Here is a 72,089-nt window from a genome sequence, read left to right as displayed (position 1 = left end):
GCTGCAGTGCCGGTGCCGGCCGCTAGAGGTCGCGCCGCGCCCACTGACCAGCGCCTGCAGCTCACAGACAGCGGCTGCCGCTAGACATAAAGTAACAATACTGCGAGCAGAGACCGGCTCCAGCCCGGGCACAGAGCGGACAGCCCCGGTGCCAGGCAGCCCCGCAGTGACGTCCCCGGCAGCACTCACCTTGGCCGTCCTCCGGTGTCAGGCAGCGGGTACTAGATGCGGTGTGCGGCTCTCATAGTCCGGAGAGGGCAGCGAGTGCTGTGGCAGCTCCTCCTGCTCTGACTCCTCTCAGCAGCAGCACAGCCTTTTTCGTCAGTGGAAAACTCCTGTGCTGGTGACGCAGGCGGTGACAAGGAGGCGCCCCGCCCCGGCCGCACGGAGCCCCGCCCCCTTCCTGCTCTCCTTCTATGCGCCTCCAGCCGCCTGTCTGACTGTGTCAGCAGCACATCCCCCTCCGCACAGGACATGGGAGCGCTGCCGGGGGAGGCACCCACCTCCCAGACACCTACCTGCCTGCCTGTCTAATATAACCCACCTCCCAGACACCTGCCTGCCTGTCTAATATAACCCACCTCCCAGACACCTACCTGCCTGCCTGTCTAATATAACCCACCTCCCAGACACCTACCTGCCTGCCTGTCTAATATAACCCACCTCCCAGACACCTGCCTGCCTGTCTAATATAACCCACCTCCCAGACACTACCTGCCTGTCTGTCTAATATATACCCACCTCCCAGACACCTACCTGCCTGTCTAATATAACCCACCTCCCAGACACCTACCTGCCTGCCTGTCTAATATATAACCCACCTTCCAGACACCTACCTGCCTGTCTAATATATAACCCACCTCCCAGACACCTACTTGCCTGCCTGTCTAATATATAACCCACCTCCCAGACACCTACCTGTCTGTCTAATATATAACCCACCTACCTGCCTGTCTGTCTAATATAACCCACCTCCCAGACACCTACCTGCCTGTCTGTCTAATATAACCCACCTCCCAGACACCTGCCTGTCTGTCTAATATAACCCACCTCCCAGACACCTGCCTGTCTGTCTAATATAACCCACCTCCCAGACACCTGCCTGTCTGTCTATATAACCCCCTCCCAGACACCTACCTGCCTGCCTGTCTAATATAACCCACCTCCCAGACACCTACCTGCCTGTCTGTCTAATATAACCCACCTCCCAGACACCTACCTGCCTGTCTGTCTAATATAACCCACCTCCCAGACACCTACCTACCTGCCTGCCTGTCTGTCTAATATAACCCACCTCCCAGACACCTACCTGCCTGTCTGATATATATTATCTGTCTGATACAGTCCTGATCAAAAGTTTAAGACCACTTAAACATCATCACCACAACAAATCCTATTTCGCATGGCTGGATCTTAACAAGGTTCCAAGTAGAGCTTCACCATGCAACAAGAAGAAATTAGAGTGAGACAAAACATTTTTTGAGCATTCAATTTAATGCAAATAGCGATTAAACTGAAACAGGCTGTTTTTCAGCTGATCAAAAGTTTAGGACCACATGCCTTTAAAAGGCCAAATCTGTGCAAAGATGTGGATAGATTGTCATTCTCTGTCAGGTAGTCACACGTTGTGATGGCAAAGGCAAAAAAAACTCTCCCTTTTTGAACGTGGTCGGGTTGTTGAACTGCATAAGCAGGGTCTCTCACAGCGTTCCATCGCTGCTGAGGTGGGACGCAGTAAGACAGTCATTTGGAATTTCTTAAATGATCCTGAGGGTTATGGAACAAAAAAGTCAAGTGGAAGACCCCCAAAAAGTCCTCAGCACTGAGCCGGAGGATCCAATTGGCTGTCTGTCAAGAAACTGGACGATCCTCGACCCAAATTAAGGCCCTTACTGGTGCGGACTGCAGCCCCATAACCATCAGACGGCATCTGAGACTGAAGGGCTTCAAAAACAAAAAACTTCTTCAAAGACCTCGTCTCCTTGAACGCCACAGAACTGCTCGATTGGACTTTGCAAGAGAGCACCGAACATGGGACATTCAAAGGTGGAAGAAAGTTTTATTCTCTGATGAGAAAAAATTGAACCTTGATGGTCCTGATGGTTTCCAACGTTACTGGCATGACAAGCAGATCCCACCTGAGATGTTTTCTACGCGCCACAGTGGAGGGGGCGCCATAATGGTCTGGGGTGCTTTTTCCTTCAGTGGAACAATGGAGCTTCAGGAAGTGCAGGGGCGTCTAACGGCCGCTGGCTATGTCCAGATGTTGCAGAGAGCATTCCTCATGACTGAGGGCCCTCGTCCGTGTGGTAACGACTGGGGTTTTCAACAGGACAACGCTACAGTACACAATGCCCGCACAAATTTTTGAAGTGATCAACAATAACAGCGGAGCTTCTCATTACTGAGTTCAGGTTTGGAGGTTGGATTTCTGTTTTGGGGGGGTTTAGTTTTTTGGGGAGGTGTCGTCCTAAACTTTTGATCAGCTGAAAAACAGCCCGTTTCAGTTTATTTGTTGTTTTCATTAAATTGAATGCTCAAATAATGATTTGTCTCGCTCCCATTTCTTCTTGTTGCATGTTGAAGCTCTACCTGGAACCTTGGTAAGATCCAGCCATGCTAAATATGATTATTTGCCATTTTTCAAGTGGTCTTAAACTTTTGATCAGGACTGTATATATATTTTCTATCTGACTTACCTATTATTCCCATCATAAGCCTGTATTCAGACTATATTCTATAGGCCCTGGGGGTCCGGTGGCTCCTGTTCTCTGCTATAGACGTGGATTGCTGGGTTATTGTATTGATTTCTGGACACTTGTGCGCCTCCATTAAGCCTGAAACACATTTTTGAAAAGTTTGCACAAAACAGTAACTTGTTTCATCCTAAATAGGAGGTGAAGCCTCAGAAAGCCAGTGGTGTCCACGCTGCAATGTCCGCCATAGTGGTGGTGCGGGCCGCTGAGCGCTGTGCTGGAGGCTTGGATGAATGACCCTGGTCAGACTGGAAATGATCGGGGCCCCCAGCAATGTGGAGCCCTTTACCACCCACCGTAGCCCTTTATTCTTTCCTTTACTTTGAAAAAAAAAATGTCAGCTTTTGGATTTCATTCTGAGGAGGTTTTTTTTTCTTTTTATTAGAAAACCTCACCACAATTCCTCATTAATCCCTCTGCACTTTGTGTCCACAGAAATGTCCTGTCACGTGGCAGCATCAACCAGTGGCTACAGGCCCATAAGTGAAGAGGGAGAGTCACTAATGGAACTCCAGCCCCCGATAAAGATGTGATACATATGGGTGGGGGGCTGTGGGACTCCCCCATCTTGATGATTCTTTGCCCGTGACAAGCACTTATTCTTCCTGACAGGTCGTCTCGCCCTGCGGCCTTGTTCCAGAAGATCGCCCGTGCGGCCTGGACATCAACCCCATGTGATGCCAGTTCTCTCTTCCCCGCTTGTCTTCTGAGGGTTGGTCAATGCTTATTCTCCAAATTCGAGCATCGGTTAGTGGCAGTGTTTTCCTTCTACGGCTTCCTTTAGATTTAGGTTTCTCTTGGATCTGACGCTTTATGCAGAAGTATATATTTTTTTACAGTATATAATGACGTCACATTGTATCATCACATTATATTAATAGTGACATCATCATCACATTATATTAATAGTGACATCATCATCACATTATAACTAAATCCGAATCTCACTTCCTTCTGGGATTCGCATCCTATCCCTTGGTTGAACTTGATGGACTTATGTCTTTTTTCAACTATAAATTCAAAGACTCCAGCCAAGTAGTATTTGGTGCAACTTTGTTTTATTTTACGTACAAAATGGTGGTTGCTGCGGCGAAGTGACGTTTCGGCACCTCCGTGCCTTCATCAGACTAGTGCCGCTTATGGAAGAAGAGGTCGCAGTTGTGGACGCAGTGAGGGATAAACTTGCGGTAGTACCGCTAGAAAGAAAAAGCGCCGTAACTATGGAGTATGACCTAGTGACATCATCACATTATAATAATAGTGACATCATCACATGATAACTATGGAGTATGACCTAGTGACATCATCACAATTTAATAATAGTGACATCATTGTCACATTATAACCATGGGGTAATACCTAGTGACATCATCATCACATTGTAATAATAGTGACATCATCATCACAGTATAATAGTGACATCATCACATGATAACTATGGAGTATTACCTAGTGACATCATCATCATCATCATTATGGGGCACAGGTATAAACATCATTGCACTCAGGCTATCAGGCAGGTGCACCTTTCCATATTACTGTCCAGTTTTGCAGAAATTTTCAGGGTCATTAGTTTTCTTTTTGTTTTGATCAGGTGTTTTAGTGAATATGCTACAAAAAATCCACATTTCCTTATATCTGGTAAGACATTTTGTGCTATGTCTAATGATAAAATCTATTAAACCCCTTTTTCTGCATGTGCCCCAAGATCTTAGTGTCTCCACATCACTGACTTGGCTTGTACCCCTCTCTAGAATTCGGGTACCTGTTGCTCTGTTTCCCCCATATTAGTTGCTTCCAATGTCTCTTGTGTTTCCCGGGCTGTCACTGTCTGATACACAATTGCATTAGTTACTCTGTCTTGTACTTGTCTCTTCACCTTAGTAGTAAAGCTGCCCAGCCGTCAGCTGTCTCTTGTGAAGCCCCGTACACATGCATGCTCAGCCATGGAGTAAAGCTGCCCAGCCGTCAGCTGTCTCTTCTGAAGCCCCGTACACATGCATGCTCAGCCATGGAGTAAAGCTGCCCATTCATGTTCGGCTGACAGCTGTCTCTCCCGACTCCCTCCCGGCTTCCCCTACCCTGTATGTGTATTCAGTGGGATAAATCTGCTTCAGTTTATCCCCCAGGAGAACAAAAGGATTGGGTAAAAATATTCATTTCACCCGATCCTTGTCTGGGGTTGGGAGCTCCGCATACACATTAGCGCGTCGGCTGAACAGGTTTAACCGACAAAGACTAATGTGTATGACCAGCTTAGGCCTCTTTCACACTTGCGTTGTCCGGATCCGACGTGTACTCCACTTGCCGGAATTACAGGCCGGATCCGGAAAAACGCAAGTGTACTGAAAGCATTTGAAGACGGATCCGTCTTCAAAATGCGTTCAGTGTTACTATGGCAGCCAGGACGCTATTAAAGTCCTGGTTGCCATAGTAGTAGTGGGGAACGGGGGGGCGGTATACTTACACGGACGGTGAGTATACTGCTCCCCCGCTCCCCACTACACTTTACCATGGCTGCCAGGACTTTAGCGTCCCGGCAGCCATGGTAACCATTCAGAAAAAGCTAAACATCGGATCCGGTAATGCGCCGAAATGACGTTTAGCTTAAGGCCGGATCCGGATCAATGCCTTTCAATGGGCATTAATTTCGGATCCGGCTTTGCGGCGAGTCTTCAGGATTTTTGGCCGGGGCAAAAAGCGCAGCATGCTGCGGTATTTTCTCCGGCCAAAAAACGTTCCGGTCCGGAACTGAAGACATCCTGATGCATCCTGAACGGATTTCTCTCCATTCAGAATGCATTAGGATAAAACGGATCAGGATTCTTCCGGCATAGAGCCCCGACGACGGAACTCTATGCCGGAAGACAAGAACGCAAGTGTGAAAGAGCCCTTAAGAGGACTCCCCTGCATAACGGAAACAGGACGGATCCGTTTTGCAGCCCATCGACTTTCTATTATGACTGAATGAATAACGGAAAGCCTCTAAAGGCATTCCGTCATAGAATTGCGTTATGGTCCTTGGTACCGGAATCCGTAACGCAATCCTGCTTTTTCCACCAAACGAAGCATGAAAGAATTTCAAAAAATGAAATTCGCTCATCTCTAGTGATCGGCAGCACAATGACGGGGCAGATTATCATAAACTAGCGTTCAGTGTGCGGTGTAAATGCACCTGAGGCTACTTTCCCACTGGTGTTTTGGCTTTCCGTTTGTCAGATCCGTTCAGGGCTCTCACAAGCGATCCCAAACGGATAAGGCTACTTTCACACTTGCGTTTGGTGCGGATCCATCTTGTATCTGCACAGATGGATCCGCACCGATAATGCAAACGCTTATATCCGTTCAGAACGGATCCGTTTGCATTATTCATAAAAAAAAAGTCTAAGTCAAAATGGATCCGTCCTGACTTACATTGAAAGTCAATGGGGGACGGATCCGTTTTCAATTGCACCATATTGTGTCAGTGAAAAACGGATCCGTCCCCATTGACTTACATTGTAAGTCAGGACGGATCTGTTTGGCTCCGCATTGTCAGACGGTCACCAAAACGCTGCAAGCTGCGTTTTAGTGACCGTCTAAAAAACGCAAAGGAGACCAAACGCAGCCAAACTGATACATTCTGAATGGATCATTAACCATTCGCAATGCATTGGGGTTTAACTGGTCTGTTTTGTGCCGCTTGTGAGAGCCTTAAAACGGATCCCACAACGGACCCAGAAACGCCGATGTGAAATTAGCCTCAGTTTGAATTCTAATGCGTTCTGAATGGATAAGGATCCGCTCACGATGCATCAGTTTGCCTCCGTTCAGTCTCCATTCCGCTTTGGAGACGGACACCAAAACGCTGCCTGCAGTGTTTTGGTGTCCGTCTGACGAAACTGAGCCAAACGGATCCGTCCTGGAACACAATGTAAGTCAATGGGGACGGATCCGTTTTCTGTGACACAATAGAAAACGGATCCGTCCTCCATTGACTTTCAGTGGTGTTCAAGACGGATTCGTCTTGGCTATGTTAAAGATAATACAACCGGATCCGTTCTGAACGGATGCAGACGGTTGTATTATCTGAACGGATCTGTCTGTGCAGATCCATGACAGATCCGCGCCAAACGCGGGTGTGAAAGTAGCCTTAAACTGCACGTCCTACCCAGACACAAATCACATTTACACAGCATTTGCAGCCTTTTAGGTGATGCAGTAACTATGTGCATTGTATGTACCGTACGTAATGGAGGACACACAGCATGGGTAAACGTTCTTTGTCCTTGTGATTGTAATGAATTTGGTTTGCACTTTAATGAAATCATGTTTATATTGATGGGCGATTTGCGAATGTGTTATATCCGCTGTGGTTTCCCTCCAGTTGATGCCCCTTCTTTTCCCTGCATCTATGTCTTCTAATCATGTTTGTAAGGCCTCATGCACACGACAGTATTTTGGGGTTCCGTTGTTCCGTGATCCGTTTCCGTTTTAGTTTCCGTGTGTCTTCCTTGATTTTTGGAGGATCACCAGACATGAAGGAAAGTGAAAAAAAAATCAAAGTCAAGTTTGCCTTGCAAATGATAGGGAAAAAAACGGACGCGCGGAAAGCGGATGACAATCTTGTGTGCCTCCGTGTTTTTTCACGGACCCATTGACTTGAATGGGTCCGCGAACCGTTGTCAGGACAGGTCATATTTTCTGGACGGACTGGAAACACGGATCACGGACGCGGATGACAAACGGTGCATTATCCAAGTTTTCAACTGACCCATTGAAAGTCAATGGGTCCGCAGAAAATCACGGAAAACGGAACAACGGACACGGAACACAACAACGGTCGTGTGCATGAGGCCTAAGTCATATGCAATTTATGAAATAAAGTGATATTTATTTATAAGTTGTCTGGCAATTTCTTGTAGGTTTTTGTTATGGTTTGTGCCATAGGCTTATATTGGTAACTTTTACTAGTACCGGATTCTTTGATTGGGGCATATATAGGGTATTATGTGTATTGTATGTACCGCACGTAATGGGACATTTGCATATAAACGCACCATTGTCACTTTTTGCTCCTACCTGGTTGGGTAAATAAACACTCTTGGTGTCAGCGAGGAGGAGGAGGGTGAACGAGGGACCAGCTGAGAACTAGCAGAGACTTGTTCACATTGCTCTCTTCTAACACTGCCCATACAGGGCGGCACCAGGAGAACTTTTCACTTTGGCCGTTATCTGCCGCCCCCGTCCTTATCGCCCGCTGCGGTGACTTGTATATGATCAACCAGAGATTTTAAAATGAAACGATACCAGAACCGACCATTGTGTAATTACCAATATTGAAATCAACAGATCCGATTGTGTTTTAGCATTAAAATGAGCAAACTGGAGATTAGGAAATTAGCAAAGTGGCGGAGTTTGTATGTTTTTCCCGTGTTTGCGCGGGTTTCCTTAATTTACTCCGGTTTTCTCCCACATTCCCAAAAATCTACAAATAGGCATATTGGCTTCCTACCAAATTGACCCCGTTGTGCGTTGGGGTCGAGCGCCTATATGGCTGCCACTGACTTCCCAGGGAGTCGCTGTCCCCGTGAGAAAAACTCATTACAATCGTTTGTCAAAACGAATAGAAATAGAGACAATTGTGCTGTAAAGCGCCGCATATCATAACAACGGTGAAGATAGAAGCAGATTATCCCAGGTCGCCTCCAAACGACGTAATGTGCTGGAAGAATCAGGGTAACATTCCTGCTCGCTATTTATTTGGTTTCTAGGCATGACTGATACTAGAACTATGTCTGTGAAGTATGATATACCGTACTGCGCACTGAAGAGAGGCCTGGTGCCCACAGCAATTACTGACGGATAATGCACTATTAGTGTCATGGGATTAATAACGCCTCCGCCGTTACCAACTGCACAACACGCATTTATTCTTTTTTTGCATAATAGAAATCTTTAAACATTTTGAAAAAAAACCCTCATACTGCATGTTTTACATTTTTTGTGGTTGTCCTCCGAATAGGAAAGCTCAGTCTGCCTTCCAGGAAGGACGCTCTTAACCTCTGTCAAGCAAATGGAGCTGTGAGGATATGTAAAGCAAATACGTCAGGGGCTTTCCCCAGTATATACACCGACGGCGGGTTTATATTCTGCAATGTGTCCAGAAGGAAGTCTTCCTTCTCGACAGTCAGCTGATTGTTGTTGTGAGACTGCATCTTTTTCACGCATCAGTTCTGCATTGCGTGAAAAACGCAGCGTGTTCTATAGTCTGCGTTTTTCAGGCAGCCCTGGCCCCATAGAAGTGAAATGGGCTTCAGTGCCATAGAAGTGAATGGGGCTTCAGTGCCATAGAAGTGAATGGGGCTTCAGTGCCATAGAAGTGAATGGGGCTTCAGTGAAAAACGCATTTCATCAGGAAGCAGGTATATCCACGAATATAACAACAGGGCACAATACAAGTATGGAACCCTAAGGCTGGGTTCACACAGGGCGTTGCGGGAACATGCGCAATTTTTTCCTCGCGAGTGCAAAGCTTTTTAATGCGTTTTGCACGCGCGTGAGAAAAATCAGCATGTTTGGTACCCAGGCCCGAACCCGGACTTGTTCACAGAAGTTCGGGTTTGGGTTCGGTATTCTGTATATTTTATTATTTTCCCTTATAACATGGTTATAAGGGAAAATAATAGCATTCTGAATACAGAATGCTTAGTAGAAGGTCAATTGAGGGTTAAAAAATAAAAAAATTATTAACTCACCTCCTCCAATTGATCGTGTAGCTGCCAGTCTCCTGTTCTTTCTTCAGGACCTGTAAAAGGACCTGTGGTGACATCACTGAGCTCATCACATGGTCCATCACCATGGTGATGGATCATGTGATGTATCATGTGATGAGCTCAGTGACGTCACCACAGGTCCTGAAGAAAGAACAGGAGACTGGCAGCTACACGATCAATTGGAGGAGGTGAGTTAATTAATTTTTTAACCCTCAATTGACCTTTTACTAAGCATTCTCTATTAAGAATGCTATTATTTTCTCTTATAACCATGTTTCATCCTAGCAACCATGCTTGAAAATCGCACCGCATCCGCACTTGCTTGCAATTTTCACACAGCCCCATTCATTTCTATGGGGCCTGCGTTGCGTGAAAAACGCACAAAGAGGAGCATGCTGCGATTTTCACACAACGCACAAGTGATGCATGAAAATCACCGCTCATGTGAACAGCCCCATAGAAATTAATGGGTCCGGATTCAGTGCGGGTGCAATGCGTTTACCTCATGCATTGCACCCACGTGGAAAACTCGCCTGTGTGAAAGGGGCCGAACAGTACAATCCGATAAAAAAAAAACACATGTTAATATATGAAACAATTCTTTATTGATTTATCCAAAAAGAACAAATACAAAACAAAACATAATACAAAGACAATGCGGACAGTGCTGAGGTATGGAAAGAACCCCCCAGAGTGGAATGTCAGATAATAATGGTATCAGAGGCCAACAATAGAAAAGACCAATATACTCCCAGTCCAATGACATGTAAATAGTGATAAAGGAAAGAAAACCCCACCAATGTGATAAGTAAATGCAACGTGCTGAGTGCCAGCACCCAATCAAGGGGCATCAATCCAGCAGCCACTAAAGTGCATGCATTGGTAATCCAGGAGTATAAAGAGCCAAGTGCCATCTAAATGAGAGAATGGTCACCAAATGGATAGGGAAAATACCCAACCACCCCTCAGATGGATGAGTAAACACACCAGGGCAAAAGAGTGCAACAAAAGTATAACATACTGACCAAGCTGAGCCCGATGTACGTTTCACCAACGCGCCCCCTGAGGGCTGCGCTGCGCCTAGGTCATGTGACCGATGAACACGTCGTCACTCGACCTAGGGAAACTTGAGAGAAGGCCGCTGTAACCACCGGTGCCTTCTTATAGCTGATCGGCGGGGGTCCCCGGTGTCGGACCCCACCAATCAGATTCCGAGGAAAAGACCAGAGGATAGGTCCTCAGTATTGAAATGTCGGAAAACCCTTTTAACTTTATGCCTTTTGGAGATCATTTCATCTGTTCACGGTAATAGTCATTTTGACCAGGGGTGCCCGAATGGTTGCATGCCACTGTATTACTGAGGAATAAGACGTGTGCTTCACAAAAGTGTCTGAGAACATGTATAATGGCCTCCGGAAACCACAGAAGGAGTAGAGACGTTGTGTATTTGGTTGTGGTTACTTATTAGGGACTATGACTTGTTATGATCGGGAGTCCGCAGGGAGCGGACCCTTTGTCTCATCCTCTCTAGATAATAGCATCATTCCTTTGTTCGGTTTAGGTGTTAAAACTCCCAGTTTTAGATAGACACAAGAAACCACACACCTCGTAATGAAATCGCTGTTCAGACAATTAGGAGGACGGGTCACTCTGGTGTTACACGTGATGGTCATTAATAATCTCCGGAGGGAAATAAATCCATGTTCTACAAATCAGGGCATTTAATACCATGACTGGTTCTAATCACAGTTTTTTTCTACATCAGGATCCTATGAACGTCTTTGGAATATATTGTTGTAATTCGCCCGTCACTGCATTACCTATTGGATGTATCATAATTAGTATTTCCACATTGTCTTCTTGCTTATAATTAACGTAATGCAGATAGTTTTCAGCAATGTGTTACTTTGCCACAGGCAAGCGGTGATGTGTCGTAGATGGATATGTCCTAAAATATGACATTTCTGTTCCATGTAAAAATATTACAATTCTGTCTTTATTCTTCTCCAAGTGCAGTGATTACCGGTCCGATGTAAAGGGGCTAATGGATATGTCGTGTAAGGGCGCCCGTGTCTGTGCTGCAGACAGAAAATAGAGGTCAGCAATGCACGGGTAACGGCCATGTGCCCGACCACGATCCGCAAGATTCAGTCCGCACCGCAAAAAAATAGAACATGTTTTATGTTTTTGCGGTGCGGAGGAATGGACCGAAATCCCACAGAAGCGCTCCGTAGTGGTTGCATGGGCTTCCACTCCGTGCTGCTCCATATCTTGCTGTTTGCACACCCATTCAAGTCAATCGGTCCGCATCCGTCATACAGAGTGTGCATGGCCGTTGCCCGTATATTGCGGACCTGCTGTTTGCAGGCCACAATAGGGGCACTTGCCCCACACGTTCGTGTGCATGAGCCCTAAGTCAGAGCATTGGTGGAGTGCAACCGCTTGGACCCTCACCAGTGCCAAGAATGGGGGTGATTGCCTTCAGCTCCTGGTAGGGAAGCCACCAGAGATTCATTGTCCCTCTCCATTAAATTCTACAGGAGCAGAGTGCTCCTGTTCTCAGCATAAGGCCTCTTGCACATGACCGTATGGCTTTTTCAGTATTTTGCAGTCCGCAAAAAACAGATCCGCAAAAAAAAAGGATGACGTCCATCTGCATTCAGTTTTTTGGGGCGGAATGGAACAGCTAGCCCCTGATAGAACAGTACTATCCTTGTCCGTTATGCCGACAATAATAGGACATGTTCTATCTTTGAACGGAACGGAAATACGGAGTACATTCAGGTTTTTTTGCGGACCCATTGAAATGAATGGTTCCGTATACAGACCGTATACGGAACGCAAAAAACTGAACGGAAGCGGAAAATAAAAACGTTCATGTGCAAGAGGCCTGAGGGTATGTTCACACCTGGCGCATACATTGCGTTTTAAAGTACCAGCAAACCGGATGAGATTTTAAGAAATCCCCCCCACATGCTGCAATAATAATTCTGCAGTGCTGTTTTTAGGGGTACTTTCTGTTGTCGCAGATTTCACGCTTCATTAAAAAGGGTGAAACCCGCAGCTAAAACTGCAAACATAAGTGACATGCTGCAGATTTCTAAATGGCAATGGAAAACATCCTCTAAGTGTACATTACATTGGTGTAATCTCATACGCTTTGCTGGTACTGTATTACGCTGCGTTTTTTCCACACGGGAATTCTCGCAGAAAAACACGTATATTCCACTCCATGTGCAGGCCCCTAAGGGCTCATGTACACAGACGTATATTTAATCTGCATCCAATTTGCTGCCCCATTGAAGTAAATTGGTCCACAACCGAGCCACAAAAAATGGCACTTTGATGCGGACCCAAACTAAGTTCGTGTGCATGAGGCCTAATCCAAAGATCATGGAAATCATGGGGAGGTTTCCATGTAGAAACTGTTAACCACGGCGGATGTCCACGAACTAAAAAGCCATATCAAATGGAGTTAAATCGTCTCCTCTTCATGCAAAACCTGAGGCTAAGGCCTCATGCACACGAACGTATTCTGTTTCCGTGTCCGTTCCGTTTTTCTTGCGGATAGGATGCAGACCCATTAATTTCAATGGGTCCGCAAAAAATGCCGACAGCACACCGTGTGCTATACGCATCCATATGTCCGTTTCGTAGCCCTGCAAAAAAAAATAGAACATGTCCTATTCTTGACCGTTATAGGCATTGTTACAATGGATCCGCTAAAAAAACAAACGGATGGCATACGGATGTCATCCGTATTTTATTTGCGGACTGTAAAACACATACGGTCGTGTGCATGTAGCCTTAGACCTCCTGCACAGGAACGTGTGCGCCCCGTGGCAATGCTGCTGCCCACAAAATACAGGCCGCAATGCACGAACACCGTGGGACAGCCTCAGCGGATCGCGGACCCATTCACTTTAATGGGTCCGCGATCCGGCTGTTTCGCAAAAAGATAGGACATGTTCTATCTTTTTGCGGAACGGAAATACGGGACGAAACCCTACGGAACCATTCCATAGTGCTTCCGTAGGGTTCCGTGCTTCCGTTCCGCACCATTTCGCATGTCCGAATTTGCGGACCCATTAAAGTGAATGGGTCTGCATCGGTGATGCGAAATGCACACGGAACGGCGCCCGTGTATTGCGGATCCACAAATGCAGTCCGCAATACGGCAATGGGCAGCACACGTTCGTGTGCAGGAGGCCTTATGCTGAGACCCTATTCAGTTCAATGGCTGTATGCTACACCATGCTCTTTTTTGTGCGACAGGGGTTGCAAGCAAGATCGCCGTGTGGCCTCAGCCTTGAAGTCGTACTTTCTAATGTTGGAAAAATTGCCTGATTATTCCTGAATCTTTGCGGTTGTGGAAGTTTAAGAGCTGTCAGGCTGGCGGTGCATGTCTATGGCGCTGCCTGTTTTCTTTTAGGCTGCAGTTTCACTTGAGGTTTTATGCTTATTGAGTGTTTTGTGTAACTCAGGTGTAAGGAAAGATTTGGCTGGAATAACAGTGATCTCTACTTGGAGTACAGTGTTTGTTTTTCTTAGCAAATGCCATTATGAGAGCAGCAGACGAGCCATTCATGGTAATTACATTCAATCACTGTGATAACATAACAATGGCACATGGCCTCTTTACGGCTGGTGAAGGCAGACAGCAGTCTGCAGGTAGCAATCCAGCGCTGCCCTGCCCCAGTGTAAGATCCAAATCAGTGCAGGAAATCAGCAGACAGGTGACACTGAGAGTGCAAGGTGGGAGGGAAGAACGTGTGCGTCTTTGCCAATCTCGTTCTACAGAATCTCTGACAGATTATCGTTCCTGCGAAACGCTAATTCATCGGGTGATCCTGACATTCGTGCAGGCACCTAAATCATCATTACGTGCCGTCTAAACAGCGATCTGCTGCCCAGAAACAGTGCAGCTGTATGAGGACGAGGGATCGCAATAGCCATCCCTCGTCCTCAGACTGTGAAGGAGATCACTGCAAATACAGCAGTCTCCTCCACTGAACGAGCAGCCAACTGTCGGGAAGGAACTCTTCCTTACTAACAATCTGCTGCTGCTCTGCGCGTGAAAATGCGCCTTTAGAATTACACGGAAACAGAGCCTCCCTCTTAGTTGCTTATTTTCTGCAGACAAGTCATCTTGTGTATAGAGCTGAGGACAAGGGTTGCTAGATGGCCGCTAGCACATCCGCAATACCCAGTCCCCATAGCTCTGTGTGCTTTTATTGTGTAAAAAAACTATTTGATACATATGCAAATTAACCTGAGATGAGTCCTGTCCCTGACTCATCTCACATACAGGACTCATCTCTGGTTAATTTGCATATGTATCAAATCAGGTTTTTTACAAAATAAAAGCACACAAAGCTATGGGGACTGGGTATTGTGGATGTGCTAGCGGCCATCTAGCAACCCATGTCCTCAGCTCTGTACACAAAATCCCGGTGACAGGTTCCCTTTAAGGTGTCCAGAGACCTCCTTCCTATACATTAGTAATTATCCAATCTTTGTTCTTTTACTTTCTTAGTGCAACATATTCTACAGTGTTGCACTAATGTCCCCTCTTCCAGTCACCTCCTGCCTCAGTTTCATACATAGAGTATACAGTATGTGGTCATCAGGTTCCCCCTCCTCCCTACAACCCATTGGCTCCCCTTTTGAGGGGCAGATACCCTGCCCTCTAAAAAAACACACACCAGTTCTGGGTTTGCTTTCCACAAGAAGCATTGCCTGATGTGAATGATGCCTCGCACAAAAGAGCTCTCAGAAGACCTACGATTAAGAATTGCTGACTTGCATGAAGCTGGAAAGGGTTATAAAAGTATCTCCAAAAGCCTTGCTGTTTATCAGTCCGCGGTAAGACAAATTGTCTATAAATGGAGAAAGTTCAGCACTGCTGCTACTCTCCCTAGGAGTGACCGTCCTGTCAAGATGACTGTAAGAGCACAGCGCAGACTACTCAATACGGTGAAGAAGAATCCTAGAGTGTCAGCTAAAGACTTACAAAAGTCTCTGGCATATGCTGACATCCCTGTTAGCGAATCTACGATACGTAAAACACTAAACAAGAATGGATTTCATGGGAGGATACCACAGAGGAAGCCACTGCTGTCCAAAAAAACATTGCTGCACGTTTACAGTTTGCACAAGAGCACCTGGATGTTCCACAGCAGTACTGGCAAAATATTCTGTGGACAGATGAAACCAAAGTTGAGTTGTTTGGAAGAAACACACAACACTATGTGTGGAGAAAAAGAGGCGCATCACACCAACATCAAAACCTCATCCCAACTGTGAAGTATGGTGGTGGGGGCATCATGGTTTGGGGCTGCTTTGCTGCGTCAGGGCCTGGACGGATTGCTATCATCGAAGGAAAAATGAATTCCCAAGTTCATCAAGACATTTTGCAGCAGAACTTAAGGCCATCTGTCCACCAGCTGAAGCTCAACAGAAGATGGGTGTTGCAACAGGACAATGACCCAAAGCATAGAAGTAAATCAACAACAGAATGGCTTAAACAGAAGAAAATATGCCTACTAGGGTGGCCCAGTCAGAGTCCTGACCTCAACCCGATTGAGATGCTGTGGCATGACCTCAAGAAAGCAATTCACACCAGACATTCCAAGACTATTGCTGAACTGAAACAGTTCTGTAATGAGGAATGGTCAAGAATTACTCCTGAACGTTGTGCACATCTGATCTGCAACTACAGGAAACGCTTGGTTGAAGTTATTGCTGCCAAAGGAGGTTCAACCAGTTATTAAATCCAAGGGTTCACATACTTTTTCCACCTGCACTGTGAATGTTTACATGGTGTGTTCAATAAAATCATGGTAACATTTAATTCTTTGTGTGTTTTTAGTTTAAGCAGACTGTGATTGTCTATTGTTGTGACTTAGATGAAGATCAGATCACATTTTATGACCAATTTGTGCAGAAATCCATATCATTCTAAAGGGTTCACATACTTTTTCTTGCAACTGTACATCCATGCTATCTCATCATTGTATGTGCCTAGGGCAGGGGTAGGCAACTCCTGGCACTCCAGCTGTTGTGACACTACAACTCCCAGCATGCATACTTGCTCTGCTCTTCTAAGTACTATAATAGAAATGAATGGAGCATGCTGGGAATTGTAGTTTCACAACAGCTGATGGGCCGAAGGCTGCTGACCTCTGGCCTAGGGTTATACTCAATGTACTTTTTCTGACTGTGCTTCATCCAGATGAAACGATAGCATTATCTCAAGGCCAGCCAAACAAACCATATGGCTACAGCGCTTCCCGGTCAGCATTTGTGATCTGCCGTACCATCACATCTGAGGCGTACAGAGGAGGGACGCCCTGGAGGACATCTATCCAGTAGTTCTATATTCACACAATACATTGCGATGAAACATTAGCTGCAGTATGTTATGTGTATGCTAAATCCCGCAAACATCCCTCTAAATCATAACGAGCGGCTCCTTTATTTGAAAGGCAATAAAAATGTGGCAGTGTCTTAAGAAGTGACTCAGAAGACTCTCTGTTTCTAATTAAAGAGAAGCTGTTTAGTAACTGCAGGTTCTTTGTTACTTTCTGATTCTGTATCCAAACTTCCTCCGTCTTCTCCGTCACTTTGTGGAAAAGGCCGGGGAAGGGTGGAATATATTAGACTTTACATGTCCCAGGGCTTCTAGCAAAACAAATTGTGTGTCCGAGTCATGTTACAGGTTTGTTTGAAAAGGTTAATATTATCCAAATTAGGCCCAGACACATGGCTGCTGGGCAACATCAGGGGCTCTCAGGAATCACACCTGCAGCACCCGCTCTAGACCTTTCCTTCTTGCCCCAGAGGTATCTGGTAGCGCCAAAGCCTCAGCTACACTGCAACTTTTTGTGGCATTGATTGATTTTAACTATTGAGTGACAGCTGCAGTCCACGAGATTGTATTCAACTGAGTGCATGCATTTGGACTCCAGCTGTAGTTCAATAGTTAAAGAGGTTAATGTCAAAAATGAAAATCAGACATCATGTAGTACATGACAACTTCTTTGTAACAAAGCTAGAACCAGCCCTGGATCCAGAGATCTCCCCATTCATTGCTCTGCTAGATTTATATCAGACAGGCAGCTCAAGGGGAGTGTCTTATCTGCTGCAGCTCAGGGGGCGTGTCTCAGCTCTCCCTATCACATCACAGCATGAAACTGAGCATGTGCGGCCATCTCAGTGAGCAGGTCAAAGAAGTAAGAGAAAAACAATCAACAGAATACAGATATATTTTATGGAATAACTCAGTAGTTATGATACATTTTAATTACATGCAATTACAAAAGTATTCAGACCCAGGTGCTGGTTTAAAAACTGTAGAATATTTTTTGTGGGATAACCCCTTTAACCACCTCCGGACCGCCTAACGCGCCGATGCGTCCGGAAGGTGGTTGCTTTTCTCCTCCTGGACGCATCGGCGCGTCATCTCGCGAGACGCGAGATTTCCTGTGAACGCGCGCACACAGGCGCGCGCGCTCACAGGAACGGAAGGTAAGCGAGTGGATCTCCAGCCTGCCAGCGGCGATCGCTCGCTGGCAGGCTGGAGATCCGAATTTTTTAACCCCTAACAGGTATATTAGACGCTGTTTTCATAACAGCGTCTAATATACCTCCTACCTGGTCCTCTGGTGGTCCCTTTTGTTAGGATCGACCACCAGAGGACTCAGGTAGGTCAGTACAGTCCCACCAAACACCACACTACACTACACTACACCCCCCCCCCTCCCCCGTCACTTATTAACCCCTTATAAACCCCTGATCACCCCATATAAACTCCCTGATCACCCCCCTGTCATTGATCACCGCCCTGTCATTGATCACCCCCCTGTCAGGCTCCGTTCAGACGTCCGCATGATTTTTACGGATCCGATCCATGTATCCATGGATCCGTAAAAATCATGCGGACGTCTGAATGGAGCCTTACAGGGGGGTGATCAATGACAGGCGGGTGATCACCCATATACACTCCCTGATCACCCCCTGTCATTGATCACCCCCCTGTCAGGCTCCATTCAGACGTCCGCATGATTTTTACGGATCCGATCCATGTATCCATGGATCCGTAAAAATCATGCGGACGTCTGAATGGAGCCTTACAGGGGGGGTGATCAGTGACAGGGGGGTGATCACCCTGATTACCCTGATCACCCCCTGTCATTGATAACCCCCCCTGTAAGGCTCCATTCAGACGTCCGCATGCGTTCTGTGGATCCGATCCATGTATCCATGGATCCGTAAAAAATCATGCGGATGTCTGAATGGAGCCTTACAGGGGGGGTGATCAGTGACAGGGGGGTGATCACCCTGATTACCCTGATCACCCCCTGTCATTGATAACCCCCCTGTAAGGCTCCATTCAGACGTCCGCATGCGTTCTGTGGATCCGATCCATGGATCCGTAAAAAATCATGCGGATGTCTGAATGGAGCCTTACAGGGGGGGTGATCAGTGACAGGGGGGTGATCACCCTGATTACCCTGATCACCCCCTGTCATTGATAACCCCCCTGTAAGGCTCCATTCAGACGTCCGCATGCGTTCTGTGGATCCGATCCATGTATCCATGGATCCGTAAAAAATCATGCGGATGTCTGAATGGAGCCTTACAGGGGGGTGATCAGTGACAGGGGGGTGATCACCCTGATTACCCTGATCACCCCCTGTCATTGATAACCCCCCTGTAAGGCTCCATTCAGACGTCCGCATGCGTTCTGTGGATCCGATCCATGTATCCATGGATCCGTAAAAAATCATGCGGATGTCTGAATGGAGCCTTACAGGGGGGGTGATCAGTGACAGGGGGGTGATCACCCTGATTACCCTGATCACCCCCTGTCATTGATAACCCCCCTGTAAGGCTCCATTCAGACGTCCGCATGCGTTCTGTGGATCCGATCCATGGATCCGTAAAAAATCATGCGGATGTCTGAATGGAGCCTTACAGGGGGGGTGATCAGTGACAGGGGGGTGATCACCCTGATTACCCTGATCACCCCCTGTCATTGATAACCCCCCTGTAAGGCTCCATTCAGACGTCCGCATGCGTTCTGTGGATCCGATCCATGGATCCGTAAAAAATCATGCGGATGTCTGAATGGAGCCTTACAGGGGGGGTGATCAGTGACAGGGGGGTGATCACCCTGATTACCCTGATCACCCCCTGTCATTGATAACCCCCCTGTAAGGCTCCATTCAGACGTCCGCATGCGTTCTGTGGATCCGATCCATGGATCCATGGATCCGTAAAAAATCATGCGGATGTCTGAATGGAGCCTTACAGGGGGGGTGATCAGTGACAGGGGGGTGATCACCCTGATTACCCTGATCACCCCCGGTCATTGATAACCCCCCTGTAAGGCTCCATTCAGACGTCCGCATGCGTTCTGTGGATCCGATCCATGTATCCAGGGATCCGTAAAAAATCATGCGGATGTCTGAATGGAGCCTTACAGGGGGGGTGATCAATGACAGGGGGGTGATCACCCTGATTACCCTGATCACCCCCTGTCATTGATCACCCCCCTGTCATTGATCACTCCCCCCTGTAAGGCTCCATTCAGACATCCGCATGATTTTTTACGGATCCATGGATACATGGATCGGATCCACAGAACGCATGCGGACGTCTGAATGGAGCCTTACAGGGGGGTTATCAATGACAGGGGGTGATCAGGGTGATCACCCCCCTGTCACTGATCACCCCCCCTGTAAGGCTCCATTCAGACGTCCGCATGCGTTCTGTGGATCCGATCCATGTATCCATGGATCCGTAAAAAATCATGCGGATGTCTGAATGGAGCCTTACAGGGGGGGTGATCAATGACAGGGGGGTGATCAGGGAGTCTATATGGGTGATCACCCCCCTGTCATTGATCACCCCCCTGTCATTGATCACTCCCCCCCTGGTAAGGCTCCATTCAGCCATTTTTTTGGGCACAAGTTAGCGGACATTTTTTGTTTGTTTTTGTTTTTTCTTACTAAGTCTCATATTCCACTAACTTGTGCCAAAAAATAAAATCTCACATGGACGCACCATACCCCTCACGGAATCCAAATGCGTAAACATTTTTAGACATTTATATTCCAGACTTCTTCTCACGCTTTAGGGCCCCTAAAAAGCCAGGGCAGTATAAATACCCCACATGTGACCCCATTTCGGAAAGAAGACACCCCAAGGTATTCCGTGAGGGGCATATTGAGTCCATGAAAGATTGAAATTTTTGTCCTAAGTTAGCGGAAAGTGAGACTTTGTGAGAAAAAAAACAAAAAAAAATCAATATCCGCTAACTTATGCAAAAAAAAAAAAAAATTCTAGGAACTCGCCATGCCCCTCATTGAATACCTTGGGGTGTCTTCTTTCCAAAGTGGGGTCACATGTGGGGTATTTATACTGCCCTGGCTTTTTAGGGGCCCGAAAGTGTGAGAAGAAGTCTGGGATCCAAATGTCTAAAAATGCCCTCCTAAAAGGAATTTGGGCCCCTTTGCGCATCTAGGCTGCAAAAAAGTGTCACACATCTGGTATCGCCGTACTCAGGAGAAGTTGGGGCAATGTGTTTTGGGGTGTCATTTTACATATACCCATGCTGGGTGAGAAAAATATCTTGGTCAAATGCCAACTTTGTATAAAAAAATGGGAAAAGTTGTCTTTTGCCAAGATATTTCTCTCACCCAGCATGGGTATATGTAAAATGACCCCCCAAAACACATTGCCCAACTTCTCCTGAGTACGGCGATACCAGATGTGTCACACTTTTTTGCAGCCAAGGTGGGCAAAGGGGCACCTTTCGGATTTCGCAGGCCATTTTTTACACATTTTGATTTCAAGGTACTTCTTACACATTTGGGCCCCTAAATTGCCAGGGCAGTATAACTACGCCACAAGTGACCCCATTTTGGAAAGAAGACACCCCAAGGTATTCCGTGGGGGGCACGGCGAGTTCCTAGAATTTTTTATTTTTTGTCACAATTTAGCGGAAAATGATGATTTTTCTTTTTTTTTCTTTTTTCCTTACAAAGTCTCATATTCCACTAACTTGCGACAAAAAATAAAAAATTCTAGGAACTCGCCATGCCCCTCACGGAATACCTTGGGGTGTCTTCTTTCCAAAATGGGGTCACTTGTGGGGTAGTTATACTGCCCTGGCAATTTAGGGGCCCAAATGTGTGAGAAGAACTTTGCAATCAAAATGTGTAAAAAATGCCCTGCAAAATCCGAAAGGTGCACTTTGGAATATGTGCCCCTTTGCCCACCTTGGCAGCAAAAAAGTGTGACACATCTGGTATCGCCGTACTCAGGAGAAGTTGGGCAATGTGTTTTGGGGTGTCATTTTACATATACCCATGCTGGGTGAGAAAAATATCTTGGTCAAATGCCAACTTTGTATAAAAAAATGGGAAAAGTTGTCTTTTGCCAAGATATTTCTCTCACCCAGCATGGTTATATGTAAAATGACACCCCAAAACACATTCCCCAACTTCTCCTGAGTACGGCGATACCACATGTGTGACACTTTTTTGATGCCAAGGTGGGCAAAGGGGCACATATTCCAAAGTGCACCTTTCGGATTTTGCAGGCCATTTTTTTACACATTTTGATTGCAAAGTACTTCTCACACATATGGGCCCCTAAATTGCCAGGGCAGTATAACTACGCCACAAGTGACCCCATTTTGGAAAGAAGACACCCCAAGGTATTCCGTGAGGGGCATGGCGAGTTCCTAGAATTTTTTTTTTTTGTCGCAAGTTAGTGGAATATGAGACTTTGTAAGGAAAAAAGAGAAAAAAAAAAAAAATCATCATTTTCCGCTAACTTGTGACAAAAAATAAAAAATTCTAGGAACTCGCAGTGCCCCTCACAGAATACCTTAGGGTGTCTTCTTTCCAAAATGGGGTCACTTGTGGCGTAGTTATACTGCCCTGGCAATTTAGGGGCCCAAATGTGTGAGAAGTACCTTGCAATCAAAATGTGTAAAAAATGCCCTGCAAAATCCGAAAGGTGCACTTTGGAATATGTGCCCCTTTGCCCACCTTGGCAGCAAAAAAGTGTGACACATCTGGTATCGCCGTACTCAGGAGAAGTTGGGGAATGTGTTTTGGGGTGTCATTTTACATATACCCATGCTGGGTGAGAAAAATATCTTGGTCAAATGCCAACTTTGTATAAAAAAATGGGAAAAGTTGTCTTTTGCCAAGATATTTCTCTCACCCAGCATGGTTATATGTAAAATGACACCCCAAAACACATTCCCCAACTTCTCCTGAGTACGGCGATACCACATGTGTGACACTTTTTTGCTGCCAAGGTGGGCAAAGGGGCACATATTCCAAAGTGCACCTTTCGGATTTCACCGGTCATTTCTTACACATTTTGATTGCAAAGTTCTTCTCACACATTTGGGCCCCTAAATTGCCAGGGCAGTATAACTACCCCACAAGTGACCCCATTTTGGAAAGAAGACACCCCAAGGTATTCTGTGAGGGGCATGGTGAGTTCCTAGAATTTTTTATTTTTTGTCGCAAGTTAGTGGAATATGAGACTTTGTAAGAAAAAAATAAAAAAATAAAAATCATCATCATTTTCCGCTAACTTGTGACAAAAAATAAAAAGTTCTATGAACTCACTATGCCCATCAGCGAATACCTTAGGGTGTCTACTTTCCGAAATGGGGTCATTTGTGGGGTTTTTCTACTGTTTGGGCATTGTAGAACCTCAGGAAACATGACAGGTGCTCAGAAAATCAGAGCCGTTTCAAAAAGCGGAAATTCACATTTTTGTACCATAGTTTGTAAATGCTATAACTTTTACCCAAACCATTTTTTTTTTGCCCAAACATTTTTTTTTTATCAAAGACATGTAGAACTATAAATTTAGCGAAAAATTTATATATGGATGTCGTTTTTTTTGCAAAATTTCACAGCTGAAAGTGAAAAATGTCATTTTTTTGCAAAAAAATCGTTACATTTTGATTAATAACAAAAAAAGTAAAAATGTCAGCAGCAATAAAATACCACCAAATGAAAGCTCCATTAGTGAGAAGAAAAGGAGGTAAAATTCATTTGGGTGGTAAGTTGCATGACCGAGCGATAAACGGTGAAAGGAGTGTAGTGCCGAAGTGTAAAAAGTGGCCTGGTCATGAAGGGGGTTTCACCTAGCGGGGCTGAAGTGGTTAAAATCAATCAGTCGCAGTGCAGCCCAGGCCTTATATATACCTTTTGCAACAACATGAATGTGTGGCTGAGCCCAACGTGTATGTCTGTGGCAAAAAAAAAACATAGCAAATATAAATAAAACACTTTGGCTATTACTCTATGCAGCGGCATATGGAGTGCCTTCAGCCATATAGACGGTATGTGCCTCCCTACAGATCTCTGCTGTGTACATGAAGCCTAAAGGAGGCAGGACACATTTTATACTGTAGAAGTAGGAAAGGGGTTAAACAACCGTTGATCACCTGGGGAATGATCGCAAAGCTGATTTTATTCCATGTTGGCTTTTACAGTCGTTCAAACTGGCCAAGCGTGTTCAGTGACACCGGGTGAAGGACACAGAGTCTTTCTGGGAATGTTTGTTTGTGGACTAGCGACTTTTGGGAGAAAATTTTAAAGATGGATGATTTTTGTTGCCGAATTTGACCAATCTTTTTGGTTAAAGTTGTCCTTTTTGAACAACTTTAGACTAAAGTCTAGGGTTACCTTTACGTCTGCATATTTTAGGGTGTATTTATTGTTGCCTTTCAGCCCTAAATGGCTTTAAACACCCCCTACTCTTTTAATGATATATCCCTTATCTTTCCAATCTGCTTCCAGCTGTGAGGATCAAGAGCTCCATTGTCTAGGATGTAGCTTTCTCAGGAGCCTGTCCCTCTTATCTGTGAATGAATGACCCAACACACAGGCTGACGTTTCCCCTGATGTCTCCTTTTGAAATCTGCGACAGTCTAATGCACTTAAAGGGATTCTGTCATCAGAAATGAAGCCTATAACCTAAACATATGGCGATGTCCCTAGTAATACACTGAATCCTAAAGTGACTTAATCAAATGCGCCTGTGGCTTTATATCACCTGTCACTCACTTCAAAATGTGTCCAAGGTGACGTCTCATGGTGAAGGGTTCCCAGGCTGCAGCCATCTCGTTTAGGTGCCCAGCGCCGCCTTCTGAAGTGAAATCGCTGCACTCCCTTTCATTAGATCCGCCTACCTCAGTTCATCGCCGCCTCTCTAATGTCCGCTCGCTTCAGCCAGATCCTTATACCTACTGCGCACGCGCGGGTTCTGGCTGAAGCGAGCGGACGTTAGAGAGGCGGCGATGAACTGAGGTAGGCGGATCTAATGAAAGGGAGTGCAGCGATTTCACTTCAGAAGGCGGCGCTGGGCACCTAAACGAGATGGCTGCAGCCTGGGAACCCTTCACCATGAGACGTCACCTTGGACACATTTTGAAGTGAGTGACAGGTGATATAAACCTGCTTTTTATGATTATAAAGCCACAGGCGCATTTGATTAAGTCACTTTAGGATTCAGTGTATTACTAGGGACATCGCCATATGTTTAGGTTATAGGCCTCATTTCTGATGACAGAATCCCTTTAAACTAACATTATACATCAGAAAGAACATATTTAGCATCTACAAACATATGTAACATATTAAAGGGGTTGGTGGCCAATTTATAAGGTTTTTGAATTTTTTTTGAAAACCCCCCTTAAACTTGTATTACACTGCCCAATTTTTCGGCAGATAATCAAACGTTCTCATGAACACTCAATAGCGATCATCTGGCAGTGTTAGGGCTCTTTCACACAAGCGTGACGGATTTGGTCCGGATGCGTTCAGGGTACGTTCAGTGAAACTCGCACTATTTTGCAAGCAAGTTCAGTCAGTTTTGTCTGCGATTGCGTTCAGTTGTTCAGTTTTTTCCGCGCGGGTGCAATGCGTTTTGATGCGTTTTTCACGCGTGTGATAAAAAACTGAAGGTTTACAAACAACATCTCCTAGCAACCATCAGTGAAAAACGCATCGCACCCGCACTTGCTTGCAGATGCAATGCGTTTTTCACGCAGCCCCATTCACTTCTATGGAGCCAGTGCTGCGTCAAAAATGCAGAATATAGAACATGCTGCGATTTTCACGCAACGCAGAACTGATGCGTGAAAAACAACGCTCATGTACACAGACCCATTGAAATGAACGGGTCAGGATTCAGTGCGGGTGCTATGCGTTCACGTCACGCATTGCACCAGCGCGGAAATCACGCTCGTGTGAAAGGGGCCTAATACTGCTCGTTCATGGGGCAATTGTGACTTTTAGGCACGATTAAAAATCATAGTTTGCCAATGGCAGATCACTATACAGCATGGGGACGATCAATGGCATAGCAGTCGCTCCTCCCCAAGCGGAGGAGGAGATCGCTGCACGTAATAGCAGCAGTCTCCTCCACTAGCGAGCAGGCGATTGCCGGGAAGCGCTTCCCTCCTGACAATTATCAGCCACATCGGGCTGTGTAATGCAGCCTTTACCGGCCAGACCTACACAGGATGATCTGTAAAAATCTGCTTTGATGCCACTGCATCAATTGGTCACATATTGCAAGGGTGTCAGGTCACCGCTGCAACGGCATCAAAGCGGTTGTTTAAGGAAGAGGCCAGGGAGTAAAGGTGCTGGGAGTATGCTTCCCTTTGCAGGTCTGGCCAGGAGAAGGAACAGCAACCTATACAAAAACCCTATGGCCCCTCACATGAGCGAATATTCCGCGTGCATGCAATACGTGATACCAACGCATTGCGCCCGCACGGACTCCAAACCCATTCATTTCAATGGGGCTCTGTACATGTGCAGTGGTTTTCACGCATCACTTGTGCGTTGCGTGAATATCGCAGCAAGTTCTATATTCTGCAATTTTCACTCAACGCTGACCCCATAGAAGTGAATGGAGCTGCGTGAAAATCGCATCGCATCTGCAAGCAAGTGCGGATGCAGTGCGTTTTTCACGGATGGTTGCTAAGAGATGTTTGTATACATTCAGTTTTTTTTATCACGCGCATGCAAAACGCATTGCACCCGCGCAATAAAAACTACACAACTGAACGCGATCGCAGGCAAAACTGAATGACATTTCCTGCGAAATCGCGCATTTTTCCTAATCTGGACACGCTCGTCCGCAAGGGGCCTATAACAGGGAAAAAGTAAGCAGGACTCTTGTGTATAAAAATATATCCTTTATTGCAGCATATATAAATAAATATTTAGACATAAATCATGTAAAATGGGGACAAAACATCTAGATATGGAACAATGTCCACAAGCGCCGTACTAAGTATGGATCCCAAAGCTCCCACAAAAGATGGAAATAGTAGGTAGGCCTGTACCAATCAAAATAATATCAGGAAATAATGATCTACATAGCAAACCTAGGGCTACAGAGGGGATGACGTAACATACCCACTCAAAGGGTTAACCACCCCCAAGTCGCTGTAGGACCAGGAGAAACATAAGGGGAAAAAGAAAAAATCCCAATTAAATATAATAAAAACAGAGGTCAGGACAATAACCAGCCTGTGGACATGTTTGAGGGAGCGTAGTGCAAGGGGTCCAAGAGCCCACCTCGACGCGCGTTTCGCCTTGGCCAATTAGGTGCATCCCCTGTCAGCACAGGATATATTATAGACTGACATAAAATTTAAATCTCCCCCACTGTGTGTAACATTTAGGCCTAGTTCATACGAACGTATGGCTTTTATAGTTTTTTGCGGTCCGTTTTTCACGGATCTGTTGTTCTGTTTTTGAGTTCTGTTTCTGTTCCGTTTTTCCATTCCGTTTTTCCGTATGGCATATACAGTATACAGTAGTTACATAGAAAAAATTGGGCTGGGCATAACATTTTCAATAGATGGTTCAGCAAAAATGGAACAGATACAGAAGACATACAGATGCATTTCCGTATGTGTTCCGTTTTTTTTGCGGACCCATTAACTTTAATGGAGCCACGGAACGTGATTTGCGGCCAAATATAGGACATGTTCTATCTTTCAACGTAATGGAAAAACGGAAATACGGAAATGGAATGCATATGGAACACATTCCGTTTTTTTTTGCGGAACCATTGAAATGAATGGTTCCGTATACGGACCGTATACGGAACACAAAAAAACGTCCTGTACACTCACAAAAAAAACGTTCGTGTGAACTAGGCCTTAGTCCACAACCCATTACCACTGATGGTTGGACACAGATTTTGTTTCCATGTACATGTATTATGGTGTATGCTTATTTTATCTCCCTTACATATGGTCCCAAATTCTCCTTCTCCTGCAGATTACGTCTGATGGATAAGGTTCTCTATAGTAAGAACCGATCCCCCCTACTGGGTTGTGGCTCCTTTGGTGCCCCAGCCAACTCTGCAGATCCCAGATCTCCCTGCGTCAACATCTGGTTTTTCACCTGACCGCTGCAGCCAATGACTGCCCACAGTGGTGACGTGCTATCCATGCACATGTCGCTAGGTCATTTGTGACCCATCAAACCGGATGTTGACCCAGGAAGACCCAGGACTTGCAGAGTCGGCAGGGCAGGGATGGAGCTGGAACAAAATGCTTTACCTCTTTAATGTATCAAAACCTTAAAGAGGTTCTCCAGGATTTTTATATGGATGGCCCATCCTTAGGGCTCATGCACACGACCATGTGGCGGCCATTGCCATATTGCGGCCCAAATACGGCGGGTCTGCAATAAATGGGCATCGGCCGTGTGCGTCACGGATCGCGCACCCATTCACTTCAATGGGTCCGCGATCCAGGATATGCGGAACGGAGGCACGGATCGGAAGCACTACGGTGTGCTTCCGTGGGTTTACTGTACGTTCCTCCACACCGCAAAAAAAGTAGTGCTTGCACTAATTTTTTGCGGTGCGGACAGATCACTGACCCATTCAAGTTGAATAGGTCTGGATCTGTCTGCTGCAGCCGCACGGATGGAGACCGCAAATTGCGGTCTCCAGTGCACGGAATGGCCGGCACATGGTCTTGGGCATGAGCCCTTAGGATAAGTTATCAATCCCAGATCGGCCGGGGTCCGACTCCCGGATGCTGTTCTGGAAATCGGCATCAGGACTACATAGCTTCAGCCACTGTGTGGTGGACAGGGCTGGTTACTGTAGATCTGTGAAGAATATGTCTTTACCAGTCTTTAGATTTTCAGATTAGATGATAGCCATTTCCTTTCTTAGCTCATTTCAGCTACCACATAGGAGTACTGGTTATTTCCTTCTGTTTCATCTCTATACCGCGGTCTCTAATAGACCTTTTCCAATAGACACACATAAACAGTACGTTAGATGACACGTCCTGCATTGCGTCCTCTGTTGCGTACTCCCTTCCTGTGCTGTGACTCTCTTCTTGGATAAAGAGATTGGGAGGATCACTTCTGGTTCCTTCCTATTCTGTGCTGAGGCAGTTCTAGAGGAGTGCAATGTGAGTCTTTCTCATAGAGTGTAAGCTCTTGTGAGCAAGGTTCTTGCTCCTATCGTATTGCTTACATTGTCGATTAGTCTGTTACTCTATAATGTTTGATTTTGTCTGCACATGGGCCCTCTGATGCACGATAATCGTCATAATTTTTATTATTAGGCCCCTTTCGCACGAGCGAGTTTTCCACGCATAGCACCCGCACTGAATCCTGACCCATTCATTTCAATGGGTCTATGTTCACCCATCATTTTTGCGTTACGTGTGAATCGCAGCATGCTCTATATTCTACCTTTTTCACACAGCCGCTGCCCGATAGAAGTGAACGAGGCTTCAGTGCAAAACGCATTCAATGCATGTAATGCGTTTTTCACTGAAGGTTGCTAGAAGATGTTGTTTGTAAACCTTCAGGGTTATTTTTTTTTCACGAGCGTGAAAAGCGCATCACAACGCACTGCACCCGCGCAGAAAAAAACTGAACAACTGAGCGCAATCGCAGACAAAACTGACAGAACTTGCTTAGTGAGATTTGAAATATAATCTACATGGTAAGGGGGGCTATTACACAGTACATTTCTTGTCTAGTCATCCCATAAAATATCACTGCAGTTCTAAAGCATTTGGCCCAATAATAGATCTGTTTGAGAGAACGCAGGGTGACAACCAATATGGCAGCCATTGCATCTCTCCAACGGGTTGTCACCCAACTTCCCAACTCCTTAGTGGCACAAGTCTGTAGAGTTACTCAGGGATACCAAGCCTGCTCCTACAGTACTGCTTAGCGAAGAAAGCAAGGGTGGCGCAATGCATATTTACCAACATTGTAGTTGGTAAATTCGGGGCATATAAGCCCTGCCGTGGAAACGCTCCAAACCTGCCAGTGAACACCCTCTTACGGGCAGTGCTTTCATAAGCTCCATTTATTTTTGTCTCAGAACCCAGAATTTGCTCCGACAGTCCTTACAGATTTGAGACAGTTGGCAACTATGCGGTAAGGTGGAGGTGGTGCCGTAATTACCACCATCTGTCCCAGGAACAAAATATGTTTGTTTTTTGCTTAATGTAGATATATTTGCAGTTGTGCCATTTTTGTTAATTCTGTCGGTAAAACAATAGCTGATGGATATCAGGCAGCCACATTTTGTATGCATTTGTTCATGTCATACTTTTTTGGATACAGTATATGGGGTGTACAATACATTTCTGAAAATACACACAGACTAGAAATGCATGGGGAGGGTGCTGCCGCATGTCGCGGCTGTGCTGTGTTTTGAATGTGGCAAAAAAATGCAGAAAAAAAAAACATGCACATTTTGCAACAACACATCTGCGTTTTCCTCCAACAAGGGAAAAAACACAGTAGACTTGGAATTAACGGAATTCAGTTTTATTGCGTGTGACTTGCTTTTTACCCTTTTCTGGATGAAAACATAACATAACTGCAGGTAAGTTTTTGCAAAAAATAAGTTGTTTTGCCGTATCCAAAAAAGCAGCACAGCCACGACATGTGGCATCACCCTAAGGCCTAGTGTGATCCGTGGCCGTATTGCGGGCCGCAATACACGGCCACAGTTCCGTGTGCATTCCGCATCACGGATGCGGACCCATTCACTTCAATGGATCCGCAAATCCGGAATTGCGGAACGGCCGCACGGAACGGGACCCCTAGGAAGCACTACGCGGAGTGCTTCCATGGGGTTGAGTCCCATACTTCCGTTCCGCAAAAAGATAGAACAGGTCCTATCTTTTTGCGGAACGGGCGGATCGCGGACCCATTAAAGTGAATGGGTCCGCGATCCGATGCGGCTGACCCACAGCCGGCGATCATGCATTGTGGCCCGCAATTCGCAGCACGAGCAGGGGTCACACACGTTCGTGTTAACTCGGCCTAACGGTCCCACTGTGTAACCTGCACCTGGCCATTGAGACAATGATGAGTGCCGCCTCAGACCCCCCACCTGTGACGGGCACAGCAGGATCTAGTCCTTCTCTTTTCCTGTGAGAAAAGGGAAGGATCAGATAACCTCAGTGAGATGTTTTCTAAGTGCTGTTTTTCAGGATTGGGAGCACTGGTTCTCAGTCCAGTGGTATATGAATAGTGATGAGCGAATCAAACTCAACAAAGTTTTAGGATAAATTTGATTCGCTGCGAAGCCGAATTTCCTTGTGCTTCGTGGTAGTGAATCGATTTAACCTGAAATAGAGTAAAAAACCAACAAAATAATACTTACCTGATCCATTGTGACGGGCCGGCTGGCGCAATGACGTCATCACCACCTCTCTTCCAGAAAGAATACGACTACTTCATACGAGCCTAACCAGAGACTCCTTCAGAAGAGACACCCATCTGTAGACATCTGTTTTGGGTTTCTTGCCCTTTGCTAGTGCAAAGCAGAGGCGAAGGTACCGCGACACAGGTGTTTTACAGGGGTGCCTCTTCCTTTTAGGCAAGGACTACCCGGCGACACCGGTCGCAGCCAGGATTGCTGAGCAGCAGTGATCTCATAGAAATGGATGGGATCACCGAAGCAGTCGCAAGAAACCCAACACAGACTGCCATTCATTTCTATGGGATCACCGCTGCTCAGCGATCCTGGCTGCGACCGGTGTCACGCGACCAGTGTCGCCATGTAGCCCTTGCCTTAGAGCAGTGTTTCCCAACCAGTGTGCCTCCAGCTGTTGCAAAACTACAACTCCCAGCATGCCCGCACAGCCAAAGGCTGTCCAGGCATGCTGGGAGTTGTAGTTTTGCAACAGCTGGAGGCACACTGGTTGGGAAACACTGCCTTAGAGGAGTCTCTGGTTTGGCTGGTATGAAGTCGTTTTCTTTCATTCTAGAGGAGAGCTAATTTGAATTCCAAAATGCTGAAAAACTTCTCTCCGTAAGCCTGTGCATATGGACCGCGTATGGCCACTTTATCACCTTTCATTTTTCAGAGCTCCTTTGGGATATGAAATGATCAATCTGATTGGCTGCTATGGGCACCTAGTTTTCCACTGCACTATTTCTCGTAAATTCCCCCCTTTTTTGTCTTGGGGTTAGTGGTCCTTTAAATAAGGCAGCTATGTGTAATAGGTGTCACATTGCTGGCACAGTGTACCTTCAAAAATCTCTGTGCCTGTAAACCCTGAGCAAAGGTGAAATGTGTCACCTGAGAAGAAGAGAAATTGTTTCTTGACTGTACTGGAACCTGACGTCAGAGGCTTCATGAAAGCCAGGAGTGTCATACCCGAGAATGCCCTTTACAGGTTTTATATCCTTTCTCTGACTCAGATATAAATCCGTGAAAATCTAGTGGTGCTCACTAGTGCAAGCGAGTTCATATTTCAGCATGGTGCCCTAACCTGGTGGCATCATTATAGAGCAGGGGTGGTAAACCCGTGGCTCTTGAGCCGCATGCGGCTCTTTGCGTCTTCAAGTGCGGCTCTAGTTGTGGAGCCGGGAAGCAGTCAGGCCGCCGAACTCTCCACCCCATGCTCAGATCTCTCTTCCTGATTGGGCACTGTTACTACTTTCCAGCTCCAGCTCACTCTCCACCACGTCCTGATGCACACAGCGTGAGAACGTAGTACGTGGAGACACGGACTGTGGCCTGACGTTGTGCTCCTCAGGTCACAGGGGAGAGAGTGTCAGACCTGCAGAGTAGCAGGTGCCCGAGCAGGAGCCCAGTGTCTGATCAGGAGAGGGAAGAGATTTTTTTTTTAAATGATAGAAACTGAGCATGGGGGTCTGATCTAAGCATGGGAGGTTCTGATCTGGGCAATGGGGGTCTGATCTGATCATGGGAAGTTCTGATATGAGCATGGGGGTCTGATCTGAGCATGTGGGTCAGATCTGAGCATGGGGGGTCAGATATGAGCATGGGGGGTCAGATATGAGCATGGAAGGAAAGATCTGAGAATGGGGGGGCAGATCTGAGCATGGGGGGGTCAGATCTAATTGGGGGGAGATCTGAGCATGGGGGGGGGGGGATCTGAGCATGGGGGGGGGGAGATCTGAGTATTGAGGGGGGGGGGATCTGTGCACTGAGGGTCTGACACTGGGAGTCCTTTTTGTGTTGTCTGAGCTGAGCATTGGGGGTCTTATTTTGGGGGTCTGATGAGGTTTGGGGATCTTATTTTAGGTCAGATGAGGATTGGGGATCTGATTTAGGAGTGTGATCAGAGGTCTGATGAAAAATATATTTTTTCTTTTTTTTCTCTGCTAATGAAAAATAAGAAAAAAAAAATATTTTTTTATCAGACCTCAGATCAGATGAAAAATATATATTTTCTCTTTTTTTCTTTTTTAAAACCTAGGTGCATCTTGTAGGGCGAAAAATCGTGTGTAAATGTATAGCTTGTGGCTCCTGGTAGTCATACGTTTTGTTTTTTGGCTCTTTGTGTCTGTAAGGTTAGCCACCCCTGTTATAGAGGGTGCCTCAGTAACAGTCCTACTCTTGTGTTTCAGGGTTTTTTAGCGCCTGGTGTGGAGGTGATTCATGCTCATTACATGGTAATACAGTACTGTTCAGGGCCAACTACCTAGTTACTGTATGTCTGCTTCTGGGAAAGCTGGGTAACACTCACTATGACAGCCTCCACCAGATAAGAAACCCTAGATGAGATGAGAGGTTGTGCACCAGCATGGAAGCAGTCATTGCAGCCTAGCTGTGATTATGGCCATACTGGTTGTCATCCTACTATCCCGGGAACATAATCTTCTGAAGAGAACCTGTAAGACATTGACAAGCTCAAGGATTCATATTATACTCTGTTTTACATATTATTATTATTTGGCTATTTACAAAATACAGTATTGATCTTTTTTTATCCAAAAAAAGTGAATGATTGATTCGGATGTAAGCTTCTCAAATTTGTATTTGTAGATAAGTGCATTATATCTTGTATGTTGGTGGTATGAATAATAAAATATTAGTAATAATAATAATACTATAAAAGAAAGTGATCTTTTTCCAGTGGATAAAAATGGAGTATAAAACAAGTTTCATTTCATTGCAAAGTAAAAGCTTTAGGCAAATTACAGGACTTGACACGGGCCAAAAAATAAATAAAAAATCAATAACGTAAGGACGCCAATTAATCTTGGTGGCACCAGTTGTACAGGCCATGCTGGGCTCTGAAATTTGTACAGCTCTGGTCCTTTCACCCGGGTGATCAGACTGCAGTAGACATGTTGGGACTGCATTTAGAATACAAATGAGGATGTAATACAATACTTGAAAGGAATGTCAACTTTTTTCTTTATAGGAAACAGGACAACCCAGAACAGCTTAGCTTTTATTTCTTGAATGTTCAGTTCACCAATTGGAGGCCAGTGCTAGTTTGTGGGGTCAGGAATGCAAATCAACACAAATGATGGCTAAAAAAGGGAGAAAAAAGTTGAGTAGTTTATCAACCAAGGAAATTTATGGCCAGTTTCTCCTCCCTTCTGGACGGATTGTATTGCAGCATAAGGCCTCTTTCACACGAGCGAGTTTACCGCGCGGGTGCAATGTGTGACGTGAACATATAGCACCTGCACTGAATCCGGACCCATTCATTTCAATGGGTCTGTGTACATGAGCTTTTTTTTTCACGCATCAGTTCTGCGTTGCGTGAAAAACACAGCATGTTCTATATTCTGCGTTTTTCACGCAGCCTTGGCAGTGAAAAACTCATTGCACCCGGAAGCAAGTGCAGATGCAGTGCGTTTTTCACTGATGGTTGCTAAGGCCTCTTTCAGACGGGCGTCCCGGATTTGCTCCAGATGCGTCCCGGGTGCATTGCGGGAACCCGGGTTTTTTATCGCGCGGGTGCAATGCGTTTTGCACACGCTTGATAAAAAACTGAATGTGGTACCCAGACCCGAACTTCTTCACTGAAGTTCAGGTTTGGGTTAGGTGTTCTATTCACTTTATTATTTTCTCTTATAACATGGTTTTAAGGGAAAATAATAGCATTCTTAATACAGAATGCTTACTAAAATGTGCCTTGAGGGGTTAAAAAAATAAAATAAAATTAACTCACCTCATCCACTTGTTCACGCAGCTGGCATCGTCTTCTTGCTACTTCTTTCAGGACCTGAAAAGGGACCTTTGATGACGTAATCGTGCTCACCACGTAGTGAGCGCGGTGACGTCAGCGCAGGTCCTGCTGAATGAAGCACTTGTTTACACTAGTCTGCCTATAAGGAGAATCTTGAACAAAATACAGGAAATATCTTTTAACGGGATTATCTAACCAAAATGTAAAATTAAGTAGAGGTATGGGTATATACAAAACTAAAAAGTATCACCTTATGAAAGTCCCATCATTCCAGCACTGCAGCTCCTGTCCCTGCTATATCCTATCCCCAACCCTTAAATGGAATAAGATATAGTTATGTGATGCTGAGATCCATGACATACTGCATGATGAGGTGTAGTGCTGCATCCAGTTCAGTACATGCTTTTGCATGTAAACTGACCAAAGGGCATCTGTGAGTGCTGTATGCAGAATATCCTGTGTATCTTATGTGATACAGTACAGGGAGTATCTGCAAATGGTTTGTTCTTTATGTAATGTTATACAGTGTAATGTTATTGTGTGCTATGTATTATACTCAGAATAGCTATGCATGGTGTAGGCACAGCCGGAGTTAACTAACTCTGACACAGCCCACTGTAGGAGGCTGCTAGGTGTGGGCTGGCTCCACCCCTAGCTCTAGAATGTTCTAGTCAGTCTGAGGGACAGATCAAAGAGTGGGGAAGCAGAGACCATGTCCTCTCCTCAGGTGGAAAAAAACCCCTCAGATTTCACAGACTTTGGGAAAGAAATGAGAAATTAGAAATATCAAGAAGACTAAGAAGTCAGTCAACAAGGTTACCTGCTACTTCAGCTACTTCAGACTTTACTGCCGTGGAGGGATAGCAAGTTAAAATACCCTACACACTGGGACACAATTTAAATAATTGTAGTCATTTGTACCTGCACACCACAGAGAGACTCTAATAAGTGTAAGTGTTCAAAGAGTGCCATAGCTTCCAGTATTGCCAAAAGCCATACATCGAAATCTGGCAACGTAGTTGCACTATGTACAGATGTTGGATGTACTACAACTACCATTTTGCTCTACAGTAAAAAGAGATGTCTATTCTGTTTGAAGCTGGCCTCTTTCACTTGCTCCTACATCACCACATGCTGGCCTTTGCACTACTGCACCTCCAGACAGGCACCCATACAACCACCAACATCAAGGGCACCTCCTACTATCATCAGGCAGAAGCCCCAACTACAGGGAGGGTTCCGAGGGAAGAAAGGATATGCCCTCCTCTCACTGGACCGGCCCTAGGGAGCAACAGCCTGAGGGAAGCCACCGTGAAACATCCTATAGTCAGAGTCACTACTACTCCCATCCTCTGCCCTGACTGCTCAAGGGCTCCCTGCAGATGCAGCTTCTCTCTGTCGGCTCTCACAAGCAGAAAGTAGGAATGAAGCAATATCTTATAGAATACACTGGAGACTGGAGAAGTGAGTTAGGGGAATATTCTAACTAAAAGACTGATCAATCTGGTGCTGCCCTTACATAGGATACAGCATGGTAAGTACAGTTTGATGACATTAGCTTCCTGAAGAGCCAGAGGTGAAATTTGAGATCTGGGCTGCGAGGCTTCACATAAGGCTGCATTAGGAGAACCACATCCGATGGAAGGAAGGAGCCAAGATGGCAGCTGTACAGGTGTACACAAGGCATACACCAGAGCCTCTACACGATGGCCTGTGCTGCGTTATATAGGCCCAACTCCTTAGCTAGAACAATGCTTCAAAAAGGGAGGTTGTCCAGATGTTTTTTGTTAGTTTTTTTTGTTACATAGGTTGATAATAGCATAACAAAATAAAAAAAGGTTACTCACCAATCCCCTGACGTGTCCATTCCAGTGCTTACCGGCCCCCAGTTGGTCTCTGCTTCCTGGTCTGGTACCTTTTGACTGGCAATGACGTCTCCCATTCCAAGCCCATGTAAAAACAAAAATGATCGGCCTGACAACCCCATTAAACTGGGCTGCAGTGATGAGTGACTGGCAGATATTAGGCAGCGTGTATATTTGGGCACTAGGGTTGATATGGCTGGGCACGGTGATACTTTTCCCTACACCAGCAGCAGGAGACAGCACAAAGGCCTTGTGTTTGCTTGCACGTAGCTACGTCCAGTTTTAGAAACTACTGAACGCCGACTGCTAATGATTGCTGGATGACTACAAATACTGTGTTTTTCAATGTAAATGTAGGTTTTAATAGCATTGCGTCCATCTGCGTCCTAACAGACGGGGTCCCGATGCAATTGCGTGGTGGTAAAGACTGTCACTGTATATATATATATATATATATATAGCAGAAAAGAAGATTTGGCGGCACCAGTCTGTTGGCTCAGGTGCTATGTCCAAAGGAATGAGCTTTCCACCTTGTAATATATGCAGAGAATCGGACAGCACACAAAAGTAGAAATCTTTATTCACCCATGTGAAAAATAATTGCAACGTTTCAGCTCACAATCGAGCCTTTCTCAAGCAATGAAACACAAGACTGTGCATGTCTTATACAGCTTTTTCAAAAATCAGACAACCAATGAATTTTACAAATCAAGACATGTGACTAGTGAACATGTGAAAGTAGTTCACCTCATTAGATCATGTGAACAATTACTTATGCAAAATACCATACTGCTGGATACACAGGGATGTGTCCATTAGTGTTGTATCCAAGCTTGTAACATTTAAATAATGTATACTACAAAGTGCATATGTGCATAAATAAAGTGCATGAAGATACAAAAAAATTAAATCATGTATTAATGTTTAAAATCATACACCACAGAGGCTGAGGGAAAACAGTGAAGGAACCGGAGAAGATGTGGATGTGGACAACTGTGGCAATCTCTTCTTTCTTTTATTATCATTATAATTCACATTAGGATTTCTGGTATCCGTCTGCCAGGTATAAATATTCCCTTTCTTATAATCGTCCAAATCTCTGTTCCATTTGGAACGCTTGATTTCCTCCGCCTCGACTTGGGTTTTTAGTAGCCATGCGGCTGATCTTTCAAAAAATGCAGTGGATTCTTCAGATGTCAGAAGAGTTATCAAGCGTTCCTCTGTCTCACTAATTTCTACCGACAAGATGGAAAGTTCGGTTTGTAAAAACTGTATATTCAACAAAATAAAGTCCAGTGAGTATCTGGTGGAGAGTGCCTCAAACTTTTTGCAAAAAATAGAGTCATTTGTAAACAGATTGGGGCGTAGGTTGGATCTCATGCCCCGAGGTATGCGTTTGACTTTATAATATTCGCCCAATGTAGTCATATGAAGACGTAATGCAGTAGATTTCTTTGTTAAAAGGTCATACCTTTTCTTCAGCTCCTTAGTGGAAGGGATGTTTAGAAAAGCTGCATCTCCATCAATCCCACGTATAATACTCTCGGCCTCCTCCTGTGTGAAGGTGGATCCACATGTTGGATCAAGTTCCATGGTGAAAAATTATAATATAAAATTTTTTTTTTTTTCGGGGTGCACTACATTTGCATGTGGTGTCCCCCTTACCTGACCATAACTTTGGAGGGGTTGATCTACCCGGAAGGTTGGATCCCTCTCTGATTGGTCCTGACAGTGAAGCATATACAGTGTCAAGCGCCTTGCTACAAAGACGATGCCTTTAATAATGTCACATTGTGCGTATGCAATAGCTCCCACACGGCAAAAGTATGATATCTGGCTGCCGAGGATATATTGGAGCGCAGTTGCGAGCGCACACTGTGGGTGGAGGTTTGTCTTTGACATGCTGTGGTTTTGACAGTATTAGTTAACAGGGCTGTTTTTGGCCAGTATTCACATGAACATGCGGTTTTGTCGAACATGATCAAACCTTCACTGTTTTCCCTCAGCCTCTGTGGTGTATGATTTTAAACATTAATACATGATTTAATTTTTTTGTATCTTCATGCACTTTATTTATGCACATATGCACTTTGTAGTATACATTATTTAAATGTCACAAGCTTGGATACAACACTAATGGACACATCCCTGTGTATCCAGCAGTATGGTATTTTGCATAAGTAATTGTTCACATGATCTAATGAGGTGAACTACTTTCACATGTTCACTAGTCACATGTCTTGATTTGTAAAATTCATTGGTTGTCTGATTTTTGAAAAAGCTGTATAAGACATGCACAGTCTTGTGTTTCATTGCTTGAGAAAGGCTCGATTGTGAGCTGAAACGTTGCAATTATTTTTCACATGGGTGAATAAAGATTTCTACTTTTTTCAAGTCTTGGAGTGCTGTCCGATTCTCTGCATATATATATATATATATATATATATATATATAATTATACAAACACAAATCTGCTATGTGTGAATCTTTAGATTGCTGTGGCGGTTTTGTGATGTGCATGGGTACGCTGAATGTTTTTTTTGCTGATTACTACACTATTTCTCTCATTTCTCTGCCAGATGCTGTCACATTTTCCCTCTTACTTTGTCTTACATTAGTTACAGTTTCTTAGTCTTACATCTCAATGTCAATGTTGAAATACTTCGTAGTTTCCTATTTATATAGAACAGTTTTTAGCTTTTACTTTTTTTTTAAACTATGTTTTTTTTATTTATTTTTTACATATTTCCTGAAAAATATAACCCTGATATGTGGGAAATTATGTACAGGGACAAAAATAGATTTCATAGCAGAGATGTCTTGTAGTTGCCTAGTCCGAACCCGACACTAACCATAATTACGCTGGCCCCACTGTTTAGCATGCACGCGCCCCTGCGAGGGGCTGTATCCTCCCCTAGAAGCATTGTCACTATATGCATATGTCATGTGGCATGTTACAATATTTTTCTCACAGATTCATATGAAACCTTCTGGAATACCTTCTGTGCGCCTTTGCATAAAATGTATGGGTTCATAGTAGGCTATAGGTGCCATATTATGTCTGTACACAAGAGCCTGTATATACAGTTGCAAGAAAAAGTATGTGAACCCTTTGGAATGATATGGATTTCTGCACAAATTGGTCATAAAATGTGATCTGATCACAACAATAGACAATCACAGTCTGCTTAAACTAATAACACACAAAGAATTAAATGTTACCATGTTTTTATTGAACGCACCATGTAAACATTCACAGTACAGGTGGAAAAAGTATGTGAACCCTTGGATTTAGTAACTGGTTGAACCTCCTTTGGCAGCAATAACTTCAACCAAACGTTTCCTGTAGCTGCAGATCAGACGTGCACAATGGTCAGGAGTAATTCTTGACCATTCCTCTTTACAGAACTGTTTCAGTGAAACCAATTAACATAGGAGACCACAGCCACTTCCCCACCACTTTTACAAAAATGGAATGTTGCAAAACGTTGTTTTGGTCCGCATTTTGGGTGTACATGTTGGATTTTAAAGCACTTATTTATTAAAGCTTGAACACGTTGTTTGGAAGCTGGATTTTTCTTTTTCTATTTGGTCCGCATCCGAGCCGCCATCCGTGTTTTGCGGATCCGCAATTTGCGTAAGGGCCTAAGGGTACTTTCACACTTGCATTAGAGGATTCCGTTGCCGGAACTGCCTGCCAGATCCGGAAATCTGTATGCAAACGTTTAGCATTTGTTTCCGGATCCTGATGCTGATCTGTCTGAAAAATGCATTGAAATACCAGATCCGTCTCTCCAGTGTCATCCAGAAAAACGGATCTGGTATTTATTTTTTAAATAAATTTAAAGGTCTGCGCATGCACAGATCCGGTTTTCCGGAACACTTGTAACCGGATCAGGCATTAATACATTTCAATGGAAATTAATGCCGGATCCGGCATGCTGACAAGTCTTCCGGAATTTTGGCCGGAGAAAATACCGCAGCATGCTGCTGTATTTTCTCCGGCCAAATACCGTTAAGAGGGACTGAACTGAAGACATCCTGATGCTCTCCATTCAGAATGCATTAGGATAAAACTGAAGCGTTTTTGTTTCTGGTATTGAGCTCCTGTGACGGAACTCAATACCGGAAAACTTTAACGCTAGTGTGAAAGTACCTTAACATATATAAAATACTATATATACAGAAGATGCTGCAGTGTTTTTTGTGGATGTCACACATATTACTTGTCATTGGTTAACCAGGATTTACTGTATGTGCTTTCAACTTTGAAACTGGTCAACTGACCTGATCAAAGTTTTCACAGGAGGCCCAGACTGAAAAAGAAGTCTTAAAGTCTCATGAGAAGTGAAGATACAAAGGAGGGCAAGCTGCCGGGGCAAGGTCTAGGAAGCCTGTCCCCAACATGCCCTGAAGCAATGGGTTTGACCTGCTGTAGTCACAACAAGACCCTCTGTTCTTCAGATGGAATTTCACTTTCTGACAACTTGGTTACACAAGAAGAAGGAGTTCCATGGAAGATAAGAGGAATCTCTCCACGTACATATGATTGGTACCAGATGTCAATGATAACATCTGCTGCTGGATGTCTTGCAACGACACATATAATAATTCTGTTCACTTGAGACTGAATATTGAGCATGCCCAGAAACCTGATAGTCTTTTAATTAGTATGTAAGGAATTCGATTGGCGATAGGTGAGTAAATTATAAGGCTGAAGTTTGACCGGATCACCAGTTTGAAGATATTTGTTATGTTAGGGTACGGCCACAATGGGTGGATTTGCCACTGCACAGTTTTGGCAGTGGATTCATATTGGAAATTCCACTGGGGTTTTCTTCATGGATTTTGCTGAGGATATGCCTCAGATTTCACTCCATAGATTGCAAAGGGTGAAATCCGTGGTAGAAATGCGCAACATGCTGCAGATTGAAAGGCAATTTGTCAGGTCCTATTAAGTACAATACCGCAAGGCTCCAGATTACTAATTTGTATGTGGATCCCGCCATTCCCATGTTATGCACCTGCAAACCGGCTGTGGAATACATCGAGAGGTCCTCTCCTTGAGTCCTCTTATGTGTGCATGCTCGGCAGTCCTCTGCCATCAGTATCCAGATACAAATTAGTGATCTGGAGGCAGCGGCAGCATACTATTCCTGCAGTACTGTATTTAAAGGGAATCTGTCAGCAGTTTTGACGATGATAAACTGCTGACCGCATTAGGTAGGGGTTGGAGAGAGCAGTACAAACATCCCTTATGGATAGCTTTTATCATCAAGAATAGTATGAATATGAGGTTTTTATTCAGCCAGATTCTGCCCCTTAAGTGCACGGGAGGCGGAGCTTCACTGTAAAGGGTTTTCTGTATTAAACCTCACAGTGCCTTCCCTCTGCTCCGAGTGACAGCTGCAGCATCCAACCAGGAGGGCACCCAGATCAGAGGGGAGGGGCTATGAAGCAGCCATCATGCGGAATCATCATGGAGAGCCCCACGTATGAAAATGATTGCTGTCACATATAGATCATACCAACCAACGTAAGCAGAAGACACCAAGAACAGAGACCCCTGGTGCAAAAACAGTCTCCATAGGCTTCGTTATTTTTGATGGCACGCTCCTGATCACTTGGGCACAGCTGCTGTGATCCTTCCTGAGGTGCATGTACGGCATCACGCGGAAGCTGCATCCAGCTGATGATGTACATGTATGTCATCAAGCATGTTGTTTGAGTGGAAATGTCATGTCACACTAATCTCATAACCCACACGCACTTCTAGCGCTCCTCACCATGCCTAATCTCCATTCACTACAATGCGATCAGAAGGGTTATTCTAGATTAAATGCCGGCCTTCTGCTGGTGAAATACCACTGCATGGAGCTTTATTTTTCTGGCAGAAAGCCGGCAAATTTTGCTGAAAAGCCACTGGAGCGAATGGGCATCCGGCGGTGGCCGGCTATGCCAGATATGGTAGCTCTGGTCGTCTGTAGTGTTGAGCAAACAAGGTTCAGGTTTGAGTTATCTAAGAATTCCGTTATGGATTCCGCTATCACGATCTGTGGTAGCGGAATCCGTAAAACGGAATTCTTAGCTAACCGGAACCTGAACCTTGGATGCCGAGCTTGAAAACAGAAGTTTGCTCATCCCTAGTCGTCTGCTCCTCTGAAGGAACAGACTACTGAACTTACAAAACGGAGACTTGAACCTAGCCTTAGTGATCCCCCACTGCTCCCCTTTGATGCCTCCCACGTCCCCGCCAATCTCTGTACTTTCTGGTCCTTTATCAACATGCCCATGTGACCACTGCAGCCAATCACCAAGCATTTCCTGGTTATGGTCAGATTTTATCCATTTGTAATGGGAGCATTACATTAATAGCATCACATTAAGGAGTTGCTGATGTAGAAAACCCATTTTCAAATACCCCAAAGAGTGTCTATTGCTCTGGAGGATGGACAGGTTCATGCATTACATGAACAGCCCCTTGATTTCAGTGGGATCTGTGTAATGCTTCACTTGCCCTGTGGTGGCGCTGTGCTGATGAAATACTTGCCTATGGGTTCCAACACATATCGCGCCTGATTGCTGTGATCAGCCTATCATTAACATAAAGAAATGAAGAGAACCTCTTTAACAATAAGAATATTGTTTATCACGTTTAGACGCTCTTCACAAGGTCACGTCAGCAAGAAGCATATAAACGTTCACAATATACAGGGACTCAATGCATTGTGCTTTGTAGCTACAGCATTGTAATACACCTTAAGGGTCCATTCACACATCCGTAGAATGTGTCCGCAACCATTCCGCAATTATCCGGAACGGGTGCGGACCGATTCATTCTCTATGGGGCAGGAATGGATGCGGACAGCACATAGTCCGCATCCGCATTTCTGGAGCGCGTCTCTGAACTTCCGATCCACAATTGCGGACAAGAATAGGCAGTTCTATGGGGGTGCTGGTCGGGTGTATTGCGGATCCGCAATACACTACAGACATGTGAATGGACCCTTAAGGTACACATCCATCAGAAAGCGGTATTTAAACTCAACAGTTTTTTTTAAAGAATTTCGGCCAATTTTTCTTTTTCATTTATCAAATACAAAATATTGTGCTTCTGTAGCAGTCAATGCAAATGAGGAGACCTCCAATAAGGAAAGGTAATCCATTGTCAGTTTACTGCTACTGTGAGAGGAAGATGTGATTTACAAGGAAATCTTCATTATAATAGTAGGTGTAGACTAAACAAAAAGCATAGAAAAAAGTTCAAAAACATCCTACACTATGTAATAAATGAATATGTGGATGTGCATGGCTACCTTTATTAAAGAAAAATCACAGAAAATGATGCACTAACACAATAGATGCAAACATAATATATGGACTAAGCCCTCAATCTAATAATAAAATCTGAGACTCTCAGCCTATATATTTTGATCAAAACACATCTGTGCCTGCCTACCTGCGCCAAGGTGGTCTCAGTCAGGTCATACTCTAAACCTATCTATGCTGTTGGGCATCTAGATTCAGGAAAGCAGACCATGAACATAGACCCTGCACTCCTGAATGTAGATGCCCAACGGCATAGGTTTAGAGTAAGACCTGCCTGACTGAGACCACCTTGGTGTGGGTAGGTGGCACAGATGTGTTTTGATCAAAATATACTGGCTGAGAGTCTCCGATTTTATCTTATCAGAGTGAGGGTTTAGTCCATATATAATGTTTGCATCTATTGTGTTAGTGCATTATTCTCTAATAGTAGGTGTAGAATTAGGATAACAGTATGACAGCTCTATTGCTCTCAAGATAGGCCTAAATAAAGATGCCCGCAGAGGAGCAATGTACTGATCAGTGTTGTGTGATGCTGTAATTGTGTCACTCACCCCCATAGCCTGACAGAGAGTTCAGCAATACTGTCCAAACAAAGGAGGAAGTTAAAGAGCCAGGACAGGAAGAAGAAGACATGATGCGACTTAAAAAAATTCTACCCAAAATACCATCTACCCCTTTTTATAAAAGGGAACCTGTCATCAACTTTATGTTGCCCATACTAACAGCAGAATAATGTAGAGACAGGTGAGTTGATTTCAGCGATCTGTCATTTATAAGTTAAAACGAATTGGTTGCCGAGAAAAAACATCACAATCATTGCAGACTGGGCCTGGAAAAGAGTCCCGGCCACCTGAGAAGAGTCCTGGTGATTCCTGAATTCCTGCTCTCCTGCTGATGACTGACAGTCTTCTACCTAGTTTTCTCCCTTTCTCTCTAGGAGAGAACTGCCAACCATCAGCAGAAGGGTGAGGAGAGCAGGAGATTAGGAATAACCAGGACTCTTCTCAGGGAGATTTCACTCTTTTCAAGGCCTGGGCTGCAATGATTATGATGCTGGTTCTCAGCAACCACTTACTTTTAGCTCATGAGTGACACACCGCTGAACACACTGCCCTCAGTGAGGTCTGCATAAAGTTGATGACAGGTTTCCTTTAAAAAAAAAAAAATGACATAGAATATTCACAGTGATAAAAGGTGCCCCTTTAATACCCAGCGTACTTGTAATACACTCTGGCTACTGTTTCGCTTGTTAGTTCCCTTCTATTGATGCAACAGTATTCACCTGAAGAAGGGGAAGTGGCCCCCGAAACGCGTAGTGATTCTGCAATAAACATTTTTGAAGATTCTTCATCTGCACCTGGTTGGTTCTTTGCGCCGAGGGATGTCTCTTCCTTTTACTCTGCTTTAATACCCAGCGTACTTGTAATACTGTTTCGCTTGTTAGTTCCCTTCTATTTGTTGTTTTACATCCACCCTCATCACAGCAAGAGCATCGAATGCATTCAAGCCTTATGAATAAATCCCTGTAATATAATATTATACTAATTTTTGACATGGCATCATACTTGATCTCCATTTAATGTCTCTGTTGAACCACAGATATGCTTGAGTTATCAAGATGCCTCTGGGCATCAATTATAATGAATAATAACATAGTACAACCAGTGTATATTAGATTATTTTCCGTAGGGAGAGAGAACAGAAGAGAAGCAAATTTAGCGTTTTAGGCCAGGTAATCACATGACAGCCTAGTATTAATGCCTGTTATTTCTTTCCATCATTGCAGTAAATCATTACGGGGAACGGTAGTGAAGAATAAATTGGTACTGATCACATATTGTTAGGAATTAGGTCTCACATGCTGGAGGCAGAAAGAATTTACAGTGAATATATATATATATATATATATATATATATATATATTTGCTTCTAAACATTAAGGGGGTCATTTATTATACTGAAATACGTATTTCAAGAGCAGATTTGTGACTTTTTCCCGCTTACACCAGGTCTAAAAAGAGGGTGGGGAAGGGGACAGGCCGGCAGGTTCGTCTCATTGACCATTTTCTATGCCTGTTTTAGGTGTAGAAAAAGGTCTAAATGTAAGACAACAAGAAAGCGGTCTTACCTTTAGAACTGGTGCTGGATGTGCCGAAGTTATGGAGAGGCCAGCGCTGCGTCAACTTTGGTGCATCCACAGCCATCAATGGGGCTTTATTAAGACCGGCGTCTAAAACTCCGGCCTCAATAAATGTGTCCCTAAGTTTGCATCAGTTTTACCCCCTAATATAGGGGTTATACATTGAGACTTGCCTAAGGGCTTTTTTTTTCCGGACTATGATATTGATGGACATCAATATCAGATTGTTGAGGGTCTGACGCCGGTCAGCTAACTGAAGGGACAGCAGTGCTCTGGAGACCGCTCTGTCCCCTTCATTGTTTGCCAGGCACAGCTCCGTACCTGTTGCAGTGACTGTGCCAGGTACTGGACCACCGGAGAGAGCTGCAACATGTACGGAGCAAACATCACCTTACCGGAGAGGGGCGAGAGTCCTTGGGTGCTGCCTGCTGTGTTTTTATAGATGTGACAATAAACGCTGTGTATTTTTGGAGTGCTAGGGTTACCCTCATCTATGCCTATAATATAACTTTCTTTGTTCTTGTTACTGATCTTGGATCCTACCCCCTGAGGATCTGTGCAGGGGTGAGCGGACTACAATTCTCTGGCTTGCCAGTCTGCAATTGGTGAAATTGGAAGAACATGCCATCAGTGTTATAGTCCTGGAGACCCCTTTAATAGGAAGCCAACTGACCTATCAGGCATCGTTCACAACGGAATGTTTTGCTGGCGGAATTTGGTGCAGATTCCGCACCATAAAGGCTTGATATGGTTGCACTTTATAGCTGGAACCATATCAAGACAGGGCACGTCCTCACTTGGCGCGATGTCCAGGCAGCCACTGCTGGAAAACGCAGCAGATGTTTGCTCGCGGTTTGGCTCCATTCAGTGGGGCTACAGGTGGGTTTACATAGCACGTTGCTACCGCCGATTGTCGGGAAGGAAGCGTTCCTTCCTGACAGTCGGCTGCTCGCTAAGTGAAGGAGACCACACATTTACATGCAACGATCTCCTTCACTGTTCGAGGATGAGGGATTGCTATAGCGATCCCTCAACCTCATACAACCTCATGGTTTCTGAGCAGCAGATCACTGTTTAGACCACACAATCTGCTGCCCAGCAACCATGATTGGTGATGCCTGCACGAACCACAGGATCACCTGATGAACGAGTGTTTCACTCGTTCATTGGCGGCACATTTAGATGGACAGATTGTCGGTTACCAGCATTCGCTGGAACGGTTGTTCCCGATAATCTGCCCGACAATCGGGCCGTGTCAATTTTGGACTGTAAAAGGAAGTTGAAGTGCCCAGGGGACGAACATGTAAACTCCATGCTGGTTTTGTGTTGGTTGGATTCCAATCCAGGGCCCCAGTTTTAGGCCTCATGCACACGACAGTTGTTTTTTGCGTCCGCAAATTGTGCGTCCGCAAAAAAAATGGATGCGGCATCCGTTTTTTTGGGAGGATCTGTTTTTTTTCCACAGATCCCTTGTAATAGATGTCTATCCTTGTCCGCAAATGTGAAAAAAGTAGAACATGCACAATTTTTTTTGTTAAAGGGAAACATGGACAACGGATGCGGAACACAAACGGATGAACTATCAGCTTTTTTTTGCTGACCCATTGAAATGAATGGGTCCCCATCCTACCCGCAAAAAAACGGAATGGAGGCCAAGAAAAACAACTGTCGTGTGCATGAGGCCTTACATGAATGCTAAAAAACCTAATTGTAAATGCTTTTTTGGATCAATATTCTCACAGTGGCCTATGTACTTTATATGGCTATGGATTCAGTAGTATATATCTACCATGTTTAGAGGCATGGGGACTGGGAGCTTAAAGTAGCGCTGGAAAAAAAACACAAAAAGTGGACCAGTGGGGTACAGATAGACGGGCGGGGTGCAGAACAACTAGGTGGGCCAAACAATACCATAGTGCAACACGAAATACTGCTCCAGCAGAACCAGATATGACAGTATAGCACAAAATACTGCCGCCCCAGCCACAGTATTCAACCGTATCACTGTCCGCAAATTGCGAAGCCGCCCGTGTGCCTTCCGCAATTTGCCGAACGGAACAAGCGGCCCATTGTAGAAATGTCTATTCTTGTCCGTAAAACGGACAAGAATAGGACATGTTATATTTTTTTGCGGGGCCACGTAACGGAGCAACGGATGCGGACAGCACACGGAGTGCTGTCCGCATCTTTTGCGGCCCCTATGAAGTGAATGGGTCCGCACCTGAGCCGCAAAAACGCAAAACTGCCAGTGGCCATAAGAAGGGCATCGGTCGTGGTCACCGTCGGCCACACATTTGAGATGTATGATTACATGGTGCTGATCCAAATGAAAGAGGGGACAGGAATTACATGGCCAGGCTGAGTCCATTTGGGCTAGAAGGGCATATGGACAAGGGATGTCCTTTAGGCTGGTTTCACACATAGCATTTACATCATTTTTCAGCATTTTTGTTAGTGTTTTAAACAGTATTTTTTTTAGCACTTTAAAAGGACAGTAAATACAGAAAAGGCACAGAAATCCCTTCATCTCCTCCATTCTTCTGGTCCTATTCTGTCCCATATTACAATTAAAACTGATAAATACATATAGAAATCTCCTGTCTGTGTCCCAAGAAATCAGCCATGACCCCCTCCGCCTCCTCAGTGCCCCAAGACGTCTGGCTGGAGCAGGAGTCTCCCTGTCTGCAGTAGGACAAAAACTACAACATAAACCCGTCTCCTTGGCTAAGCCCCCATTCCTCTGCCACCAGCAGCCAAAAATGGAAGAGATCAGCAGGATTAGCCTTAAGAAGAAAATGCGTAGACAGTGGGAGCAGTAATATTTTGGGGATATTATTAGCATTTATTTCCAGGTTTAGTGTTCCTGTAAAGACTACAACATATTATTTGAAAGTCTAAAAGTGTAAATACACATCTTTTTTACTATTTGTGTGGACTTTTTGGTGTTTTTGACTTTTTCCCCCCAAAAGCATCATGCTCTAGGTATGCTGGTTTTTCTGATGTTTTTCCCATAGGCTTCTCTATAGGGTGACATAAAAAGTGCATCATGAATGCTGCAGAATAAACAAGCCACCAAAACACTATAAAAACAAGTGAAACCTGTTGTTCTATTACAGATATTTAAAAACTTGTACAGTTACTTTTACGGAAGGAAGTCTTAAAGGGATTGTCCGGGTTCAGAGCTGAACCCGGACATTTCCCCTTCTTCACCCAGGGAGCCCATCTAAGATAAGCATCTGAGGATTTCTTGCTCCGATGCTGTCCCTTGCCCTGTGCTGTATAGAGCAAGATAAGGGCTTTTATATTTACAAACTTAGGCCTCTTTCACACGACCGTATGGCTTTTTCTGTGTTTTGCGGTCCGTTTTTCACGGATCCGTTGTTCCGTTTTTTTGGTTTCTGTTGTGTTTCCGTTTCTGTTCCGTTTTTCCGTTCCATTTTTCCGTCTGGCATATACAGTATACAGTAATTATATAGAAAAAATTGGGCTGGGCATAACATTTTCAATAGATGGTTCTGCAAAAAAGGAACGTATACGGAAGACATACTGGATGCATTTGCATTTCCGTATGTGTTCCTTTTTTTGAGGACTCATTAACTTGAATAGAGCAACGGAACGTGATTTGCAGCAGGCAATAATAGGACATGTTCTATCTTTCAACGGAACGGAAATACGGAAACGGAATGCATACGGAGTACATTCCTTTTTTTTTTTTTTTGCGGAACCATTGAAATGAATGGTTCTGTATGCGGACCATATACAGAACGCAAAAAATGGCCCGAAAACCGGAACCGGAACCTTGCACTGATAGGTGGAGGCTCCCGCCTAGCAGTGTTCCTGGTGACGTTGCGGGCATTAATGGGCAGGCTTTATCGGTACATCACCGGATCTGCTGATTCAGAGTAAGACAAGGGAGAGCTTCGGAGCATGAAATGCTCTGATGCTCATCTCAGCGGGGCTGCCTGGGTGAAGAAGGGGATATGTCCGGGTTCAGCTCTGACCCCGGACAACACCTTTAAGGAATTAAATGGGGGAGAAAACCTAAAACACGAAAAGGGGAGAGATAAATGTACCTGATACTAATCATCAATTAAAAACTTCTCCATAATTATGTGCAAAAATATTTTTGCATAAGTATTTGCTGTGCATTTATTAATCCTATCAGATCCTGGCCTGAAGCCTTGAATTGCCAGGCAGTACGGAGCTGGTCTCCTTGTCCTGGTGTAGTCCAGCCTGCCTGACTGCACAGTCCATAACTCAGTCTGGTCTGTCTGCTTTCCTTCCAGTCCTTGCTGGTTAGTGTTGTCTCGGTGTCTGAGACAGCTTCGCACAGCTTCCCTTCTGCATGTCACCAGGCAGTTTTTCCCTTTGCATTCTGCCGGGATGGCCGCGTTCTGCGCAGACTAATTGGAATGCCGTGCCTTTTGGCCGGTGGATGAAATGCTGAGGCTGGCTGTTTGGCTCCTGGGAGAGATTGTGACATGCAAACTATCTGAATTACATATAACTATTAAATTATGGCTAAAACAAAGATATTCATTTCTTAGTTTGCTCACATCGTAAACATAAACATAGTGTTAAACATAAGAGGGCAAATTTATCACGAGGATTTGGTCATATTTTATGTGTGTTGGCCAGACATTTCAATGTAGTCGCATGTAACGCATTATTGCGGATTCTCAAAACACGGATACCGGCCTGTGTACGTTCCTCAATTTGTGGACCGCACATGGCCGCCACTATCCTAGAAAATGCCTATGCGGACAAGAATAGGACATGCTCTGTATTTTTTGAGGGGCCGCGGAACGGAACTACGGATGCGGACAGCACACGGTGTGCTAGCCACATCTTTTGTGGCCCCAATGAAATGAATTGGTTGGCACCCTTTACGCAAAATAGTGGATCAGATGCGGACTCATTCATACGATCGTGTGAATGAGCCCTTATTGTTATGTTTGATCCTTGTCTAAGATTTTCCATCGTATTTGCGCATGTTTTTTTCCCGTCTGTTTCGGGGATTGGTCTAAGTTAGTGTTTCCCAACCAGTGTGCCTCCAGCTGTCGCAAAACTACAACTCCCAGCATGCCTGCACAACCAAAGGCTGTCCGGGCATGCTGGGAGTTGTAGTTTTGCAACAGCTGGAAGCACACTGGTTGGGAAACACTGGTCTAAGTCAGGGATGCCCAACCTGTGGCCCTCCAACTGCAACTCCCATTATGCTAGGACAGTCTACAGCTATTAGGGCATGCTGGGAATTGTAGTTTTGCAACAGCTGGAGGGTCACAGGTTTAGCATTCCGGGTCTAAGTGTTTCGTAGGTGGGAAAATGCGATTTTTGTATTTGCGCCTTTTTAAAATATAAATTTGATTTGTAAACGTGTGCAAAACTCCGCCAGCTCCTGGCAGCTGTATGGTGCTTCACCTAGTCAGATCTTTTGCGACTCTGATGATGGAGAAAGTCGCATATTAAATGTATGCGACTTTCTGTTTGTTTTGCGACTTTTTAAAAACATATTTGTGACATTTCAGTCAAAATGCGACATTTTAAACTGTTAGTTCCAGAGCAGTCATGTCACAAATTATGTACACCTGCAAATTATGAAACACAATGGTGATAAATAATGATTTATCACCCAAATAGATTCACACGATAGAAAGTTTTATTTCCTCCAGTTTAACGACAAAAAAACAGGCACAAAAATAGGCGTAAAATAATACTAGCATGGTAACTGTGCCCTGCGGTCCATGAGAAGCTGGTGAGTTCGCTCATACAGTGTTAGGCTTTATTCACACGTCCGCAAATGGGTCCGTATCCGTTCCGCAATTTTGCGGAACGGGTGCGGACCCATTCATTTTCTATGGGGATGGAATGGATGCGGACAGCACACAGTGTGCTGTCCGCATCTACATTTGCGGAGCGCGGCCCCGATCTTCGGGTCCGCAGCTCCACAAAAGATAGAACATTTCCTATTCTTGTCCGCAGCTGCGAACAAGAATAGGCATTTTATAGGGGTGCCGGGCGGGTGTGTTGCGGATCCACAATTTGCGGGTCTGCAACACACCATGGACATGTGACTGGAGCCATTCATTCCTATGGGGCAGCACGATGTGCTGCCCAGACACGGAATTGCGGATCCGCACTTCCGGGTCCGCACTCCGTTCCACGAAAAAATAGAACATGTCCTATTCTTGTCCGCAATTGCAGACAAAAACAGGCATATTCTATTAGTGCCGGCAATGTGCGGTCCGCAAAATGCGGAACGCACATTGCCGCTTTCTGTGTTTTACAGATCTGCGGCTCCGTGGATCCACAAAACACGTTGCGGACGTGTGAATGGAGCCTTAGGCCTCCTGTACACAAACGTTTTTTTTCCCATTTACGGGCCGTTTTTTGCGTTCCGCATACGGTCCGTATACGGAACCATTCATTTATGTATTCCATTTCCGTATTCACGTTTTTCCATTCTGTTGAAATATAGAACATGTCCTATTATTGACCACAAATCACGTTCCGTGGCTCCATTCAAGTCAATGGGTCCGCAAAAAAAACACATGGTGAAATGCATCCGTATGTCTTCCGTATCCGTTCTGTTTTTGCTAAACCATCTATTGAAATTGTTATGCCCAGCCAAATTTTTTCTATGTAATTACTGTATACTGTATGTGCCATACGGAAAAACCGAACGGAAAAACGGAACAGAAACGGAAACACAACGGAAACAAGAAAACGGAACAACGAATCCGTGAAAAACGGACTGCAAAACACTGAAAAAGTCATACGGTCCTGTGAAAGAGGCCTTAGGGCTCATGCACACAGCCGCAGCTATTTTTGCGGTTTGCAAATTGCTGATCCACAATACACGGATACCGGCCGATTGCCTGCCACCATTTTTTTTCACTCCTTCACAAATGTCCTATCCTCGTCCGCAAAACGGTTGCGCTGTCTGCATCTTTTGCGGCCCATTGAGATAAATGGATCAGCATCTGATCGGATGGGAACCAAAACCACGTTTGTGTGTATGAGCTCTTAGGCTTTATGCACACAAGAGCATTTTCAGTCTGCACACGAGTTGCATTTTCTGCAGATCGGATGCGGACCTATTCATTTCAATGAGGCCGCAAAAGATGCAGACAGCGCACCCGTGTGCTGTCCACATCCGTATGTCCGTTCCGCAGCAACGCAAAAAAGATAGAATATGTCCTATTGTTTTTTTTGCGGACAAGCATAGGACATTTCAACAGGATTGGAAAAAAATGGCCGGGATCCGTGTTTTGCAGATCTGTGATTTGCGGACTGCAAAACGGAAATTCCCACGTTTCCTAGTACATTTTCATTAGCACAGATAACGCCACTGCTGGATCCCAAAATCCCTTTGGAAACCTCATCACATCCTTTACCGTTTCCAGCCTGCCCTATGAAAGGACATCACTTCTGAAGCCCGGGGTGAGGGAGGTGCTGTGGACGGGGCCAAAACTATTTTCTCTGGCGCATGCACAATCTCAAACTCAGTTCCTCTGTTCATGCGCTGGAGAGACAAATAGTTCTGGTCCTGTTCACAGCGCCTCTCCAGTCCTGGGCTGCGGAAGTGATGTCCCATCTAGAGCACAGATTGGAAATCTGTTGAAGGATGTGATGCAGGATTTTCTGAAGTGGAACGCCAAAAACAGTAAGGCCTCATGCACTCAACCGTATGTATTTTACGGTACGCAAATAACGGATCCGCAAAAAATACGGATGACATCTGTGTGTATTCCGTATTTTGCGGAACGGAACAGCTGGCCCCTAATAGAACAGTCCTATCCTTGTCCGTAATGGGGACAATAATAGGACATGTTCTATTTTATTGCAGGACGGAAATACGGACATATGGAAACAGAATGCACGTGGAGTACCTTCCGTTTTTTTTTGCAGACCCATTGAAATGAATGGTTTCCCATACGGTACGCAAAAAAATGGAACGGACACGGAAAGAAAATACATTCGTGTGCATGAGGCTTAAGGGAGAGTTCACATCACCATTATTATTCCGTTCTTCTGATCTGTCGGAAGAACAGAAAAAAAAAGACATCCTGTAAAAAATCGGATCCTGCACATCAGTTATGCACATTTCGCACCTTGCAGGACTTTTTTTTTCTATTAAAAAAAAAACAGGTCTAACACAGAAATGGCTAACGGATGCCAAATGTGCATAACTGAGGTACAGGATCCGTTTTTTTTACAGGACATTTCTTTTTTCTTCTGTTCTTCTGACAGATCAGAATGGAAAAATAACGGTGATGCGAACTCTCCCTAAGGGCTCATGCACATGAGCGTGTGTGCCCCGTGCCCATATTGCGGACCACAGTTTATATTACATTGACATGAATGCGTTCACAATCCGCAAGATATGGAGCGGTGTGGAGCGGAGGCAAGGATCGGACGCACAACAAAGCTCTCCCATTAGATTTCGGTCCGTGCCTCCGCACAGCAAAAAAAAATAGAACAAGTCCTATTTTTTTGTGTTGCCGATCGCGGACCGATTCAAGTCAATGGGTCCGCCTTCGCAACTGGCGTGCACACGGACAGTCCGCAGCACGGGTACATGGCACACATGCCCGTGTGCATGAGCCTTTTAACCGACAGGCATGCAATTTGCTGGAGAATATGACACAATATCCAGTTTGTGTACTTGATGGAAGGCTCACCGATATTAGCAATTCTTCTTTAAAGGGAACCTGTCACCTAGAAAACGCATATAAAACCGCCAGCAGGACCTTACTGCAGCCTGTAGCATGATTATACAGTTGTCTGTCTGCGTCTTTTCTGTACAATGCGCCAAAAACTGGAAAAAAAAAGACTTTTATTTAACTGGCCGCGCAATGTAAATAATAGTCTTCTTGAAGTCAAGGGGGCAGCGGCTTTCTCACCTGAAGTCAAGTGTGCCCCGCCCCCTGTCCCGCCCCTTAGCATTTGATTGATAGGATGTCCAATGCCTTCACTACTGGAAGCTCAAAAGTAGTCTTGCGCATGCGCTGTGTCCCAGTGCCACCACACAACCAAAAGATGTTAGGCTAGGGTGTAAGACGATATGTGTGTACATAGATAAAGAACCTAAAAAGTCACACACATATATATATTTAATAATGCTTTATTAGTAGAAAAACACATAAATTATTACATATATGGCGGTTTCAATTAATGGTAAAAAGTGCAGGAGTGTAAAGTGACAAGTGCATGGAGCCAAACAGCCGGTCCAGAAAGTTGGTATATCGGATAGGTAAGATGGTACAACAGGTAAAGAGACGATTGAGAGCAATGCAAGAAGTGGTATGAGTCCCAGTAATACTTGCAAAAAAGCACAACGTCCTAATTACACTACCACGGGTCACTGCTATATAAGTGGGAGGACAATAAGTCCACACTAGTGGTGTGCAGGGCGGTAAGCAATAATTATAAACATCAATGAATCAATGCTAATCCGCCTGCAAACAACAATTTGATAAAACCGACCGTGGTGACCTATACAGACCGGAGAGGATGATGTAGTGGCTCCTTACCCGACGCGCGTTTCGCCTTGCTTCTTCAGGGGGCGTATGGTTTCTCCTGGTAATACACTGGTATAAATACCTGTGTGAATCTAGGCAGTCCCACTCACATCCGGGAGCCTCCCATCAAAATAGCCAATGGGAGCTGATGCCGACCGAGAGTCAATCATACAGGTGTTCGCATTAAGCACCAAACCCGGAAGTGTCGCCCGATCCATCCACTGCGGGGAGAGCATGCGCAGAGCGCTACTACCGGGGAGAAAAAGGAAAAACAGACCTCTGCGCATGCGCGTGATCGTCCGAGCCGAGATGCGTCGACAAGACGTCACACCCCACATCTCGGGGATCTCGCGAGAACACAAGCGCAGTATCAGGTTTCCCCCGTAGTGCGCTATCTATCTAAAAACCTAGCGCATGCGCTGCAGAGACCATCAAGAGTCCATAGTGAAACTATTGTGTAGCGGCAGTCACATGACTCGGAGAGTCACGGCCACACATAAGTGGGTCGGGATGTTAGTCATTCACGAATCATGTGATATACCCGCATGGAGGCCATGTCATAATACATCAATCATAATGCCACATCGACTGGTTAGATAATGCTATATATACACATCCAGTTGGACCAATAGAAACTAAGCATATAATGATGTGGCTAAAAAAGAGAGAGGAGGGGAGGGGGGAAAAAAGAGGGGGAGGTCCCTAATACAAGGCAGGAGTCATCGTATATTCCCATAGTGAGGTGTTGATAGGCATAAAGGGTGTAAGGCGTAGTGGATATACAATCCAATAACACCACACCTGTTGACACAATGTAGTGACATATGAAAATGCAGATTAATAGCAGCATATAAGGTTAAATAAACTGACACAGTTTAACGTGCACAGTGCAAGGATTAGTGCGGGAGTGAAGCGTGAGGGAAGTGACATGCAAGGAGTGAGGCATAAATATTAAATATATACATGACATGTGAATGGACAATATTGGCCCATATCCACAACCTGTAACCCAACAAGAACAGTTCTAGAGAATTTAATAAACAATATTAGGAGTGGGCTGCGAGACCCACAGCCTTGTATGTAATCCTCCAATTAAAGAGTCACCCTCCATACTGGCAGCCCCATGGATTGAGAGTATGACATAAGTCCAACAAGATCAGTTACACCGGAGATGGTAAGAGGAGGAGTGAGAATCCAACGTGGACAGGTTTCAGCTGACAATCTGTCCGAATCCAACGATGCAGAACTTTACTAGCATGGCCAAAAGACATCAACTGATCCACGTAAATCTAAAGTAACAGGTGCTCACATACCTACAGTGAAACCAGGAGAACCAAGCACAATTAATACAAACAGCAGTTAAAACAACATGAAAAACAATAAGTGATAATAATCAAGTTAAAAAATTATAACTGCTAAAAACAGTCGGTACCGAGGGGTACCGGGTCAGAGGAAGAGGCTGCACAGAGATGGATGAAGGAATAATCACCAAAAAGGTGTCAAGGGGGGGGGGGGGGGGGGGGGAAGGGAAGGGAGGGAAGGGGGGGGGGAAAGGGGGAAAGGGGGAACAAGGAGGAGAGGGAAAGAGGAATGCTGCCAAGGAGGAACAGAACGAGGCAAGGCATTCAGAGCGGAGACCAAGTGATCCCAGGGTGCCTCACAGAAAAGGGGCCACCACAGTTCCACTCCGCTGTGAGGTAGTTTTCAAAACCTCAATGCACACAAGAGCCTGCGCATGCGCAACACTACATTCAAGTGCCCGGTAGTGAAGGAATTTTCAGACTTTTGGCGCATTGTACAGAAAAGACGCAGACAACTGTATAATCATGCTACAGGCTGCAGTAAGGCCCTGCTGGCGGTTTAATATGCGTTTTCTAGGTGACAGGTTCCCTTTAATGGCTAATTGCAGAACCTTTAGGCCCCTTTCAGACTAGTGAGTTTTTCGTGCGGGTGCAGTGCGTGATGCGATGGGTCTGTGTACATGAGCGGTTTTTTTCACGCATCACTTGTGCATTGCATGAAAATCGCTGCATGTTCTATATTCTGCGTTTTTCCTGCAACGCAGGCCCCGTAGAAGTGAATGGGGCTTCAGTGAAAACGCATTGCATCCGCAAGCAAGTGCGGATGCGATACGTTTTTCACTGATGGTTGCTAAGAGATGTTGTTTGTAAACCTTCCGTTTTTATCACGCACATGAAAAATGCATCAAAATGCATTGCACCTGCGCGGAAAGAATTGAACAACTGAACGCAATCGCAAAATGGTGCGGGTTTCACTGAGCGCACCCAGAATGCATCCGGACCTAGCCGTCACGCTCGTGTGAAAGGGGCCTAAGCTTCCACATACGACTGCGACTATTGTATGGTTGTGTGATATAAACATGATGTGTCTGTCGCTGTAAACATCTATATGGCGGTACTGTTTATATCGTGACAATAATATAGCAGTAAAATCAATGGAGTGTATTGATTTACATGGTCCTGCAGCTCGCTGGGAAGCCGGCGCAAGGCTCAAAGGTCAGTGGAATAGAGTAATCCGCCAGCTACTTCATGCTTGTTTTATGGCTGTCCTTATCACTAAAGGGCTAAACCTGGGTACTTGGATCAGCCAAACAAGAACATTCCGAAAAAAAAATGATATTCTGTCTCAGAGGCCAGAGATTAACATTAACCCCTTCTACATTAGGCGCACCTGCAGGCTGTGGGAAAACACTTGAATCAATATTTGCTTGTAGAGATAGCCGAGCCAAGTAGCTGTAGGTATACCTGTGCAGGTATTGCAGATAGTACCCATGTAGCAGATCTGACTGTGGCACTCTGTCGCAGGGGTCAGCAACCTTCGGCACTCCTCCTGTTGTCAAACTACAATTCCCAGCATGCTCCATTCATTTCCATGGGAGTTATGAGAAGAGCAGAGCAAGTGTGCATGCTGGGAGTTGTAGTTTCACAACACCTGGCGTGACGAAGGTTGGCTACCCCTGCTCTATGGGGTATTTTATGATTTTACATAGGACTGCACACAAAGCTTCTGAATTATCCTAAAGGGGTATTCCTGTGGAATAAAAAAAACTTGGTCATGGGCTGCAACAAAAAATAAAAAATAGCAGAGCTTCTACTTATCTCACTGATCTCTCACCATTACCTTTCCGATGGAGCCCGGGTCCGGCTGAGCAACACTTCTTGCTAATATCCTGAAGCAGCAGGAAATGCCTGAAAATTGAGCTTAGCCAATAACTGGCTGTGACTGGTCATTGTCTGGGCATGCTGGTCATTGGCTGGTTAATGCCTGTGCATGCTGGTTATTGGGTGGTTGATGCCTGGGCATGCTGGTCATTGGCTGGTAAATCCCTGGGCATGCTGGTCATTGGCTGGTTGATGCCTGGGCATGCTGGTCATTGGCTGGTAAATGCCTGGGCATGCTGGTCATTGGCTGGTAAATGCCTGGGCATGCTGGTCATTGGCTGGTAAATGCCTGGGCATGCTGGTCATTGGCTGGTTAATGCCTGGGCATGCTGGTCATTGTCTGGTTAATGCCTGGGCATGCTGGTCATTGGCTGGTTAATGCCTGGGCATGCTGGTCATTGGCTGGTTAATGCCTGGGCATGCTAGTCATTGGCTGGTTAATGCCTGGGCATGGTGGTCATTGGCTGGTAAATGCCTGGGCATGCTGGTTATTGGCTGGTAAATGCCTGGGCATGCTGGTCATTGGCTGGTTAATGCCTGGGCATGCTGGTCATTGTCTGGTTAATGCCTGGGCATGCTGGTCATTGGCTGGTTAATGCCTGGGCATAATGGTCATTGGCTGGTTAATGCCTGGGCATGCTAGTCATTGGCTGGTTAATGCCTGGGCATGGTGGTCATTGGCTGGTTAATGCCTGGGCATAATGGTCATTGGCTGGTTGATGCCTGGGCATGCTGGTCATTGGCTGGTAAATGCCTGGGAATAATGGTCATTGGCTGGTAAATGCCTGGGCATAATGGTCATTGGCTGGTTAATGCCTGGGAATAATGGTCATTGGTTGATCAGCATTCCGGGTATTTCCTATCATGTTTGAACAGGAGCAGAAAGTGGAGCACAGCTGGGAGCCTGGAACCGTGGGGGATTCGTGTGTATAAACTGTCTTAGTTTTTAAGCTGGAATACCCCTTTTATCATTAGGACAAAGTATGCAGCCCCAAAAGATGACCTATCACCAATCCCCCCCCGAAAAAAGTTAGATATTTACATATTCTAGTTGTCTGTACTGAATATGTGCCCCCAGTTCTCCAGTAATGTTCCCCGAGGTTTCTGACACCACACATGCCAATCTTCTTTGCTAGGAGAGGTTTTTTCCGCTGTGACGTCCTCAGTCACACAGCCCCCTGATGCAGCCTGATCTAGCGGCTTCTTGTGAGACCACGCTGTACCATAGCTTCCAACCGGAGAAAAGAGAAAAAGCCCTTTCTGCAGCCGTTGGGCTTTTTTCTGCGGCCGTGGCTCACTCCGGTCTGAGTAAGACGCTGTTCTGGCGGAAGCTATGGTCCAGGGCGGTCCTGCGAGAAGTCCCAGTTCTAATGAGATCAGTCTGTGTCAGGAGGCTGTGTGACAGAGATTGTCACAGTGGGTAGAAGCCTCCCCTAGCAAAGAAGAGAAGTGACTAGTCTCACCTCTGTCCTCCGTGACTGGCCACTTCAGATTGACGTGTGCGGTGCCAAATATCTCGGGGAACATTACTGCAGAACAGCGGTATGCAAATTCATAAGTGAAAGTATGCCATGCTCGGGTCAAAATGGCCAACTAGATTATATAAATATACACCGCACAAATGTTGGGCCCAATATAGAAATATATGAGGGACAGTACCTGTCACCACCAGACATCTGAGAAGCTCTGACAGACGTTCTTTAGAACCTCCTGCTTGAGGTTCCTTTTGTTTTGCTTTCGTTTTCTCATCTCGTTAGCCTCTCTCAGCTGTCATGTAGTTGCACTGATTGCATCCCTTTAAATCCCTTCCCATACTGCATCACTTTGCGGTTTATACTACTTCCTGGAGTGTGTGCATGCTGGATGCTACTACTGAGTCTTCTACAGATAAGTTTGTTCATTCATTTGGGTTTTCCTGTTTGCTGGATCTTAGGTGACCCTGACTCCCTCCGTATTAAGTGTAGGGAGCCGGTGGTCGTGTCCCCTCACTATTATAGGGTGTTCAGGTTTCATACAGTCGAGGAACGAGGATATGCAATCATCTACCATAGAGATTTTTGCATAGGCTGAGCAGTAAGGGAGAGAGCCAGGTCTGTTACAGGGCTTACCCTCTGGTTCTTTAGTTTTGGATCCAGTCAGTCGGATCTTCATTTAGTGTTTTCTAGTTTCTGTACACCTTCCGTGACAGTACCCCCTAAATCCTGACTTTGGCCTCTGACCCACTTAAGCCAGTACGCCCTGCACTGCTCTGAGGAGGGGCAATCACTCCAAACAGCTGTCTGCAGATGAGGTGCTGGCTTATTTAATATCTGAGACATGTCTCAAGGCCTGTTTAAAGGGTCAAACATTGACTTATAGGATAGCTGCCTTACATCTGGTGGCATTAGAGGCAGCGTTTGTTATGAGATCATTTGCATTTCTTCCCTCCCAGAATTCCAGAGGAGCAAGTATGGCCTATAAGTCTCCTGACACTGACACAAGGCCTCATGCACACGAACGTATTTTCTTTCCGTGGCCGTGCCGTGTTTTTGCAGATTGTATACAGAACTATTCATTTCAATGGGTCAGCAAAAAAAAACTGAAGTTACTCCATGTGCATTCCGTTTCCATATTTCCGTATTTCCGTTCCGCAAAAAAATAGAACATGTCCTATTATTGTCCGCATTACGGACAAGGATAGGACTGTTCTATTAGAGGCCAACTGTTCCGTTCCGCAAAATACGGAATATACACAGACGTCATCTGTATTTTTTGCGGATCCTTTTTTTGCGGACACCAAAATACATATGGTCGTGTGCATGAGGCCTAAGGTACTCTATCCCCAAGGAGAGATTGTACCCCCTAAGTACTGCAGTGTTATGTAACAGTCACTACAGATAACATGGTGATATCTCTGAGTACAGTTAATGTAGTAGATGTTACCTGCAGTCCTATGTAACACCACAGATAGCACAGTGATATCTCTGAGTACAGTTAATGTAGTAGTTTACCTGCAGTCCTATGTAACACCACAGATAGCACAGTGATATCTCCGAGTACAGCTAATGTAGTTGATGTTACCTGCAGTCCTGTGTAACACTGCAGCTAACACAGTGTTTTCTCTGGGTACAGCTAATGTAGTAGATGTTACCTGCAGTCCTATGTAACACTGCAGCTAACACAGTGATATCTCTGGGTACAGTTAATGTAGTAGATGTTACCTGCAGTCCTATGTAATACCACAGATAGCACAGTTATATCTCTGGGTACAGTTAATGTAGTAGATGTTACCTGCAGTCCTATGTAACACTACAGATAGCACAGTGATATCTCTGAGTACAGGTAATGTGGTAGATGTTACCTACAGTCCTATGTAACACTGCAGATAGCACAGTGATATCTGCAGTGTGGTAGCCCTAGACCAGACCAGGAATATCAGCCTATAATGTATTTAGCGATACAAAAAATGTCTTTAATTAGGGCCTCCAGACACAACTTTATATTGTTTTTATTTTTATATTTATAGTTAGTGTACCTTTAATTTGCAGATTACACTCTGCTACATGTATAATGCTGGACATGGTTTGCAACCTGCACATTTGCAGAAATCGGTAAATCCCAGTAGCAGCCTGGCTGTTGTTCAGGGAGGGACACTTGGCACATGAGCTGCTATTCATGTCCCGGGCAATGTTATTAGAGTTCATAAGAAATCTAAGCACAACTTGTACACGGCACCGTCTTTCAGTGAACTTCTTGCTTTTACTCCCATTGGTTTAGTGCTATACAGTGGCGCAGCTGTTGTGCAAGTCCGGGCATACCTGCCGTCCAATAAGACACTATTTGCTGTAGCCATAGTGCTATCACCAGGAAGAAACCAGAGACATGTTCACATACTGTGGTTGACCTTTTGCCATAGAAATAATAATAATAAACTATTTACCCATCATATCTAATACATGTGTCCTTACAAGGTGCCTTCGTATAGACAACTTCACCCTAAAAACTTAGGGGGTCATTTATCAAAACCGTTGTTTTAGGCGCTGTTCTTAAAAAGGCCCTGCGCTGGCGGTGGATCCTCCAAAGTTATAGAGAGGCGCCGGCCTCTTTATAACTTCGCCGGATCCACCACCGCTTCTTAATATACTCCAGGTCCCTTGGTGGCGTAGATTTAGACTATTTTCTACGCCTAAAACAGGCTTAGTATATGATGAATGAGACGGGCCTCTGGACCCATCCCCCCCTTCCTGCCCACTCCCACTTTTTTTAGACCTGGCGTGAGCGGGCAAAAGTCGCAGATTGTGGCACCAGAAATACGCCTAACATAGATGCATTTCTGTTAGTAAATAACCCCCTTAATATTTCATTTTATCTGTAAGTACACTGTCAGAATATTGTGTTACATTCTGAATACAAGTTCTTATGTAATAATTAATATATATCTGTATATAATTATATATAATATATGCAAATATATATATACTGTAAATATGAATTGATATTTATTTATATTATATACATTACTGTATATACAGTATATAATATTGTGCAATTATTTTAGTAGAACTATCAACTGATGGATTTCATTACACGCTGATTATTTGCACTGATTTTCATGCAGAAAATTCACAAGTTAATACAGTTCCAGGTAAGTAAATTCGATTTTCAAAATCTCAAGTAGAAATTTACCTGCGATGCAGATTTTGAAGTCCGCAACACGTCAGTTGTTTATGTGGATTTTCAGAGTAGATTTTATGCTGTGCAATTGGGTCAAACCCCTTGTCAGAATCCGCAACAAAATCTGCAAGTAATCCATGCGGATATTAGTGCAGATTTGGTGTATAAACGAAAAATCTGCACACACTGCTGTGTGCATGTACCCTTTAAAATCTCGTTTTACTTTGCTGGTACTGTATTAGGCCTATTTCACACGGGCGTCGCATGTGAGGGCCGGACAAGATGCGGGTGCGTTGCCGGAAAATGCGTGATTTTTCAGCGCAAGCGGTTTAATGCTGTTTTCATGCGCGTGAGAAAAACCGGCATGTTTGGACCATGTGATGGACCATGTGATGAGTGCTGTGATGTCACCAAAGGTCCTTTTCCTCCCAAGTCCTCAAAGAAGAAGACAAGCAGTGGATAAGGTGAGTTTAATTTTTTATATATTTTTTAACCCCTTCATCCCTAATTTACTATGCATTCTGTATTAAGAATGCTATTATTTTCCCTTATAACCATGGTATAAGGGAAAATAATAAAATCTACACAACACCGATCCCAAACCCGAACTTCTGTGAAAAAGTCCGGGTTCGGGTCTGGGTACCAAACATGCCTATTTTTCTCACGCGCGTGCAAAACGCATTAAAACACTTTGCGCTCGCGCAGAAAAATTGTGCATTTTCCCGCAACGCACCCGGATCTTGTCCGGCACTCATACGCGACGCCCGTGTGAAAGAGGCCTAAGTGTTGTCGTTTTTTTTTTGCTATCTTCTCTTCTTTGCAGACAGTTTCAATCTTTGGAACAAAAGAAATCTGAAATTTGAATTTACCTTTACATTTATTCATTTGTAAATATATAATTTTCATAGCATTTATGTGCGATTACATTTCAAAATATTTGGTTGGGAAATAAAGTTTTAAGGTCAATTCTTTAATTTATATAAATTAGAAAGGCCCTAGGGCTGTATTACACCAGATTTTCTGACCAGTCATTGGTCAGTTGGCCGTTTACACGATCTTTTGTCATACACACCAACTATTGGTCTGGTTGGACAGATATTGGTGAGATAATCTGTTGGTGTAATACAGCCCTTAGAATTCATGCAGGAGCTGTAAAATGGCACCCCTCGAAGTCCATATTATGCCTTACAAAGTCATAATTCGGTATTAGATGAAGTCCCCTAAGGTACGGCCAAAATCGCCATGTAGACATACTCTAATGTTCTGTAGTAAAGAGCCGTTGGGGTTATCTGAGCCTCCATCTCTATGGCTCTACCATATGCCTGTGGCCTTAGTCAGATGGTTTCAGTCCAAATATTTGAGGGCTTCTATATGTTTGTAGTCCTTAAGGCACATTCATGTGACACAGTCTACATGTTTTATGGCTGCAATGTTTGCAAAATTGGGCAAACCCACAGTATTACTACAACATGTGCCTATACTTTTATGAATAAGCGTGGAACATATGTTCTTGATGTATATAACACATGAGCACCAGGTCTGTAATTATTATGTACGGGTGTGAACGAGCTTCAGTGTCATTAACATGGCCAAGTTGCAGATAACATCATATTCCTCAGGGAGGAAGCTTCTGATTACTATGAGTCATTCCAACATTTTGCTCATTTTCATCCCTTCTGTGCAAAGAAAACCAAACTAAGGGCCCTGGAACAAGCACTTATACAACCTCTCCTTCCCGATAATCTGACAGATCATTGGTCCGTGTGAAAGGACCCTTAGAATAAGTACACCTGTTTGGTGTGCGAACAAACCTTAAGGGCTATGTACATGATTGTATTTTATGCACTTTGGACAATTTTTTTTTTTATCAGTTTATTAAAAATATTCAGCCATTTCTGAGTTACAAAGCTTAAAAAGCCTTGTTTGCAAGCTTTGGCTTTCTATTTTCTTTGAATCCCATCAGTTGATGGCTCAATAAAAAGATTTTTAGCCCCAAATTAGTAAAATGAAATTTAAAAAATTGCCCTGAAGATATCTATAGCTTTTAAGGCTACCGTGACATTTTTATTTTTATTTTTTTTGCATTTTATAGCTGTGTTTTTAAGGCAAAAAAAGCCCAAAAAAATCTCCATATGTAAATATTTGGAAATGTTAAATGCAACAAAAAGAGATGTTTTTTTTAAAGTGGAATTTTTGCAGCATGATCTGTGTCTGGTGTTTTTCCCTCACTGTCTGACATTTCTGTCCTACAGACATCCATTGGCTTTTTGCCCTGCTTGAAAAAAAAAAGCAAGTGCCCGTGTTTGTTGTGTTATTTTTTAACGCCATATTTGCATGGCATTGACATTTTTGTACCATTATATTTTGCCCATACTGCTCCATAAAGGAAGTTACGCTACAGGCGAGCACATACTTTCTTATAAATAATGCAAGGCATAAAAAAACAGCATTAAAAAACATCAAGGGCTAAAACAGACTATTTTGGCCCCAAAAAAACCCACATACAACAAAAAACTGTATGTGACAGCACGCTAAGGCTAGGTCTACACAAAGACATGTGTCGCCCGACATTAATGTCGCACAACGATTTTTATGGTAGTCTATGGTGACACACTGCGACATGCTACGACTACGACGCGACAGTCGCAGAAAAAAATCCATCTTGAATGTTTTTTTTACGACTGACGTGTAGCAGTCGCAGAATGTCTCATGTCGCAGTGCGACACCATAGACTACCATTATAAAAATTGTCGCACGACATTGGTGCGACAAATGTCGTAGTGTGGACCTAGCCTAAGGGTACAGACACTTGGTGAGGTTTCCTGATGTAGTTTTGGAGACCAAGGCCAGGATTGAATTGAAAAAGGGAACAGAAGTCTCATCTGTCCTTTATACTTTCTCTCCTTCTATGATCCACTCCTGATTTTGGTTTCCAAAACTGCATCAGAAACCTGACCGTGTGACCGTACCCAAACAGTCCTTCTTCAGCAGAGACGTAGGACAGCCTTTTACCTATAATTCTCTGGTATAGGAACATGCCCGTACAGTACCAGGTCATCGTGTGATGATAGAAGTTCTCTCTCCTGGTGTTCTTTACCCTCCAGCAAGTAGAAGAAATGCAATGTGCACATCTAAACATCTTCTGAGAATTCACACATGGCAGACTAGAAATTTCTGGAACTGTTCCATTTTTTTTTACAGGGCTTGCAGAAATCCACATGCTTTGCAGCCAAAAGAACCCAATTCATATGAATGGAACTAATTTTCAGTAGAAAGGTGGGTAACTCTCAATTTTTCCCCGACCCTGGTTTATTGGGGAGGGTCCACTGATCCCTGGAATAGAGGGAGTGCCGGCAATTTTTATGAGTGAACAGGCAGCCCAGCTTCACTGTTCCTGGGATCGGTAGAAGTTTCGACTCGCAAATGCCCACTGATGACTGATGATCTCTCCATGATATGTTTTTCAGGAGAACAATATTGATGACCTGTCTTTAGGATAGGTCATCAATGTCAGATTGATGGGGGTCCGACTCCCAGCACCCCTGCCAATCAGCAGTTTGAAGAGGCTGTGGTGCTTTGGTGAGCACTGCAGCCTCGTCCTAGACCAGTGACGTAACACTTCTCAGTCACATGGACTATGTGCAGCTCAGGTCCATGGGCAATACCACGCACAGCCACTATACAAAAGGGTCACTCTTGTGGCTTGGGCCCATGGATATGTTTGGCATGGGCGACATGACCTTTCCTGATACATAGGCTGAATATAGTACCCAGACCTGGGGGTACTACAACGTTGTAAATAGTTTTTTTATTGTTTTATAGTGTAATGCTAAGTATTTTGTATTGTATTATATGGCTTTTGTTACCCTTAAGGAGTGGATGGTAATGGTTGAGAGGAACAGGGCTAACCACCATGTTCCTTCCCTTTTGGTAGTAATAGGCTGGTCCTGTTTCCTGCCAGGAGGGAGAATTCCTGCTGAGACACGGAAAGGAGGAGAGGAAGCACACGTCTGAGCTCCTGCTCCTAAAGAGGATGCTCCAAAGTGAATTAAGCCTCATTCACACGTCCGTGTCCGTGCTCAAATCCGTGAGCATGTGGTCAGTGATGCATCCGTGAAGCTGTCCGTGAAGGATCCATGTTGGGTTAGTGTGTCCGTTTTTTGCTGTCCGTGTTGCATCTGTGTTTTTAACTGACACTGAACAGCTGAAAAATTATTTTCAAAGCATCTTTTCTTAATGATCCATGAAACGCAGATGCAACACGGATGGCATCCATGTTGCATCAATGGTTTTCACGGACACATAGACTATAATAGACGTGATGGATCCGTGAACACGGACAAAATAGAGCAGGCATCCGTGCTAAAAACACTGACCCACGGACCGTGGTAAAACACAGATGTCTGAATACACACATTAAAATAAAAGGGGACGTGTGCTGTCCACGGAGAACACGTACAGCACACGTCCGTGAAGCACTGACGTGTGAATGAGGCTTTACAGTTACATAAAGCCTCAAGTAAATCCTTGAGAAGACAGACAGCAGAGTGACCAGCTATATCCAGCATCTAAGACAGTGCTGTAAGGTGAGGGACTATGGCTAAGACACCCATCACCCTGAATATTAATCGGCCAGTACGATCTAAGTGCTAAGTTGCAGCCATCCAACCTGCCTCCATAACCCTTACTGGTGCCAGAGAAGTTTGCCCTTGAAATCTGCTGCTATTGGATGTATTTGAAGTTTTGTTCTACGTTGCACTTAGTAAAAAGACTTGGTTACATTTAATGCTGGCTTCATCCTTCTGTTCTACATGTCCACTGCATCTATTCCCAGGGAGCAATGTCCTGAGGGAGTACACAGTGACACAACACTTCATCATGGCTACTACCAGGGCTGGCCTTAGGTGTTCAGGCGCCCTGTGCGAGCTAACCTTGTGGTGCCCCCCCCCCCCCCCTTACACCTGGTCGCATAAACACACACAAAGAGGAAAAAAATGGCTCTCTGATTTCTGATAATGTAGCAGTGTTACCTGCAATCCTATGTAAAACCACAGATAACACTAGTGCTGATAATGTGGTAGTGTTACCTGCAGTCCTATGTAAAACCACAGATAACACTAGTGCTGATAATGTGGTAGTGTTACCTGCAGTCCTATGTAAAACCACAGATAACACTAGTGTAGATCATGTGGTAGTGTTACCTTAGTCCTTAGTGTGCCTTCCTGTGTGTATCGCACGGACTCCCTGCTGGCGGCGCTGCCTCCTCTTCCTTCTTCTTCCTCCGCACAGAACGTCCTGATGCAGCTGCGTCAAGACATAGGAACAGTGGGCATGGTGATGGTGACACACAGGAAGAGACACACACACACACAGGGACGGACACACACACATACATACGATAAATATGATCACATCACAGTTCCTGCCTGTCTGCTTTGGTAAAGCTGGGCATAGCTGGGCTATGCCAGGCTTTAGCAGAGTGGGCACAGGACAGTGGACACAGGGCATAATATGTATGCAAGCACAGCTGAGCGAGTGCAGGGCAAGCGCCCGCATACACATTACTCCTCCTGCCTGTCATACCCCCCCCAAACCGGGCATTTTGGGGGGCATTAGGGGTTGGATGATGCGGATTGTGCACATAGCCACCAATCATATCCCCCCCCCCCCCCCCCCTCCTAAAGGTAACTGATGTGCTGGGGGAGAGGAATATGATTGGTGGCTATGTGCACACTCAACATCAGCAGCAAGGAGTTAAAGTCCAACCCTTAATGGCCCCCAGGGGGGGGGGGGGGGGGTTGATGTAGTAGCAAGAAAGCACACTGTCCCCCTGTCCTCTATAAGCCCCCCTGAGTCCTCTCTGAGACCCCCTCTCACCCATTGCACACTTTTCCCACTCCAGCACCCCCCCCCCCCAGTCACCATGGCATTGGCACATTTCTCCCTGTCCCCTCCAGATGGGCAGCATCAGCACATCTCTGTCCCGTCCCCCCATCCCCCATGGCACTGTTGGCACATTTCTCATTCTCCAAATAAGCACATACTTGTTCTTGTAGATAGACGACTAGCTCTAGCCTCCTCTAGCGCTGTATGGCTGCCGCCTGCCTCGTGGGCCTTGCTGTGTCTGCTGGGCGCGCTCCGTCTTCTCTCTGGGGGCGGAGCTCAGTGGCAACGTCAAAAGGAAAGACGTGCCTGTGCAGTGCGGCAGCTACGCTCCGTCTCCAGCAGCCACTGGTCAGCCGTCTGCTCTCTTAAAGAGACAGGCAGGCCAGCCAGGCAGCAGAGTGGAGCTCAGAGCGGCCGCGAGCCCCGCCCCCTCCTCACTCCTTCATTCCGGACCGGAGCGCTACCTATGTCACACTGTGTAAGTCGGCCGCCCGCCCGCAGGCCCTGCAGAATAAAGATTTGCGTCACAGCGGGCTGTCGGCCGCCCGGCGCCCCTGTTACTATGGCGCCCTGTGCGGCCGCACAGCCCGCACACCCCAAAGGCCGGCCCTGGCTACTACCACTCCCATCCTTTGCACTGGCTCATCAAGGGCTTGCTGCACAAACTTGACGAAGAATGAGATGTGAACAGGCCCTAAGGACTAGTTAAACAGATGTAGTAGAGTTAACATACATGCTTAACTGGATGCTTTAACCAAACTAGTTGTGTGAGGGCTCATGTACACGACCGCAAGTATTTTTTCGGTCTGCAAAAAAACGGACATGACATGTGGATCCATTGCAACAATGCCTGTCCTATGCGGAATGGATATGCAGACATACAGACACGGAATGCACATGGAGTCATTTCCGTTTTTTCCAAGCCCCATTGACATGAATGGTTCCGCATATGGACCTGTAAAAAAACTGAATGGAAATGGAAAAAAGATACGTTCGTGTGCAGGAGCCCTTAAGCCAACACCTTCCGTTGCTTTTCAGTGGCTTTTCTTACAGCATATGAAGATAAAGATATCAAGTTAAGAAATCTGAGTGTTAACTCTGCTTCATCTGTATGACTTATCAAGTGTCTCCGTAAATAAACTGGACGCAAATGATCCTCACAGTAAGGCCTCATGCACACAGCCATTCCATGCATTGGGGACTGCAATTCGCAGTCCCCAATGCACGGGCAACGTCCGTGCGGCGGCCGGGATGGATCAAGACCCATTCAACTTGAATGGGTCCGTGATCCGTCTGCACAGCAAAAAAATAGAACATGTTCTATTATTTTGCGGTGCGGAGGCACAGACTCTGTAGTGCTTCCGTGCCTGCATTCTGCACTACAGCTCCGGATTGCGGACCCTTTCAAGTGAATGGGTTCGCATCCGTGATGCGGGGAGCACACGGTGGATGCCTGCATATTGTGGACCCGCTGTTTGCGGGCTGCAATACGGCCACGGCCAGGGAGCGGCCGTGCGCAAGAGGCCTAAAGTTGTGGATCCCCTGCCGCCTCCTTGCACTGTTTTGGCACTGTCCATCCCATATGAGGACAGCATTTATGGTGCCTTTATTCTTCTCACAGAACCTGGAGTGCAGCAGCGGAGAATTTGATTTCTCTGTAGTCTTGTGGGTTTATCATTGGACTCATTCCTGCCTGTAACGGGAGCAATTCCAATAAGAACCTACTATTAGGGAATTGCTCATAATACGAGTCCCTGCAATAATATAAAGGCTCCGACTGAAGCTTTGCGACTGTTTACTGCAAACAGAAGCATCATTCACAGAGTCCTCCAAGAAAAGGAGATAATTGTCTTACAGGAATGACTTCCAGCAATGTACTTGTGAGAAGGGAAACGCTCTAAGGCCCCTTGCAGACGAGCGTGTCCGGATTAGGTCTGGATGCGTAGCAAGTACGTTCAGTGAAAATGGCGCGATTTCGCAGGCAATGTCATTCAGTTTAGCCTGCGATCGCGTTCAGTTGTTCAGTTTTTATCGCGCAGGTGCAAAGCGATTTAATGCGTTTTGCACGCGTGTGATAAAAAATTGAATGTATACAAACATAATCTCTTAGCAACCATGCGGGCGCAGCTCCATTCGCTTCTATGGGGCCAGCGTTACACAGAATATAGAACATGCACACAACCGTTGTTTTGCGGTCCGTTTTTCATGGATCTGTTCTTCCGTATCTGAGTTATTTTTTTTCCTCTGATTTAAGTCCTCTTCTGTTCCATTACTCCACAAAACATATCGGTATGGTTTACGTATGCGATCCGTTTTTTTGCGGATCAGAAACGGAAACAGTAACATTAATCACCAAACACATGAGCAATATGGGCTGGGCATAGCATTTCTACAGTATGGATCTGCAAAATACGGATGAAATACGGATGACATACGGATGTGTTTTTTTGCAGACCCATTTTTTGCAGACCCATTGA

General features: G+C 45.0%; 1 protein-coding gene across 1 annotated transcript in view; it reads right to left on the bottom strand.

Annotated features, from left to right (window-relative positions):
* The window catches only part of CSRNP1 (cysteine and serine rich nuclear protein 1), a 17,141-nt gene extending 16,814 nt beyond the window's left edge, over window positions 1–327 (bottom strand). Inside the window, exon 1 of the mRNA XM_044293846.1 lies at window positions 190–327. The gene's annotated coding sequence lies outside the window, so the exon portion shown is untranslated. The remainder of the gene's footprint in view (window positions 1–189) is intronic.
* Window positions 328–72,089: the final 71,762 nt, after the last annotated feature.

This window comes from Bufo gargarizans, chromosome 5 (assembly GCF_014858855.1).
Source record: "Bufo gargarizans isolate SCDJY-AF-19 chromosome 5, ASM1485885v1, whole genome shotgun sequence".
In the NCBI taxonomy this organism is placed as follows: domain Eukaryota; kingdom Metazoa; phylum Chordata; class Amphibia; order Anura; family Bufonidae; genus Bufo; species Bufo gargarizans.
This window is presented reverse-complemented; position numbering and strand designations above follow the sequence as displayed.